The 72,089-nt window shown below is 42.3% G+C and overlaps 3 protein-coding genes and 2 non-coding genes across 12 annotated transcripts in view; 2 read left to right on the forward strand and 3 right to left on the reverse strand.

Annotated features, from left to right (window-relative positions):
* Positions 1–23,598: 23,598 nt before the first annotated feature.
* LOC131219822 (small nucleolar RNA Z105) lies at positions 23,599–23,667 on the reverse strand. Its single transcript, XR_009158465.1, has one exon. It is a non-coding gene; the product is annotated as a small nucleolar RNA Z105 (small nucleolar RNA).
* Positions 23,668–23,900: 233 nt separating this feature from the next.
* LOC131219834 (small nucleolar RNA SNOR75) lies at positions 23,901–23,999 on the reverse strand. The gene has a single exon (XR_009158476.1). It is a non-coding gene; the product is annotated as a small nucleolar RNA SNOR75 (small nucleolar RNA).
* A 3,835-nt stretch (positions 24,000–27,834) lies between these two features.
* Positions 27,835–38,403, reverse strand: LOC131218578 (cold-regulated 413 plasma membrane protein 2-like). Its single transcript, XM_058213189.1, has 5 exons — positions 38,150–38,403; positions 35,399–35,506; positions 35,243–35,313; positions 28,012–28,311; positions 27,835–27,948 (listed from the first exon to the last, which is right to left on the reverse strand). Exons 1-4 carry the CDS (start codon positions 38,317–38,319, stop codon positions 28,058–28,060), a joined length of 603 nt encoding a protein of 200 aa, XP_058069172.1. The 5' UTR covers positions 38,320–38,403; the 3' UTR covers positions 27,835–27,948; positions 28,012–28,057.
* Positions 38,404–61,573: 23,170 nt separating this feature from the next.
* On the forward strand, positions 61,574–70,412 carry LOC131218580 (octanoyltransferase LIP2p, chloroplastic-like). 8 transcript variants are annotated; one of them, XR_009157778.1, is made up of 5 exons: positions 61,574–61,772; positions 64,201–64,377; positions 65,796–66,060; positions 68,274–68,619; positions 68,711–68,844. XR_009157778.1 is itself a non-coding variant. In XM_058213191.1 (5 exons), exons 2-5 carry the CDS (start codon positions 64,220–64,222, stop codon positions 70,075–70,077), a joined length of 888 nt encoding a protein of 295 aa, XP_058069174.1. In that variant the 5' UTR covers positions 61,576–61,772; positions 64,201–64,219; the 3' UTR covers positions 70,078–70,412. The 8 variants fall into 8 exon arrangements, 7 of the variants coding, with proteins under 7 accessions (XP_058069174.1, XP_058069177.1, XP_058069181.1 ...); XM_058213191.1 differs by lacking the exon at positions 68,274–68,619 and adding an exon at positions 69,764–70,412 and having other exon boundaries at positions 61,576–61,772; positions 68,711–68,861; XM_058213194.1 differs by lacking the exons at positions 61,574–61,772; positions 68,274–68,619 and adding exons at positions 61,844–62,069; positions 69,764–70,412 and having other exon boundaries at positions 68,711–68,861.
* A 1,148-nt stretch (positions 70,413–71,560) lies between these two features.
* LOC131218579 (pentatricopeptide repeat-containing protein At2g15690, mitochondrial-like) overlaps positions 71,561–72,089 on the forward strand; it is a 1,957-nt gene continuing 1,428 nt past the window's right edge. The window contains exon 1 of the mRNA XM_058213190.1: positions 71,561–72,089. This exon is cut by the window's right edge and continues 1,428 nt beyond it. Within this exon, the coding sequence (XP_058069173.1) occupies positions 71,848–72,089 (242 nt within the window). The 5' untranslated portion in view covers positions 71,561–71,847.

Consider the following 72,089-nt stretch of genomic DNA (forward strand, 5'->3'; position numbering starts at 1 on the left):
AAGAGCCATTCATCTTCGAGGCGAACTAGGAGGGAAGACTCTTTACATTAATGGTTTGATCACATGGCTAAAGGTTAGTGACCAATCCCTCTTCCAATTTATGGGTTTTGTATCTCATAAATGATATTGCATGTGTACACTTTCTATTCATCGAATTTAATGAAATTTAACAATATGAACCATTGGTGTATTTTCTTAGTTTCCTATTTCTCCATCACCTATTGAAGTTAGGGGTGTACACGAACCAAGTTAGCTCGCTCGACTCGACTCGAAAAAGCTCAATTCGACTCAATTCGAAGCTGAGTTCAAGCCGAGTCGTGCTGATTTTTGGAGCTCGAAAAATTTTCAAACCAACTTCGAGCTTGCCCGAGCTCGACTCGACTCGGATCAAACCCCAACTCAAATTGAACTCGGATCGAACTAGTTCGGTAACTCGGTTACTTTGATATTAATGTTGCTTACCAAGTGCTTGATGAAATGACTCAACGAAGTGTCAGCTAGTGGCAAGGAAGGTATGTATATGAAACAAATACCATTTTTCCTTGACTTTGATGTTGCCTATAAGGTGTTTGATGAAATACTTGTAAATATCTACTGTTGTTTAACATATAGTGAGAAATTGAAAGTGTCACTGCATGTGTTTGTGAAAATGCCGCAAAGGCTCGATTTTGGCTCGAACTGGCCTAAGCTGCTTACCGAATTGAGCCGAGCCGAATTCGAGCTGGGGTCAGCTAGTGGCCGAGCCGAGTCTGAGCTGAGGCTAGCTCGGCTCAGTGTGCACCCCTAATTGAAGTAGGGTTTTTTTTTTTCATATGAAAATTTTGGGGTGCATGCACTCTATAGTATAGTAACAGTACCCACATGTGTATAAACTTGTCTGTAAATGAAGGCTATTTTTGTATGATTAAATGTTTTATTCTAGTCGAGACAAGGTTGTTTGCTATTAATCCCTTAGCAACAAATAAACTTTATATGACCATTCCAAGAGAAACCAGGGCTGTGTTTGATTCTTCAAGAGGGCATTAAACTCCTAAAGTATTGCCTAGGCCATATTGCGAAGCCAAAGGTAGAGGATGATGAGTTGAAAATTAGACTTTTTTATTTCATAGTACTGTAAGGAAAGCTGAGTGGCCATCAGATAACGTGACATGGTACGTTGAGTAGTAGAGAACAACCACCAAGAGGATAGTGGGACTATAAAGAAGCACCATCCATGTTAGAGATACATAGCAAAAAAGGAGATTGAAGATAAACTAATATAGAATTATCGGAAGTGGTAGAATCATCAAAACCAATGGGTGGTGTTGTGGTGTTGTAGTACGGTCCATGAAAGCAAACTAGGTGCAGCCTGGACGTGGATTTCCTGGGAAAGGCTTGGGAAGGAAGTTCCTGCACTGGGAACCTACGTGGGGCCCACCATGATGTTTGTGAGAAATCCACCATGTCCATCAGTTTTGTGAGATCATTTTAGGACATGAGGCCAAAAATGAGCTGTATCCAATACAAGTGGGTCTAAAACGTGAGGATTGAAAGTCCACAGTTGAAATATTAGTGGGGCCATAGAAGTTTTGAATCAGGCTAATATTTGTGTTTTCAGTTCATCCCAGTGGGAACGATGTTATTAACGGTATGGATAGCGTGTAAACATCACAGAAAACGGATGGACTGGGTGGATTTCTCACAAACATCGCAATTAGGCCCCACCTAGGTTTCCAGCACAGTAACTTAATAGGGCCTGTTTGGGAGCGTGGATTTGGAACCCCATGGATTGGGAACCCCCAGGATTAGAAACCCCCTGGATTCGCAATCCTCCGGGTGTGTTTGGTGCCCTGGAGTGTGAATCAACTCTAATCCAAAAGTACCTATCCAAAGTATATTTACAGGAGTTTGAATTTAATTACTAAATCAACTTTAATATCTCTAATTAGTGAGATATGTAATTTTTCACACAATGGTTGTGATAAGCCTGTTGAAATATATGCTTTGCCGGAAAATGATGAAATTCCAAGTCTCGGACGGGCCACAAGCACAAGATCATGTCTGAGTGACTAACCAATGATTTTTAATCATTGATTTACATGGACAATGTTTGGACGGTGCTGGACAATGTTTGGACGGTTCTAATTTAGATGAACAATGTTTGGACGGTACTGATCATCATTAGTGGGTCATGTGCCCAATAGAATGATAGTGTATAGTGACACATATTACACCTGCAACTATTGAAATGATTTTAGGTGTAATCCAATCTCTCACCATGGATTACAGACCCCCTAAAAGAGGGGATTGGAGACTCCATGGATTTGAAACCCTCACTTACTTTATGCTGCCAAACAACCAGGGGATTCGAAACCCTCTTCAATCCCCTCCAATCCACCTTGATGTATGTATTATGTATCCGTGGAAATCCGTGTCCGTTCAGCCCCAGCCTCACCCAAGGCAGTGCGGCCCTTTTACCATGGGCCCACCTTGATGTATGTATTATGTATCCGCACTGCAATCCATTTTTCCATATCATTTTAGGGCATGAGCACAAAAATGTAGCAAATTCAAATCATACGTGGACCATAATATAGGAAACAGTGAGCCACAAAAGTTTTGAATGAAGTTTATTATTTTTATTTTTTTTCCTTCAAACAAGGTTGCGTGACCTTATCAACAAATTGGATACCAAATAAACATTAGGAAAACATTAAAGTGTGCCCTAGGAAGTTTTTAATAGTGGCTCATTCAACCACCAATATTTCTTCTCATATGGGAGATTTGGATTTGCTTTAATTTTAGGCTCATGCCTTAAAATGATAGTGTAACGTCCTGTCCAACCAGAACAGTGTCCTGAGGTGTCCATATAGGATTTGTCACAGGACCGTTCGCTTAAACCGCTTATGTTTGGGATATCACCAATTAACTAACCTATGATTAGCCCATTTGAGTAGACCAGTCTGGTCATGATCGGACCAAGTGCAGGCCGTCAAGCCAGATGGCCCGTTTACGCTTAGCAACAACCTGTGCGGGTCATACGACGACCAAAGAAGGTCAGAAAAATCTAAAAATTTAGGGAACCGAAGATCTCACTGGGCTGTGGTCCATCGCGGATCACAGACTCAATGGACACCCAGAAATTAATTATCCACGCCGTCTCCGCGGCACTTGCCAAACGCAACTCACCCCAGTCCAAAATTGAATCTGGCACTTGTAAATAAAACTAAAATATCAGGTTTTCCAGCCATCGGATCTCTTCTATATTTACGATGGAGGTCTAATATATTTTTCTACCCCCGTTTACAGAATCTGGGACCCGATCGTGGAACAGTGACCGTTGATCGTAAATTGGACCCGTACGATCAAACCCCACATCCAATCATCTCCAAATTTTGTATGGCCCTTCATCGGGCCATGGACCACCTATCCTATAAGTTTCATGGTCATAGGGCAATCAGAACCGCCCCAACAACTAGAATGGGTATCATAGTGTCATTTAAAGATCGGAGCCATATGACAAAATCCCGTATCCGTTTGTCCCCAAATTTTACGTGGCCCCTCATCGGGCCATGAGACACCTACACACCAAATTTTGTGCCAAAGGGAGTGTTAGGACCACCCCAAAACCAATAAGGAGTCCTACAGAGCTATTGTGGGCATTTGAGGAAACTTAAGGCCAAAGGGCCCAAGTCTGGGGAATAAAGCCCTAGCTCCTTATCTCATAACTCTCACCATTACTACCACCACCAAGGGAGTAAAGAGAGAGCAAGGAGAGAAGAAGAGAGTGAAGAAGAGTGTGGGTGAACCTTAGATCGAGGTGGGGCCCAAGAAACCCAATCTTGCAACTCCCTACCTCTTCTCCAAGAAAACCTTACACCTCAACCGCAAGAATCGCTTCCGTTGACCGTCTAGGTAAATCCCTCATCCCTTTTTCTTGAAACCTTATGTTAAGAAGGGATTGGCTTGGAGTTCTAACATACAAGTGCTTATTTTAGGGATTCCAACCGATCGACCCCAAAATTCATGCTCCTAAGTCGTTTTCCAAGTCTTCAACAATTCATAGGTGCAGACTATTATCCTTAAGTAGCCTAGCACCAATTTTAGTATGAGTTTAATGATTTTAATTACTTGGATGATTTATTTGGAGGATCTAGAGAGAACCTAGGAAAGACCTAACCTTGATTCTTTCAATCGACATAGAATAGTTATGGAATGTTGTTGTCTCTCACATGAATGGTATAAATTTGATGTTGCATGTGCATGTCTTGTTGATTTGTGTATGATGTTACCTTATAGCATGTATGATTTATTAACCCATGTGCATTTGTTTCCTATGATACACACACACACACACACACACACACACACATATATATATATGTGAAATGCTTAGCTTCCTCACTAATCCACACAACACACATGCACTCGATGTCACAATAATGTTAGCTTTGCTTGGTAGAAAATTTGAGTTCTATGTTGAGAAATATGAATGTGTGATATTGCATATGCTAGATGATAACCCTGAACATTGGCATGTTATGGATTACCATCAGGACCCTTGGGTTGGTCAGGAATATGAGGCAAGTGAAAGTGGTCCCATTGGTAGGACTATCCTGAGGCTAAACCCATGGATTTGGGCAGATGCGTGTAGGCGACAGTAGTTAGACTACATGGGACGCTCTTGCTCGATGTCGTCTACCATGTGCTTGCTTGAACTCGTGCGGTCTGGTCTACTTACTGACTAACCTTGTCTGTTAACCCTGTTTGCTCACATATGTATGGAACCTGAAACACCCTTTAACCATTGTAGCCCATTGCTAACCATTTGAAGCCGATCCACCGACTCGTAAGCCGAGCATGGTGGAATGGGACAGTGTCCGAATTGTCGACCTACGCTGGGGTGACAAGCCTCCCCGGAGTGATCGCGAGAGATTCCTTTCCTTAGCACTCCCCATGTTTGAAGTCGGGGATGGGGAACCCGACGGAATTAAGGATCGCAGTACCCTGACCTCGCACGTTGAGGGGTCTGGGCATCGCAACTAGTTGAGGGCATTGTCACGTGGGGTGTATTAGTTTTCCCAACCTACTCGATGAATGGAATTAATTAAGAACCTGGCTAACACTATCATATCGCATCGCACTAGTTAGGTTGGCGACTCGGCAGTCGAGGTCGCATTGAGGGAGTGTTGGTCATGCGCGATCGTTAGACGGAGTCGCTTGAGGGAGTGTCGTGACAAGGGCATACATCATATCATTTTTCATGCACCTGCATTAACAAGATTAGTTAGGTGTTTATGAATGCTTGCATTTCATTAAATTCATAATATAATGGATGTCTGTTATAACTTAAGACTAATAGCACCCACTGAGTTGATCACTCACTCCCACTCTGGGATGGTATTTTAAAACACCAACCAGACTCTCTCGTAGACGCAAGTGATGCAAAGTATGAGAGCCTAGCGGCGCGAGCCTTGAGGAGGAGGACGAGCTGTCCTATTTTCAGCTGATGGACGGTTCCCTGTCGACCTAGTAGACAGGATCTGGATCGCTGAGTAGTGGACTCAGCTCTATTCTTTTGGACATGACATTCTTTTTGGGATTTTGTTGGGCAACGCCTTACGCGACCCATCTATATTCTTTTGGACCTGTATATATTGATCTCTTTCATTTCAGTAGATTAGTTGTAATCGTGCTTCATGTTTCAAGTAATTCCATATTACACATTTCCCTGATTAAACATAAATTAGTAAAAAAATCAGATAAAGGTGATACCCGGGAACCTGGGAGTCGAGCGTGTGCACGACCCCCAATTTTCAGGGTATTACAAGTTGGTATCAGAGCAATAGTTTGGAATCCATTGGGTCATGAGTCATGAACTCACTAACGCGTCCACTGACTTAAGAGGATATGTAATAGAAAATGCAATAGGGACTTAGAACGCTAGGAACCATCCCAAACCCTAAACCAACAATTGTAGACAGAGGGTAGGACTTCCAAGGAGTTAAGAATGGGTAGCGAGAGAGGGAATAGTAACGCTAGAGAAGGGGATCCAAGAGTCTTACAGTGCCACAGCCCATTCCCGGGCAAGAAATTGGAAACTTGACGGCAATATTCAATTTGATTAACTAAGAAATTTAGCTAGTTTAGTCCATCAAATTTCTAGGGTCCATTGGGCCAACTGAAATAGGTGGGATTAGGGTGAAATGAATTTTAGAATAACGATAAATGCAAGTGTAAGGTATTGTCCCTGGGATGAGTGCATCCCATGTTCTATAATGCCCTGTTGGAATGTATTCAATTAAGGATAAATCACGGGTCTTCCTTCCCAATTATACTTAGAAATTCATCATCCTGAGATTTGGAAATCCTACATTACACCTTCCAACACAAGGCTCATTTAGCAGAGCCTGTGAAATAAATTGTGAGTCCCAGCCTACATTCGTTCCAGACATGTCATTCCCAATCTTGAGCTAGGATTGGCATTGTAATCCCATCTAGTACAGCTTAATATCACTGGCCAAACAGGCCTAAGTACAAATTCCTCTCCCCAACCTATCCCCTTAAAGTCTTCACATACCTTCACTCTGTCCTTTAATTTTCCCGAGACATTGATAGAAACGAGCTAAAGACTAAATGATTGGACGGTCGAAACCATCGTCCAAGTCCAAATGAGCTAATACCGGGCCGAACATGATAGATCCGAACCATTTGGGGATAATTAGTTAGGGGTGAATGAAAATTTATTGAAAATAGTGAAACTAAAGAAAAATGGGATTGTGACCCCTAACCGGGAAGAATCTCATGAAACGAATAAGCCTACCGTGTAGATCGGCTTCTCCTACCTCAAAATCATATATGGCACCTTCCGGGGGGGCGTACCAGCGCCCCAGAAGCGGCGTTCGAAGTGGACCCTGCCTGAGAACACACTGACCACCGAGACCCCGCCCGTCCGCGCGCACATCGCCCGAGAGCCCCCAACCCCGCCCACTCGTCCAGAGCCCGCACGGGACCCAGCCCACCAGGCGTAGCCCCCGCCCTACCATCTAATAGCCCGGCGGGACCCCGCTCACCAGGCGTGGCCCCCTCCCGATCATCCAACAGCTCAGCGGGACAGGCGTGAGCCCTGCCTAGACCCCAAGTGCATGGTCCTCCCCTTTGTGCCAAGAAATTTCGAGTGGGGCTCATTTTTAATGCAATTTAAAAGCACAAAATCCCTCATTCCTCCCATCTCACTCCCCTTCATTGCTTCTAAGCCCTAGAGAGAGAGAGCTCTCCCTCTCACATCCTCAAAACCAACTTCCAAAACCCATCTCCTCTTCCCCATCTCCAAACTTCATTTCCAAAACCCATCAAACCCATTCCATTCTCATTTCCAAAACCCATCCCATTCTCAAGTCCACCCACAAAACCCCTTCAACAAACCCATTTCAAACCCATTCCCCAAATCTCACTTCGTACATTTATTCACTTTCAAAAAAAAAAAAACCATACACTCATTCACTCCCAAAACCCATTTTTCCCCAAAACCCATTCCTCAACTCATCTCCATTTCTCAACTCCCATTCCCCAACTCCATTTCTCATAAACTCATCTCAATCCCTTCTCAAATCCCATATCTTCAACTCATCTTCAAGTTCATCTCCCTCAACATTACCTCAAACTCATTCCCAATTTTCATTTTCCAACCCACATTCCCTAAACCAGTTCTAAACACATTCTCAAGTCCCTCCCAAAACCATCCTTAGAAACTCCCCTCCAACAATCACCTATATTTCTCACACCCAGTCCGCCTTAGCCGAGGGAAATGGCCTTCTTGGCAAACGTCACCTCTTTCTTTACCATTCTGGTGATTCTTTCCCTCATGGGGAAGAAGAGAACGAACCCCGCTGAGCCCGGACCGAGCCGAGAAAGGCGAAGCAAGCAAAAGGTCAATCCAAAGGAGAAAGCAGTCTCGAAAGTCCGATCCAAGCACAAAAACGATTCTCAAAAGGCTCTCGCGATTCAAGCGTCCCAACCACCCGTTGAAGATGTAGAAAATTTTCACGTGCGCAACGTCGCCTTCAAAGCCTCCGTGGAGGAGCATCTATTCGATAATATCGCCCTACTCGGTCGGCTTATGGAAAGGGAATGGGGTCCAATATTCTATGGAGGTTTCCAAGCAAATGAAGGACAAGCTAAGGCTTTCTTTGTACAGATCAGAAACCCTCAATTCAAGTCCCTGGGCTTTGATGTTGTAGCGGGTAACAAGAGGTTCCAATTCGAGGTGAAGGATATCGCCAACGTGCTTGGGGTGCCAGTAGGTGAAGTACAGATCGAGGAGGGAAACTTGGATACGAGTCGAGCCCATAACGAGCAGACTTGCTTTTTGTGTGGGCAGGTTGCCCAGTGGAGCGAGAGGTCGGCCTGAACTCGTCCAACTTGACCCCAGAGTACCATGCGCTTCACCACATTTGCACCCATAACGTGTGCCCGAGGTTGAAGAACCGCACCGAGTGCTCCCGCTATATGGTGGAGTTTTTATATCAAGTAGGACAGAGAGAAGATGTGTGTCTCCCCAGCGTAGTACTCCACCAGATTGTGAGGGCCGCAAGGGCAACATGGAAGAATGTATGCCCCCATTTGGTCGCTTGGTCTGTCGGTTGGCCCAGCAATACGGTGTGGGTGGATCGGATGGAAATTTTATACCGACACAGATATTGGGCGATGATATGTTGAACAATATGGGAATAGGTCCCAATCAGTAATAGGCCCACATCGACTAGTACGGGGATGCCAACGAAGAGGAAGAGGAAGACAATGGAAGTGACGAGGACAAGGATGAGAATGAGGATGAAGCTGAAGGGGCGGAAGCAGCTGAGGAAATCGAAGAAGTTAGCAGGGAGCCCCTTACCATCCCAGATATACGCGAGCGCTTGGATGCGGTTAAGGCTGAGGTAGCAGAGATCAAGAAGAACCAAGCCAGGCACTAAGCGAAGCAGGAAAAATGGAATAAGAAGATGTATCAGGCCATAAAGACCCTGATCTGCTACATTAAGGGGGAAGAAGCACCCCTGTTCTCGTCTGACTTAGAAGAATAGTAGATTGACTATACGAATAGCTAGTAGTTTGCTTTAAGTCGGTTAGGTCTAATTGCATGTACTGAAGGATAGTTATGACCTTTGCTTAACTAGATTGTATTTCCTTTAGTCTAGTATGTCTAGTAATGCTTGTAATCCATGCTGAAACATGTAATTGGCCATACCTATGGCATTTTGAAATCAATGTGAATGTATGGATTGCCTTGAAAATTTCTTGTCGCCATGAGAATGCTTATATGTATAGTTGCCTATGTTCACGAATAGAATATATATGGATCCTGTATATTTATGCATGACCTTGGTGTGGGCAATGTTCTAGTACCTAACCTATCAAATGACATTCTTTCAGGAAATGTCTCTGCGTGAAGAGGGTCGATATGTCCGCCTACCTCACGGCGGCCTAATCGAGAGGGACCAAATCTCCGACGACCAACAAGGCCCCCAAGGGGCGACTAGTTCCCAAAATACCGGTAGTACTACCCAGGAGGCGGTCCCGAACGTGCCGTCACCGCAAGCCACGGCACCCGCACCTCCCACCGCACCATCTATGGACCAGATGGGCCAGATGTTACTTCTCATGCAACAACAGTAACAAATGATGGCCACTGTGATGGGGGTTATGGCCCACAACATGGGGGTGCAACAACCGGAACCACCCGCCATGGTCGCGCCCACAACCAACATGAGTCACTTATTCGAGTGGTTCCAAAGGTTTAGGCCGCCCACTTTTGCTGGCACCCACCGCCCAGAGGAAGCGGAATATTGGCTCAATCGAGTCATCAAGCTGCTTCGGCCTCTCCACGGTTCAGAAATGGAAAATGTCGAGCTCCTCTCTTACCTATTTGAGAAGGAGGCAGACTTGTGGTGGGAAAGTATTTTTCGGACCCTCCCGGAGAATCATGTGTGGACATGGGAAGCATTTGAAGCCCGCTTCAATCAGAAATATCTCCCACAGACGTACCGTCATGAGAGGGAAAATGAATTCCTCCACCTCCAATAAGGAGGGATGACCGTAGCACAATACGAGAACCGCTTCACTGAATTATCACGCTATGCTTCCCAGATAGTCGCCGACGAGGCGATTAAAATGAGGCGATTCACGAAGGGGTTGAGGAGCGACATCCGCTCGAAGATGTGTTGTGCAAGCATCAAGACCTATGCCGAGCTCGTTGAGATATCAATACGGGCGAAACAGGATGAGGAACGAGTCTCACGGACCCGTTCACAGCTGGGGCCACGAAATAGGATGGAGGGACCGTCCTCTTCTTTTGCTGGGAAAAGGTCGCGCCTAAATTCTCCGCCTAGGTTGGCTGCCACACCGAACCCTTCTGCACGACCCACTCAGATATGCAACTACTGTAGGAGGACCGGTCACTCTGAGTCGTACTGCTTTACGAGGATGAGGGACCTCAGTTTCACATCCCCTCAACGCAACAATAGACCCCCACAGCAAGCATTACAGATTCCTCCCCTACGGATGATGGGGCCTAGCCAGCAGTTCTGTCGTCCTCCTGCACCTCAAGCTAGGCCGCCACAACGGCCCATGCAGCGACCGAACTTTCCACAACAGGCATGGGTACATGCATTAACGGCCGAGGGCCAGGATGCAGTCATCCTCACTCCTACGGCCTTCGAGGTGATGGCCCACGTATAAGGTGCTCTCATATTTCTATTGGTGAACACTGGATCCACTGCTTCTCTCATATCGTATGTAACCGTCAAGCGCTTAGGGCTACGCCTCACTCTTATCATAGGAGTGAAAATCATTGCCGCCGCCGGAACTTTTTCTAAAGTGACGAGGATGTGTTATGACTGCCCCATAGACTTGGGGGGCAAGGTGGTACTCGTCGATCTGATCGCAACTAAGATTTTTCATTACGAAGTCATCCTAGGCATGGACTGATTGATCCCAATGAAAGCATAAATCGACTATGACACTATCAGTGAAGATATACGAGGACGACGTCGCTCCCTTCACATTTCCAGTCCAGGTCAGCCACGATCGTAGAATTTTGTGTTATGCGTCATTGGAGGAGGGTTATGATGGACCATCGATAACATGCACCCCCATGGTTCAGGATTTTTGGGACGTGTTTAAAGTCATACTTGGACTCCCTCCTCGACGTGAGATAGATTTCACGATCGATCTAACGCTGGGTGCCACACCAATTTCCTTGCCGACCTATCGCATGCCCCCATGTGAGATGGAGGAGCTTAGGACTCAGATTGATGATGTATTAAAGTCAGGCTTCATCCGACCCGACGTCTCACCTTGGGGAGCCTCAGTCCTATTTGTGAAGAAGAATGACGGCTCTTTGCGACTGTGCGTAGATTACAGAAGATTGAACCAAGTAATGGTTTGGAACAAATATCTGTTGCCCAAAATCGACGTTATTCGACCAACTGAGGGGTGCTCAACTCCAGCAGTATTCATGAATCTCATGAACAGAGTCTTCAGGCCGTTCTTATACAGATTTGTCATCATATTCATTGACGACATATTGATTTATTCAAAGAGCCGCGAAGAACACGAAAGTCATTTGCAAGTCGTCCTCGAAACCCTCAAGAAGAACCAATTGTATGCAAAGTATAGAAAATGTAACTTCTGGAAGGAAAAAGTCAAGTTCTTGGGTTATGTGGTATCCAAAGAAGATATTTCCGTGGACCTCGCCAAGGTGGCGGCCGTGCAAGATTGGAAGCAACCAAAGTCGATTACGGAAGTGAGAAGTTTCCTCGATCTCACCGGCTATTATCGAAGATTCATTAAGGATTTTTCTAAAATAGTCCGGCCGCTATCCCAGCTTACACGGAAAGACCTTAAATTCGCCTGGAATGAGAAGGCGGAGGTGGCATTCCAAGAGTTGAAAGATAAACTAATGTCGGCACCAGTACTCATCTTACCTAAGCAAGAGGTCAAGTACACCGTCTATACTGACGCATCTTGTGTGAGCTTGGGTTGCGTACTCATGCAAAAGGACAGGACAATTGCTTACACGTCTCGACAGTTAAGGAAACATGAGGAGAACTACCTTACCTATGACCTCGAACTTGCAGCGGTAGTATTTACTTTGAAGATATGGAGACATTATCTTTATGGCGAGGAATTTGAGCTCTTCTGTGACCATAAGAGCCTCAAATACATCTTCACTCAAAAAGACCTGAACATGAGAGAGCGTCGCTGAATGGAGACGTTGAAAGACTTTAAGTTTGATGTCTCATATCACCCTGGCAAGCCCAATTTGGTGGCAGACGCCCTGAGTCGTAAGAGAAAGCTTAAATTTGTGGCCCCATTGATGGTGAGAGAATGGGACATGGTGAAATTTGTACGGGACCTTTACATGAAGCTAACCATGGAGGAACCGTACGAGGTCATAGCCCACATTCAGGCCCAGCTAATGATTAACAGTAAAATCATTAAAGCCCAGGAGGGCGATGAGCTGTTGAAAAATATGAGAGGAAGAGCAAAGAATGATGTGAAGTCCGAGTGGAGAGTCAGCACTGATGGGGGATTACGGTACCGAGGCCGCCTTTGTGTCCCAAATCTTCAGGGGCTACGAGAAGAAGTCATAAATGCCACTCACAACTCTAAGTTGGCGATGCATCCCGATAGTACTAAGATGTACCGGGATCTGAGGTGGAGCTATTGGTGGGACAACATGAAGAAGAAAATAGCGGAGTGCGTGTCCCGATGCCTCACGTGTCAACAGGTCAAGGCCGTGCACCGCTGACCGCTGGGCCTTTTGCAACCCATGCCCATAGCAGAATGAAAATGGGACTTCATATCAATGAATTTTATTTTCAGTTTACCTAAGACTAGGAAAGGGCATGACTCAATATGGGTGATTGTGGACCAATTAACCAAATCAGCCCATTTCCCGCCGATAAAGACTTCTAGCTCCGCTGATGATCTAGCCAAGCTATATATCAAGGAGATTGTACGGCTTCATGGCGTCCCGTTAGAAATTATGTCAGACTAGGACACTCAATTCACATCGATCTTCTGGACCCGCACCCAAGAAGCTATGGGAGTGAAGCTGAAGTTTAGCACCGCCTTCCACCCACAGACAGATGGGCAAACCAAGCGGGTAAATCAGATATTGGAAGACATGTTGCGAGCTTGTGTATTGGATTTTCAGGAGAGTTGGGACGACTGCCTCCCATACGCCAAGTTCGCCTATAACAATAGCTTCCAGGCTAGCATCGGTATGACGTCTTATGAGGCTTTGTATGGGCGTCCATGCTGAGCCCCACATTATTGGGAGGAAATTGGCAAGAAGAGTTTGCTAAGGCAGGACTTGGTGCAAATTACGACCGAGAAAATTGGGATTATCCGGCACCACCTCTTGACAGCCCAAAACAGACAGAAGAGTTATGCCAACACTAGATGGAGGGACTTAAAATTTGAAGTTGAGGACCACATATTTCTCAAAATCTCCCCAATGAAGGGTGTTGTACATTTCGGCAAGAAGGGAAAGCTCACGCCACGATTCATTGGGCCCTTCCAGATTTTGGATCGTGTAGGTATAGTTGCCTATCGCTTGGCCCTACCTACACCACTCGCCGGAGTACACATCGTTTTTCATGTATCAATGTTGAAGAAGTACGTCCCTGACCCTTCGCATATCATCAAGTGGGAACACGTGGAGGTCAAGGAGAATGCCACATATATTCTCCAACCCACTCGAATATTGGATAAGAAGGAGTAAGTCCTACGCAACAAGGTCATCCCATTGGTCAAGGTACTATGGACTCACCACGATGAAGAAAAGGCCACTTGGGAGATGGAAGCAGAAGTCCGCAAGCATTACCCAAGTCTACTCCAGCAGTACGAACAGGTACAAATTTTGAAGATGAAATTTATTTATAATGGGGGTAGATTGTAACGTCCTATCCAACCAGAACAATGTCCTGAGGCGTCCATATAGAATTTGCAGCAAGACCGTTCGCTTAAACCGTTTGTGTGTGGGGTATCACCAATTAATTAACATAAGATTAGCCCATTAGAGTAGACCAGTCTGGTCATGATCAGACCAAGTGCAGGCCGTCAAGCCAGATGGCCCGTTTATGCTTAACAACAGCCCGTGCGGGCCATACGACAACCAAGGAAGGTCAGAAAAATCTAAAAATTTAGGGAACCGAAGATCTCACTGGGCTTGTGGTCCATCGCGGACCACGGACTCAGTGAACACCCAGAAATTAATTATCTACGACGTCCCCGTGGCACTTGCCAAACGCAACTCACCCCAGGCCAGAATTGAATCTGGCACTTGTAAATAAAACTAAAATATCAGGCTTTCCAGCCGTCGGATCTCTTCTACGTTTACGGTGGAAGTCTAATGTATTTTTCTAGGCTCGTCCACAGAATCTGGAACCCGATTGTGGAACGGTGACCGTTGATCACAAATCGGACCCGTAAGGGAATAAAGCCCTAGCTACTTATCTCATAACTCCCATCATTACTACCACCACTAAGGGAGTAAAGAGAAAGCAAGGAGAGAAGGAGGGAGTGAAGAAGAGTGTGAGTGGACCTTAGATCGAGGTAGGGCCCAAGAAACCCAATCTTGCAACTCCCTACCACTTCTCCAAGAAAACCCTACACTTCAACAGCAAGAATCGCTTCCGTTAACCATCTAGGTAAATCCCTCATCCTTTTTTCTTGAAACCTTGTGTTGAGAAGAGATTGGCTTGGAGTTCTAACATACAAGTGCTTGCTTTAGGGATTCCGGCCGATCGACCCTAAAATCCACACTCCTAGATCGTTTTCCAAGTCTTCAACGATCCATATGTGCGGACTATTATCCTTAGGTGGCCTAGCACCAATTTAGTTATGAGTTTAATGATTTTGATTGCTTGGATGATTTATTTGGAGGATCTAGAGAGAACTTAGGAAAGACCTTACCTTGATTCTTTCAATCGACATAGAATAGTTATGGAATGTTGTTGTCTCTCACATGAATGGTATAAATTTCATGTTGCATGTGCATGTCTTGTTGATTTATATATGATGTTACCTTATAGCATGTATGATTTATTAACCTATGTGTATTTGTTTCTTATGATATATATATATATGTGTGTGTGTGTGTGTGTGTGTGTGTGTGTGTGTGTGAAATGCTTAGCTTCCTCACTAATCCACACAACACGCATGCACTCGATGTCACAACAATGTTAGCTTTGCTTGGTAGAAAATTTGAGTTCTATGTTGAGAAATATGAATGCATGATATTGCTTATGCTAGATGATAACCCTGAACATTGGCATGTTATGGATTACCATCAGGACCCTTGGGTTGGTCAGGAATATGAGGCGAGTGAAGGTGGTCTCGTTGGTAGGACTATCCTAAGGCTAAACCCATGGATTTGGGCGGGTGCGTGCGGGCAACAGTAGTTAGACTACATGGGACGCTCGTGCCCGATGTCGTCTGCCATGTGCTTGCGTGAACTCGTGCGGTCTGGTCTACTTACTGACCAACCTTGTCTGTTAACCCTATTTGCTCACATATGTATGGAACCTGAAACACCTTTCAACCATTGTAGCCCATTGCTAACCATTTGAAGCCGATCCACCAACTCGTGAGCCAGACATGGTGGAATGGGACACTATGTCCGAGCTGTCAGCTTACGCTGGGGTGACGAGCCTCCCCGTAGTGACCGCGAGTGATTCCTTTCCTTAGCACTCCCCATGTGCTTGAAGTCGGGGATGGGGGACCCGACGGAATCAAGGATCGCGGTGCCCTGGCCTCGCACGTTGAGGGGTCTTGGCATCGCAACTAGTTGAGGGCATTGTCACGTGGGGTGTATCAGTTTTCCCAACCTACTGGATGAATGGGATTAACTAAGAACCCAGTTAACACTATCATATCGCATCGCACTAGTTAGGTTGACGACTCGGCACTCGTGGTCGCATTGAGGAAGTGTTGGTCATGCGCGATCGTTAGACGAAATCGCTTGAGGGAGTGTTGTGGCGAGGGCATATATCATATCATTTTTCATGCACCTGCATTAACAAGATTAGTTAGGTGTTTATGAATGCTTGCATTTCATTAAATTCATAATATAATTGATGCCTGTTATAACTTAAGACTAATAGCACCCACTGAGTTGATCACTCATTCCCACTCTGGGACAGTGTTTTAAAACACCAACCAGACTCTCTCATAGACGTAGGTGATGTAGAGAATGAGGAGCCTGGCGGCGCGAGCTTTGAGGAGGAGGACGAGCTGTCCTATTTTCAGCTAATGGACGGTTCCCCGTCGGCCCAGTAGACAGAATCTGGATCGCTGAGTAGTGGACTCAGCTCTATTCTTTTGGACATGACATTCTTTTTGGGATTTTGTTGGGCAATGCCTTGCGCGACCCATCTATATTCTTTTGGACATGTATATATTAATCTGTTTCATTTCAGCAGACTAGTTGTGATCGTGTTTCATGTTTCAAATAATTCCATATTACGCATTTCCCTGATTAAACATAAATTAGTAAAAAAATCGGATAAAGGTGATAGCCGGGAACTTGGGAGTCGATTTTGTGCACGACCTCCAATTTTTAGAGTGTTACAGATAGAGAAAGACAAATGGACAACATATATGTAACACCCCGAGTTTTCAAGGGCCGTGTAAGAACTTGGCCTCCAAATTCCCAGGTGTCACTTATATCCTAATTATGGTGATTTGTACATAAATCAGTTTAAATGAACAATAAATAAATCGGCTGGAACATAAACCACAACCACAACTAATTTACTGAATTAAATACGACTAAGAAATACAAGTCTATAGGAATATCAAACGGGTCGACAAGGCCTCGCTCAAAAAAATTTATAAAATTAATGTCCAAAAGGAAAGGTGCACTAGATCCACAGCTCAACAACCCATAATCAACCAGTCTACGGTGATCCACTCATAAGCTGGAAATAGGAAAGCTCATCTTCCCTATCCATGCTCACATCGCTCGGCTCGTCGAGCTCCACTTCACCTGCATCTAGTAAAGGGTCTGGTTGGTGTTTTAAAACACCGTCCCAGAGTGGGAGTAAGTAGCTAACTCAGTGGTTACTATTAGCCTTAAGTTACAACAGGCATCAATTATATGATGAATTTAATAAAAGGCATACATTCACAGATCCCTAACTAGTTTTGTTAATGTATATGCATATATTATGATATAATGCATGACCTCGCAAAAGTACTCCCTCGAGCGACTTCGTCTAACGATCGCGCATGACCAACACTCCCTCATTGCGACCCCAACTGCCGAGTCGCTAACCTAACTAGTATGATACGATCGTAATCGTGTTAACCGAGTTCTTAATTAATTCTGTTCATCCAGCAGATTGGAAAAACTGGTACACCCCACATATCATTGTCATCAACTGGTTGCGAAGCCAAAGCCCCTCAACGTGCGAGGCTAAGACCCCGCGATCTTTAATCCCATCGGGTTCCCCATCCCCAATTTCAAGCACATGGGGAGTGCTGAGAAGAGGGATCACTCGCGGTCACTACAGGGAGGCTCGTCACCCCAACGTAGGCCGACAGCTCAGATACAGTGTGTTACTCCACCATGCTCGGCTCTCGAGTCAGTAGATTTGTTTCAAATGGTTATCAATCAGCTTCGATGGTTGAAGGGTGTTCCAGGTTCCATATAGGCGTGAGCAGACATGATTAACAAACGTGGTTGGTCAGTAAGTGAACTAAACTGTGTGAGTTCAGGCGAGTACGTGATGGACGACATCGAGTACAAGTGACCCATGTAGTTCAACTACCGTTGCCCATTCGCATCCGCCCAAATCCGCTGGTTTAGGCGCAGGATGGTTCTATCAACGGGACCACCTTCTCCCACCTTAATTCCCTGACCAACCTAGGGGTTTAATGACATTCAATAATATTCCAATATTTCTGAATTCGTCTTCTACCACAAGTAAAGTCATGCCATCCAACATAAAAATTTAGATTTTTCTACAATGCAACCACTAACAAAATATAACATTAATGTGTGTGTGTGTTGAGTGGGGTTACCGAAGAGACCAAGAACTATACATCATTCATAGGACAAACATACAACAAAGATTAACGTAATCGTGCGTGCCACAATGAAGGTTATACTAAAATAATATATGGGATGAACATGCCACACCAAAATCAAACCCAATTATGTTGAAGAACAAATAAACAATACTTAATCATTTCATGGAATTTGCTAAAATCTTATATGGGATAAACATGCCACACTAAAATCAAACCCAATCATATTAAAGAACAAAGAAGCAACACTTAACAATTTCATGAAATTTAGGGGGGCCTATCATGTAGGGTCTTGACTAGGTTCTCTCTAGATTACTCAAGCACATCATCCTAACATTCATAATCATTAAACTCATAGTAAAATTGGTGTTAGGCTACCTAAGGATAATAGTCTGTACCTTGTGACGAACCGCTCGATTCACGACGCCCGTATGGTTATGGTGTTAGGAAATCATCGTTGAAATGCCTAAAGAAGCATACAAGCTTGTAAGAATTGGAAGAAATTAAACACAAGACCTAACCCTACAAACATAACTCAATACTTACCTTCAATCATCGCCGAATCGACACCAATGAAGGACAATGTTGCTATAGAAAAGATGAGAGGGTGAAAATGCACAAACCATCATGCTTCCAAGCTCTACCTCTCTCTTTCTCCTCTTTTCTCCTCTTTCTCTTCTCCCCTTTCTCTCTTTCTTTCTTATAGGGTAAATTCGTATGGGGAGAGGGGTGCCCAAATGAAACCCTTATATAGTACCAAATTTGGTGTAAATGGCCCCAAGGGCTAGGTTTTTACTATACTAGCCCTATGAGAGGGTTTTTCTAACCTCTAGGGCCCACTATGGGGCGTACATATTGATATACACCATAGGATAGTTAGCCCTAACAATAATCTACGTATGGATATGATCGGCCTGCCATTTGGATGCGTCAATTGATAGATATGATTAGAAGTCTGTTCAACGGTCACCGATGGTCGATCGGGGCCGTGGCTATACGGATATGAGCAGAGAAATATACTTACTTCACGTGTGAAGTTTGGTCATAAACCGACGGTCCGAAATCCTCAACTTTGCAAAAGAGTGGACGACCCAATTCACTTAAGTTTCAGTTTCTTCCTTTAGAGTATTTGCACTTCTCATGCACTCGTCCTTTGGCTCAAGTTCAGTGGTTCTGAACAGTACCCAGGTACGACTCCCACGATGGACGTCAAGATCAATAAGACCGACATTATTCTATAGTTTTGGAACTAGTGGCCTACCAACGAGCGGTCTAGAGCTTGTTCGGAAAATTAGGGCATTTCTGGAATGAATTAGGTATTGAGATTTCTCATGGGCAATAATTAGGGTTTGGATTAACTATATTCATAGTGTGGCCTATTTATAACGAGTGAAAGTGGAGATTTGGTCATGATTACTCTAAACCGTCGGTTTTAAGCTAAAAGAGTAACAGGGTTGATTTGGTCTATTAACCAAGATCCGGCCCTTATCTGACTCGGCTTCGGTTATATCTTTAATTTAGTTATGATTGTCTTGATTAGTTAGCGATGGGTTGGTTAGATTTGGGCCCTATGTGAGTTAATCATGGGGTTAAACTTGATGTTCAAGTGATCGGGCGGATTCATTGGCTTCCTACGGTTGATTAATCGGACTTGTGTGGTTCTTTACTGGTACCACCCGTGTATAAACTAACATTGAGTGCTAATGGTCAGTAAGTGATAATATAAGTTAATTACATTTTTTAAAAAAAATTAAGAATTTTTAGAAATCCAAAACAGTGAAAATCCAGGACGTTACAATATATAGACAATACATACATCAAGGTAAGCCTTGCAGCAAGGGCTACACCTATTTTTCTCCCACACATTGATACACTAAAGGCATGTGTTCGTCTATCCAAATCATTCAAATCATAGACACCAACATTAGAAAGTGCACGCCGGATGTACAGGAACAAGAATGTAGATTGCTTGTGAACCCCCAAAGCTAGTTGGGGCATACCATGATGTTTGTAAGAAATCTACCATGTTTATCGATTTTGCCTGCTTATGTTAGGACATTAATCTAAAAATGAGGCAAATCTAAAGAAGTGAACCTGGTAACCTCACTCCACATAAATAAGAACTAAAAATAAATATACGCGGTCCACCCAGCTAATAACTTCCCACGTATTAAGTGCATGCGATATCCAATAGCTTGCCAAAATTACAAAGAACACCTACTGTAAAAATCATTCACATACACTTATGGGGTAGGCCACACTTGTAATATTCTGTTTATCAATGGTTAGACATTGTTTTATAAGGTGTGGCCCCCTTGATGATGACTGGATAGGGCTAATTTTTTTCATAATGTGATTTTAATGGTGTGGCTAAGCTATTGGATGGGTTGGATACTACATGCACTTAATAGGTGAAAAGAATCTGGTTGTCCCAATATGAAGGGAAAAAAAAATTTTGTTGATTAGTGTCATCTAATCAGTGGGCCATGTTCCATGGACGATGTGGACACCATTTGATTGGTACAGCCAATCATTGGGCTCGTTTTAGTGGAATGTGGACCGCTGATATATTTCTCTTCCACCTATTTGTAAGCCACAAACACCTTAGATCCATAGTTCAAGTGGTAGACTGAGTGAAAGATACCTTGTTCCAACACTGAGGTATTGGTATCGATTCCCTAGTAGGGGGTGGCTAACGGTGAAAGTGTGAACTGACAGTGAGTGTACTTAGGGTTGTACACGAACCGGGCTAGCTTAGTTAACTCACTTGACTCAGCCCGAAAAAGCTCGACTTGGCCTGACTTTGAATTGAGTTCGGTTCGGGACGGGCCAATTTCTTCAACTTGAAACTGAGTTCAGGCCAAGTTCGGACAGGTCCCAGTTCGGCCCGACTCGGTTCGAAACCCGACTCGACTCGGCCCGACCCAGCCCGACTCGGCCTTTATGGTGTGTGTGTGTGTATGTGTGTGTGTGTGTAATGTTTTTAAAAAATCTTACAGTGGCCCGAAACTGGGACGCGGATTACATGCCAAAGCCCTTCCCATGAACTTGCTGTAAGGCCCGAACTTGACTCGAATTCACCCGATTGCTAACCGGGCCGAATTCGGGCTGGACATGTTGGCCCCGTGACCAAGCCAGGCCTAGTTCGAGCTGAGTTTGGCCGGTGACTGGGCCAGGCCGGGTTGAGCCTAGTTCGACTCGGATCGACTGTGTACAACCCCAGCCGTACTAACAAAAAGTATGAATATCCTAGTAATATCCCCTCCAGTCGTGGGGTCTACCCCCAAATGCGGCCCATTGCCACTCCTAATCATCGCCCATGATAATGACACCCTGATGTGCAACTTTTTCCAATTTAAAATTTACATCAAAGACAAATTTCTCTGGAATGACATCCCAACCCATGCTTTCAACGATAGGGCCCCACATAGATGATTAACTCTAATGAGCTAATAAAATAAAGGGTTCTCTGGATTCTTACATTTGTGATGCACTCGTATAACATCAGACCGTTCATCTGCTAGTCCGTACTGTGGATGGTCAGTGAGCAATATTTATTCATTGAATGTCAACCATTAATTGGAAGTTTTCAGACTGCCAGCCTATTAAGTTCAGACAGTAGCTAGGACCACGAACCGTCTGCGGCTAGATTTTCTGGCGTTGATTTTTTAAAGCCTAACCCATCTCCTTTTTGTCTTTTTTAAAGCTGGCACAACATGTGGACGGACAGGACTGGATATAACACAGGCACCACGGTGGGCCCCACAGGTTAGAAAGACAGGACGCGGTTTGACTAATGACCCCAACACCAGCCATAGTGGGCCCCACCATGATGTATGTGTTTTATCCAGGCTGTCCATCCATTTTTGCCAGCCCATTTGGAATATGAACCCAAAAACGAGGCAGATGTAAAGTTCAAGTGGGCCACACCAGAGGAAACAGTGGGGTTTGAACTGTTACCGTTAAAAACTTCTTGAGGGCCGGAAGTTTTGGATCAAACTGATATTTGTGGTTTTTCCTTCATCCAAGGTTACGTGACCTAATCAACATGTTGGAATGTTGGATGACAAATAAACATTAGGACCCTGAGAAGTTTTTAACCGTGGGAGTTCACTCAACGCCTGTTTCTGTGGTGTGGTCCACCTGTGGTTTAGATCTACCTAATTTTTTGGGCCCATGCCCTAAAATGAGCTGGAAAATGGATGGACGGCGTGGATAAAACACATACATCATGGTGAGGCCCACAGAGCTTTGACAGCAGCTGGCCGGCTGGTGTTCGAGGAGAAAGGAAGGGCGAGGTTTCCAAGCGAAAATGGTCCATCGGATGCAGTACAAAGCTTTGTACGTTCGGTTTAACATTCAAAGCATTGTGCGGGACCAACTGTGATGTGGGCGTGGAATCCAATCCGTCCATCATCTGTGCGTCATCATATTCTCATGGAGAACAAAAAACCTAAGGTAAGCCGTAACACAGCTAACAGTTGGAATGTTGAAGCCCACCGTTACGAGACCTTCTAGATCTTGTATGGGCTATAGATTTTACACCGTGAGGCCCACCTGAGTTTTTGATCTGCCGAAAAGAACACAAGTCCAACGCATTGCATTGTAGGCTAAGCTTATCATACAACCCAAGTGGGCCACGACATACCAATGGTCCAGATTCAGCCCATTTCTATAGAAAAGATAGTTCACAACCGTTTTGTAAGAATGAATGGTAGCATCACATCCACTAGTGTACAAGGCCAATGGCTAGATGAAACAACCCAGTTGAATAACACTAATCAAGCAATCCTCACCATCCAATTCACGCCTACCAAATGAATGGCCAAAATTATAAGATCCCCGAAAAAAAAAAAAAGAGAGTGGGAGAGAGATGCAGCTCAAAAGTGCTTGAACGCATAATCACAGGATTTTCCTCAACACATGTAATTAATGCAGATCTTTATCATCATCGCCACATTTCCTTCGCCGATCCATTCACCCCCTTTTTTTATAATTTAAAAATAAAATTAAAAAATAAAAAATGCGTTTCCTTAGCGCACACGCAATATCACCGAAAATATAATCATAATATCAAATCAGGTGGGCCACCCCATCTGAAGAGAATGGACGGTTTTAAAACCATTAAAGAAAAAATGAAAATAAAAATAAAAAGCCTCCAATGTGAAAGCGGCTTGATTCTTGCGTAAGAGAATGCGTTTCACATACAAACAAAAAACCTAGTTTGTTAACTTCGAGATAGAATGCTTTCTTCACCATCCACTCATCAGCGAAATCAATGGACAGCCAATAGTCTAACTAAATGTATGAGTGGGGCCCACATAATGACTGGACTGGCCCAGTTTTTGACGCTTGCGACTTTTTCTTTGCGGCCAACCCTTTGGACGGCTCAGATTTTCTTCACGAGTGATGCGTGGACGGGAAACAAGTCTTGTAGTTGTATAAGAACATCTCTCAAATAAAATAAAATAACAAAATGAGGGTGATGAAATTCATCAAAATCAAGAGAGAGATCTGAGGCACTCAGAATGAGTAGGAGGATTTATTTCAATCAAGAAATATCAGAATAATCTTTATTCATCATCATGCCCCAGAATTAGAAAGTGTGTGTGTGTGTGTGTGTGTGTGTGTGTAATATCGAAGTATGCGTTTGGCTGCACAAAATATCAAATTTCATGATATTTCAGTTTAATTTGGAGTAAAATATCATGAAATTTTAAGATATTGGGTGCAAACAAACAGACCCAACAAAAGAAATTAAAAAAAAAAAAAAAAAAGATGAAGAAAAAACCTCTTTAGTAAATTTGAGGAAATCTGAAGAGGGTTTCTCTCAGACAAATGCCTCGATTTGTCCTCACGAGCTTTGGAAAAAAAATGAGATTTTTATTTCCATCGGACTCGTCATCATTTCTTCATCACTGAAAAACCCAAAACTAGATTTCAGAAGCCAACGAAAATTCAAGAAGATTTCAATGACAAGAGAGAAGAGAAATGATTGCCCAGAAAATCTATTCCCAGCGAGAGACAGAGAAAGCGAAATGATTGCCATGAAAATCCATTTGAAGAGAGAGAGAGAGAGAGAGAGAGAGAGAGAGGGAGAGAGGCTACGGATGAGTGCGGAACAGCTATTGCCTATTGCAACGTCATTATAAAGGAGATGTTGATTTAGGGTTCAGTAAAACTTTGTTACTCTGGAGTAGTATATTTCATCATACGTAGCCACTCAAAAATAGCATACGTGTCATATTTTTAAGTCTAATCAACTGTCCATATAATGGGATATGCTTTAGATGGTTTATATTGAAATAAATATACAAATTTATATATATTATATATTTGATTAGTTGATATCTGATTGGACGATTAGATGAAAATATTCTACGGTTCCAATTTAATTAAAAAAATTTAAAAATCAGAAGTTAAATCATTAGGATTATACTATTTTTAGGCTTGTTTTCTATCTGTATAGGTTTATGTTATTTGGACGGTTTATTTTTATTTAAATAGATTACATTTAATGCTTGAGTACCATCTACCATAGTCTAGAGGAGTATCAAAAATAACTCCGTTAGGGTTTAGGATTTCTCTTTTTTTCATCGTTGAAAATAACGAAAATGCCCTTGAATGGGCGTAAGCACCTCTAACGGCACTGATGCTGACGACATTTGTAAAGTAGCTCGCCATAGTCTTGCTAGAAGCTTACACGTGTGACAGATTCGGACCGTCTATCTAATGGGTAGGGAACGCCGTGGAAGTGGCCTGTTTCAGATCTCAGGTCAGTGTTGTGACTGAATGGCCAAATTTTTTGAAGAGAAATGGACGGATAATATAAGTACCAAACGATCTACGTTTAATTACACTAGTCATTCCTCTGATGGTGGTCCATTTGTGTCATAGTACTTTTCGTAAGTGGTACCACAGGATAAATGGTGTAGATATATCATACGTGGCCAAGTTGGAATCCGTTCCGCGAGGTTTCTTCTTTATCTCATTCGCGCGATCCGCGTTAGAAATCCCTAGGTGTGCATCAGTGCGGCTCCGTATCAGGGTTTGGGTGAGTCAACGGTACGATAGCTAATGTGGAAATTTTACTGTGCATGTTTGCCACATTTTAATGCTCCCCCTTTGGAAGCGTAGAAATATACGGGCCCTACTGTGGATGTAACATAATAGAATATCTCAACCATCGATGATGATCTTAAGCCATCTCATTTCTCTTGGTGAGGTTGGACCTCTGACTTTTCCCTTCTCACCGTTCATGCAGTTGCAACTCAAGTAGACCATCCGTACCAACGGTTGGTATCACCCTTGGTAGAGCTAGGCATGAGTCCAGTGGAAACGGATTGGCTACTCCCCCTGCCACCAGCCGATGGCTGGTGGTCGGTGCTCTGTGGGCCTCACCATGATGTATTTGTTTCATCCATTCCGTCCATCTAGTTTTATAGATCATTTTATAGTATGAGAAAAAAAACTGAGATATATTCCAATTTCAAGTGGACCACATTATAGAAAACAGTGTTGAATGAACTTCGACCATTAAAAACTTTTTGGGAGACATAAAAGTTTTGGATCAAGCTGATCTTTGTTTTTTCCCTTCATCTGGGTCTGTATGACCTAATCAACAGATTGGATGTCAAATAAATAGTACAGTGGGCCTTAGGAGGATTTTAATAATGGATATCCAATCACTATTGTTTTCCTGTGGTGTGGTCCACCTGATATTTATATTCCTATAATTTTTGGTATCAAGCCCTAAACTGATCTTTAAAAATGGATGAACGAAATGTCTGAAGCACATACATCATGGTGGGGCCCACAGAGCACCGACCACCAGCCACGGGGCTGGTGGCAGGAGTAGCCAATCCGTTCCCGAGTCCAGCAGAACAGAGTTACGGTTTGACTCGACTCGACTCAGTACCAAATCAAACATAGGTGAACCGATGTGAATTCAGGTCTGTCTTGGACTAATCTGGACCAAGTCCAATCCAATAAAAAGTACCATTTCAGTTCAAGTTGGTACCGATTCGGAGAGACGGAGGGAGGGGGGAGAGAGAGAGAGAGAGGGTGGTGGGTCCTGCTAGGCTTGGAAGAAAAGAGTAAGAGGGAAAAAGAGGAGTGTGGTGATAGTGTTGGATGGTTGTTGGGTTTGGATGAGGACGAGGAAGAGAGAGCTTGAGATCAGGTTGGGGTGTGGTCGGGTGCAACATATAGGCTCAAAGATACTTAAAATTTATGATATATATATATATATATATATATATACCCACACACATCTGAGAGTCGGTTTCAGACCGAGTCGGGTCGAGTTACTGGGTAACTTAAACTCCACTCAGTTTGAGTTCAAATTGGGTGAAGCCTACTCGGTTCGGACCAACTCACCCGTTCAGTTTGGATCGAGTCGGATGAGTCGAGTCCTCCCGTGCCATCCATCGTAGGAGGCCATCCCTTGCACTTTGGATCGATATGCATACATGCGACGTACAGTGGATGGGTTGCCACCTTTTAGCGAACGAGGCAGACGCATACTACAAAATAGTGAATCATTGCTATGCACAATGATCGATTTCCGCCGCAAGCAAGGCAATCAGCACGACTGAACCGAAGGACCACTATGTGGACCCATGTTGATTGGATAACTGACAGCCATCGATTGTAGGCAGTTTTTCTTCTTTCTTTCTTGCTAGACTGCTACGTTAGTTCAACACCATTTTAAAATGGTGGTGACTCTTGTACTGCACACATGGCATACTTGCAACGCAATCCAGAACGTCCAAACCGCCAACCAAGTGGAAAGATAATATCAACCATCAGATATTCCCTCGGAATTTGGACCGCACACCATTGCACTTTTGACCGTCCACTTGATGGCCATTAATTCGATGATTGAGATCGCTTGATCCGTGTGATTGTGGAGAGTACAAACCCACGACGGATCTGCACCGTACAAAACCTTTATTAGGGTGTCAACGTTGTGTGGGCTCTACCGTGATGTACGTATGAGATCCATAAAAGCTGATGCGATGACCAAAGACCAGTCAATAGAACATGATTCTCACTGTCTATCATACCTCAGGGCCCACCTGATCAATGCTTCTGATCATCCTTAATGGACCGTCTGCACAACCGAACTATTGTCTCCAGAACGGTATGGATTGCCCCATCGGATCTATAATAGACGTATTCCAAGCGTACAAGATTGACTAATATGGATTCCTAAAGGAAGCAAAACATATGGAATACACCACAAACAGCTGTATAATTGTTGACACCCATTCCACAGAGGGTGGGCCACGTGGTTGGTAATCCAGACCATCCATCTACTTAGTCCCTCATGTGGTTGGTTATCTAACCATTCACCTACATGGCTTCCAAGTCAAATTTTGGATGATGGCCAAGCAAAAGTGGACCGTGCTGGAGACAAATGCACATGTCACATTTCAATTGTAGAGATTAAAGAGTGCTTCACCCCTCCCAACTTCAAGTGCTTCTAAAGAAAATCTAATGATCCGTTGGGCTGCACATTTCAGCTCACACAACCGCTGACACGACATCAAAATATTATGATGGCACTTCGCGCACTGATACCAACCGTCCGTTTGGAGTCGGCCAGGCAATGGGTCAGGCCGTAACTGAATTTTTTAACTGATCAAGCCGGCCATCGGGCAGCTCCGTACAAAATTTTGATTTTACTTGGACCAGGCCCAGCACATTGCCAACCTTATTCTGCAGCACAAATCAAATGACCCACCAAAACCAAAGTGGCCCACCAAATAATACCATACTTTTAGCATCATGGTTTGCATACAATGTTAAACTGCATCTAGTGCTGGGCTAAAAGTACTACAACAACAACAACAACAAAAACACGCAGGTCTTATCAAACAAATGGCACAAATGAAGCAAAAGCATTTCTAGCTGCGGCAGAAACATTCAAACTGCAAACCAGAAAATAAGAAGGCATAGGTTCGGCTGCAGAAGACACTCAGAGGAAATGAAGTACCAGGGCCCAGACAGGGTAGACAAACAAGAGGACGATGCCGATGGTGTTAGAGATGCCATGGCTCTTAGTGAAGGCGTTCCGGAACCCGCCAGATGCTCGGATGTGCTCTTGCAGCAGGTAACAGCCGATGAACAGGCATATAATGATACCCACCAGGCCATCCCTGAATGTGTGGGCAAAAAGGCTCGGTGCAACCACCAGAAGAAGAATCAACGATCCAGGCATCTCTAACCAGTCTGCACCCATTGCCATTTTTATGATCACAGTCAGCAGCAGTTAATGCAAGTGTACGAATACATTAGGAATGGATGTATTTCTATTATGCCAAGCGGCATGCTGGCATATATAGTGTGTGCATACACATTTTTATAGACAAGGTAAATGATCCTAACCCCAATGGTATGCACAGCATCCTTCCAACCTCAGTTTTTTACAAGAGGGCCTCATGTTTTATTGATAGGGACTGTCAATGCAATGGACCACACTCTATGGAGGACCATGACCCAACATCCTCCCAGGTTCAAGTTTTAAACTATCGTCTGAAACCAGTACATATTGCTTGATATTAACCAATTTTGACTGATATGGTACACTGAAACCCATGCATCAGCTGATACGAATTGGTTCTGTCTATAAACGATACAGCTAAATCGGCCGTATCAGCCCACAACAGGGCGATACTACCTGGCTTCAGTAGTGACCAATACAGTACACTGAAACCAAGTTTCAATCCTTGCTCATGCTGGAATAGTATTAACTGTCCACTTCTCCCTTTCTAGGTACAAGGTGGACAGTTACTACTGTTCCCTTTCTTAGCCATTTAGTTGCAGGCAGCCAATAGATTGGGATTGTCACATCTGGGATATTTCGCACATTGACAATCATCTGATGGGCCCATCGTATCAGCAGTCTAGATCAAATGGACATGGACTCCACTTGTACAAACTGAAAAGTTGTGAACACTACGCATCATATAATTCCTCTTAAGTCATATGTATTTCCATGCATGGGTCTGTTTGCACCTTGAGTTACTATAATAAGCATAGGGAGGCCAGAGTGGGAGCAGCAACGGAAAATAGGAAGTAAGCTATTTCATTGCATTTAGTGTCCAAGTATGGAGATATATTTGTGAAAGTAGGAGCCAGAGAACCTAAGTAGTCTTCTGTGCAAGTATGGCTTGCACACCTAAATTCCATGTCAGCATATGGACGTTCCACTGTAACTGGCTAAGATTTTGAAAATATCATGATATTTTCAAAATATTTGAGGTTTTCAATTTTATTGCAAATTATCCTGATATTAACATGAAAATTACTAAAAAAAAATAATTAATTCAGAATATGAAGAATGCAATTTTAGTAACAATAGAAGTAGAAACAAGAAATTAGTTAAAGGCCTGTTTGGATAGCAGGCAAAGAAAAGAAAAGAAAACGGATGACTTTTTCCATGATGGGATGTTTCACAATGTTTGGTTAGTAAAAAAAATATATTACATTGCAAAAAGCGATCATCGCCCAAACGCCATAGTCAAATTCTCATGCACAAGATTCAAGGTAAAAATGGTGAGAGTTTTATGAGATTTTCCCCTGAAATCCAGATTCCAAACAAGGCCCCTAAAATGCAATCCATGGGAAACTGTATTTCAATAGTGCTAATAGAAATCTTGTGAAATCACCATCTGACAATCATTACAATTTCCTTTTCTTTTCCGACTATCCAAACGGGCCCTAAGATTGCTGAACAAGTACCCCAAAATGATCATTTTCAATATCTTGGGTTGATAACTCAAAAGAGCGAAGAGATTGAGGAGGATGTCACTCATAGAATTAGTTGGGTAGATGAAGTGGAGATGTGCCTCACCATTTTACATGATCACTGTATACCAATAAAACTAAAGTGGAAATTTTATAGCATATGGGAGAAAATGTTGAACAATCGAGGAACATGTTCATAGGACAAGTGTAGCTGAAATGGAGATGTTGAGATTGATAAGTAGAAAAAATTAGAAGCTAATGAAGTCAAAGGGAACTAGGGAGAAGCACCAGTAGGAAATAAGATGATGGAAAGTAGAATAAGATGGTTTAGCCATCTGCAATGGAGACCAAGACATGTACTGGTTAGCCATCTGCAATGGAGACCAAGTATGTAAAGTCTATCCTTGATCCATTTGGCCCACTTTTAATTTCACAAACCTCAGTATGGGGATTTAAATGCCTATCCTTGAAGCATTTTCCCACTTTGCAAGTTAATATTCTCGATGAAGACACCTAAATGCCTTTCTTGCCATTCTGTCCACTTTTCAATTCAAATCTTGATGATTGCACCTAAATGCATCACCTTAAGGGATTTTGCCCATTTTTCAAGATAAAATTCTAGATAAAGGCACCTAAATGCCCATCCTTGAGGCATTTTGCCCACCTTTTGGGTTTTAAAAAATCAGTGAAGACATCTAGATGCCTATCCTAACGGCATTTCGCCTACTTACCGTTGAGGGGTTTAACTGACTTTTCAACTTAAAAATCTCAAGAAGGGAATCTAAATGCCTAACCTTAAGACATTTTGCCCACTTTTCAAGCTACGGGCACCATGACACCTCCCCTATAAGCATTTTGCCCATATTTTAAGCTAAAAATTCAGGTAAGGGCAAATAAATGTGTCTTCTTTAGGCATTTTGACCACAATTAAATATAAATATTCAAATAAGGGCACCTAATGCCCATCCTTAGGCCATTTTGCCAACTTTGTAAGTTAAAAATCAAAATTTTGGCACCTACATGCCTTTACTTAAGGCATTTGGTCCACTTTTCAAGTTAAAAATCTTGATAAGGGCATCTAAATGTGTATCCTTGAGGCATATTGCACACCTTTCAAGCTATTAATCAGGGTAGGAGCACCTAAATGCCCTTCAAGGCATTTTGCCCACCTTTGAAGCTAAAATCCAGGTAAGGGCACCTAAATGCCCATTCTTGAGTCATTTTGCCACTTTTCAAGTTAAAAATACATGTTTGGGCAGCTAAATGCCTATCCTTGAGGCATTTGGCTCACTATTCATGTTAAAAATCTCAGTAACGGCATCTAAACGCCTATCCTTAAAGCATTTTGTAAATGTTTTAAGTTAATAATCTCAGTGATTGTGCAACTAAATGCATTAAGAGGCATTTTTTCTCACTTTTTCAAGTTAAAATCCTAGAAAGGGCACCTAATGCATATCCTTTAGGCATTTTGCCCATTTTTCAAGTTAAAAATATACGTGAGGCACCTAAATGCCCATACTTGAGAAATTTTGCCCACTTTCAGAGTAAAAAATCAAGTGATGGCAACAAATGCCTATACTCAAGGCAATTTTCCCACTTTTAGAGTTAAAAGTAAAAGTACATGCACCTACATGCCCAAGGTATTCCATAACGGTAACGATGGCCGTAATGGCCACCACCGTTGCCTTTATGATACAAGTTGTAACAGCAATTATGGTTTCTACCATTATGGTCTCTCTTTTTTTATTGAAAAAATCCGAAAAACATTATCATCCCCGTAATGCACCATTACAGAGTTGTTACAGCCTTTACATGGGGCATAACGGGCCATTACGGTTGTAACGGCCGTTACAAGTCATTTTTTTCCATAACAACCACTACGGTCCTTACAACCACATACGTGTAATAGTTGCCACCATTACCTTTACATAATGGTCTTTACAACCTCGTAATGGTTGTTACGGCACACCATGTACATGCCTATTCTCGATGAATTTTGCCCACTTTTTTAGAGTAAAAAATCAAATGATGGCACCAAATTCCTATCCTTGAGGCATTTTTCCCACTTTTAGAGTTGAAGGTACAAGCACTTGTATGCCTATCCCCGAGGAATTTGTCCTTTTTAGAGTCAGAAATCCAGGAAATGGCTCCCAAATACCTATCCTTTAGGCATTTTGCTCACCTTTCAAGTTCAAAGTTCATGTAAGGGAACATAAATGCCTATCCTTGAGGCATTTTACCCACACATAAAGTTATGAAAAATCTTAGTAAGGCCAACTAAATGCCAATCCTTGTGGCATTCCACCCATTTTCTAGTAAAATCTCGATAATGACACCTAAATTCATGCTTGAGGCATTCTGCCCACTTTTCAAGTCAGAAATCTTAATAAGCACACTTACAAGACTATCCTTGAAGCATTTGCCTAGTTTTATAGCTAAAAATTCAGGCATGGGCAACTAAATTCCTATGCTTAAGGCATGTTACACACTTTCCAAGCTAAAAATCAAGGTAAGAGCACCTAAATTCCTACTATTAAGACATCAAGGTAAAGGCACCTTGAGGTATTTTGCCCATTTTTCAAGCTAAAATCAAAAGCACTACCTAAATGCCTATCCTTAAAGGAGTTTCCCACTTTCAAGCTAAAAATCAAGATAAAGGCACCTAAACCCCTATGCATTAAATCCTTATACCTAACCAAGGTGTTCTGTAATGGTAACGGTGGTCATAACGGCCACCACCGTTACCTTTACGATACGGGTCATAACGGCTGTTACGCCCCCCGGAACGACCGTTACGGTCTCTTTTTTTATTGAAAAAAAAAAATCCTGAAAAACCTGTATTTGCCTCGCAATATTGATTAAAAAGTATGGAAAACCTGTATCTGCCCCATAACAGACAATTACAGGACTGTGGCCTTTATAGGGAACATAATGTGCCGTTAACGGCAATTACGGGTCATTTTTTTCCATAACGGCTGTTACGGCCGTCACGACCCCGTAACATGTAACGGTTGCCACCGTTACCTTTATGTAACAGCCTTTATGGCCCCTTAACGGCCTTTACAGCACACCATGCACCTGACGCAGTTTGCACACCATCCAAGGCATAAATCCAAGTAAGGACACCTAATGCCTATCGATAAGACATTTTTCCGACTTTCGAGCTAAAAATTAAGGTAAGGCCACCTACATGCCTATCCTTGAGGCATTTTGCCACTTTTAAAGTTAAAAATGCATGTAAGGGCACCTTAGTACCTGTTCTTATGGCAATGGGCACACTTTCCAAGTTAAAAATCCTTACCCGAAATCCCTACTAATGACGAATGAGGCATTTTGTCGACATTTAAAGTTAAAAGTCCAAGCATGATGTGCCATAAGGGCCATTACGGGGCCGTAAAGGCCATTACATAAAGGTAACGGTGACAACCGTTACACGTTATGGAGTCCTAACAGCAATAACAGTCATTATGGAAAAAATGATATGTAACCACCGTTAACAGCCCGTTACGCCCCTTGTAAAGGTTGTAACAGCCCCATATTGGTATGTTATGGGGCAAATACAGGTTTTTCAGATTATTTTTTTTCAATGTTACAGAGCAGATATAGGTTTTTCGGCTTCTTTTTCAACGTCATGAAGCAAATACAGGTTTTTCATATTTTTTCCTTCAATTAAAAAAGGGACCATAACGGCCATTACAACCTGTATCAAAAAGGTAACAGTGGTGGCGTTATCGCCAAGAATACCTTGAGTCCAAGTAAAGCCACCTAAATGCCCATGCTTTAAGCATTTTACCCACCTTTCAAAGTAAACTATCTAGGAACAGGCACCTAAGCGCGCCTATCTTGAGCCATTTTGTTTTCTTTCACTTTTTAAGCTAATAATCAGGGTAAGGGCTTATAAATGCCCATTTAAATATCATTTAGTTGGTCTAAATAAATATCATTAAGGGTAAGGGCACCTAATCATGACAATGGCATCTAAATAAATATCTTTGAGGCATTTTACCCACTTTTAAAGTTAAAATTAGGGTAAAGGCACCAAAATGCTAATCCTTTAGCCATTTTTCCCACTTTTCAAGTTAAAAATCTAGGTAGGGGCATCTAAATTCCTATACTTGAGGCATATTGTCCATTTTCAAGTTAAAAATCTAGTAAATGCACCAAAATGCCTATCCTCGAGGTATTTTGGCAACTTTTTCAAGTTAAAAATCTTGGCAAGGGTACCAAAATGACAATCCTTGAGGCATTTTATGAACTTTTCAATTTAAAAATCTAGGCGAGGAGATCAAAATGCCTATCCTTGAGATAGGATAGGCATTTTTGCCCACCTTTCAACTTTAAAATATGTATAAGGGCTCCTACATGCCTATTATTGAGATATTTTGCCCAATTTCAAGTTAAAAATCTAGGTAAAGGCACCAAAATGCTTTCATTGGGGCATTTTGCCCGGGCTAATATAAAAATGAAGGCAAGGGCTCCTAAATACCTATCCTTCCAAGTATTTTGCCCACTTTCCAAGTTAAAAGTCTAGGTAAATGCACCAAAATGCTTTCATTGAGGCATTTTGCCCAGTCTAATATAAAAATCAAGGTAAGGGCTCCTAAATACCTATCCTTCCTAGTATTTTGCCCACTTTCCAAGTTAAAAATCTAGGTAAGTTCACGAAAATGCCTACCTTTGAGGCAATTCATCATCTTTGAGTTAAAAATCTTATTAAGGGCACCAAAATGCCCATCCTTAATGCAAAATTTTGGGTAAGTGCACCTAAATTTCTATCTTGAAGCATTTCAGCCACTTATTGAGTTAAAAACCTAGGACACCTCAATTCTAATTATTGAGGCATTTTGCCACTTTTTCAAGTTAAAAGTCTAGTTAGGGGCACCTAAATGTTGAGGCATTTTCCCTCTTTCAAAGTCAAAAATCTTGGTAAAGGCCCAAAATGCCAATCCTTGGGGCATTCAACCCACTTTTCAAGTTATATCTCTGGATAAGGACTCCAAATGACAATCCTTGAGGCATTTTGCCCACTTTTCAAAATCAAAATATATAGGCACCTAAATGCTTATTCCTAAGGAATTTTTCCCACTTTTCAAGTTAAAAATCTGGGTAAATGCACCAAAATATCAATCCTTACGGTATGAATGTGCCCTCAGGCCAGGATATCTAGAATCTCTATGCCCTAAGGCATTATGCCAACGATGAGCTCTAATGGCTATGTCTGTGTTCAAGTTACATGGCACAAAGGTGCATCCTATCAACCGAAAATATATATAGAAAGAGGAATATCCCTCGGTTTAAGATTATATTAGGTGCCAACTATGAACTACTTAAGTTAGAAAAAAAAAAAAAAACCATTCGACTTATACAATCGTAAACATGCTGATTGAGCGCATGGCAAAGATAATGACCATACCTGGGAAGTGTCGAGGAAAGAAGAGCCGCAATACAACGGCAATGAAGGCAATCCATTTTCCAACCTCTCCCCTGCACATATCATATATATCTTAGCAGATGGAATAAACAAGTTGGACAGAAAGAAGGATATCAAACTAATGGTATGGATAATCACCTTAGCACGTTGAACAAGATTGAAGGCAGAGTAAAGAAAATGTAAGGGACTAAAAGGGAAGTCAACATGTTTGTCTTCCAGTTTGTTCGATCCAAGATCAACAAATATCTGCAGTATAGGCATATAAGACAGGGATTAGAGCGGAAAAGTAAGCATAATGTAAAATTCTCAGAGAATTCTTGACTAATTTTTAGTTGAAAGAAATAAAAGGGAGAGAGAGAGAGAGAGAGAGAGAGAGAGAGAGAGAGAGAGAGAGAGCTTTTTTTTATCAACAACTCGTTTTACTCATCATCATTATAGCCTTGCCTGCGTATTTTTCTATTAACTCATTTTATTAATTACTTTTTTTTGTAAGTAACAAAAAGAATTTAGTTAAGAATGAACAAAGGAATAAATTAAAAATCCATTGAAGGAAATGGATAGTCTCTTACACAAGGAAAAGATTTATTTACCCTTTCCTTGCAAGAGAATCAGCCAGAAAATTAGCCTCGCTAGGGATTTGACTAGAACTGATTTCCATGGACCGAGACCTTAAGGTCATTTAAAATAAAGGCTAAATTCCAAGGGGGGCACACCTCCCTAATACCCAAGCTATTGCAAATAATGAGTCTCCCTCTACTATTAGTGGCGCACTGACCCAACTCAAGCTTTTTCAAACTTGAACACCGCCAAACCCTTTAGAAACCAATTCATTCCATAACCAACAACGATCTTCAAAAAATCGGCACCATCAAGCAAAATATTTTTTTTCTTTTTTTAATGAAAGAAGAGCCCTGTCAAAATGCCCCCCAAGTCCAGCAAAACTGGTTGGTGATCCAAGGTGAGAATTCGGGAGCCAAGTACCTACTCGGCCCCCGAAATTCGAGGCGTTACACTATGTCTGTAGAGAGAGACACCATGGTGAAAGCCATTAAGACACGTAAGTGACTAAGGTCTTCAACACTAGAAGAGTCTCCTGAATTGAATTGGGACTCCTCATTATCATCTTATGTTGATGTTATACCCTTTGCCTTTGGATCTTACTTTGCTAGGGCAATCAGTGGCAATACATTTATAACCCTCACAATGGAAACATTATACTGGCTTAGGTTGTTTAACAGATTTACCTTTACGATTCTCAACCGTCTTGTCCCTCTTATCACAATTGTTTCCTCTATTGAATTTGAGGAATTTCTTAATTTTTCTTTCGAATTTCTCATCCTTATCATCACTATCATTATCACTTTTGGATTTAACCTTAAGCTTATGTGAATACCTATTAGATGATTTAAGGACGACTAGTTTCTTCGCTCTAGAGGGATCTTTAAGTGTATTTATATGTTTATAGGGAACTTAAGAGTTCTTCCACTTTCATATCATTTATGTTTCTACACTCTACTATCAAGGTTATCTTAAGAGTAAACATATATGGTAGGGATCTAAGTATTGTCGGCGGTGTATGACCACGTGGTCATCTGAAGGGAAAAGGTATAGGATGTGGAATAGCTTGATTTTAGAAGATTCATGATTATTTCTTTAGAATTTTTTTGCAAGTTTTTTGGGATATTTCATGCAAAGAGAGGGAGTCATGAAAGGGTCCAAATTTCTTCTTTTTTCTGTTGTACAGTATTTTCTGAGGATAGTACATTTTCCAAGCCATGGATCGGATAGTTACAATTGCCTGACAAAATAGATTCTTTCAAATTAGAAGCAGTCCATAGGAAGCGGCTGCGGTGGATCTGAGGCGGGTGGGATCCCTGACTGTGGGGCCCACTGTGATGTATGTCTTATATCCACACCATCCATCTGTTTTGAAAACTCATTTTAGGGCATGATCCCAAACATGAAGTCAGATCAAAATCTCAGGTGGACCATAATACAGGAAACAGTGGTACTCGACCATTAAAAACTTGTCGTGGGCCACAAAAATGATGGATCAGGCTGATGTTTGTGTGGTCTCTTCACCCGATCTTTCTGACCTTATCAACGGGTTGGATGGCAACTAAACATTCCAGTGGCCCCCATGAAGCTTTTAATGGTGGGGATTCAATCACTACTGTTTCTTGTGGTATGGTCCATCTGAGATTTGGATCTGCTTCATTTTTTGGATCATGCCCTAAAATGAGCTTTCAAAATGGATGGACGGTGTAGATGTAAGGCACATACACGCATCACAGTGGGCCCCAAGTTAGGGATCCACCGACCTCAGTGGATCCGGGGATCCACCCAAACCGCACCCCAGTCCATATGGATTATTAACATATAAACGGATCAAATTGTTGATTGGACCTATTTTTGTAAACAATCTTCACCGTCCATAAAGTCCATCAATCACATGGTTAATATTTGTCAGAATGGTGTGATGTTTGCATAATAGCCCATGAAATGTGTGTTGGATATAATCAACGGTCTGGATCAATGTATTGGACTGTCTAAGTGTCCCAACTACGAGCACTATAACTTAAAGACTGCTCGGAGAGTTATGGAGCATTTCTCAAAGCGATGAAACTAGGAGCACTATAACTTATAGTCGTACTAAAGCATTTCTCTTTTTAATTTTTTTTATTACTAGCAATATTTTCCGGATAATATTCGGAGAAAAACCTCAAGATTCCCGAGAACGAGATTTGTCGATATGGAGAGACAGAGAAGCTGTTTGTAGAAATGACTGAGTGAAAAGGAGAAAATACGAAGTTTTTGTAGAAACGAGAGGAGAAAAGCATTTATAAATTATTTAAAAAAAAAAATTTTGAGAGAAGGAGAGAAGCTGACATGGCGGCAAAGGCAGCAACCCATTTGAGGAAGGTGGTACCGAAGCCGAGGCCGCCGAGCTTGATAGCGTCATTGGCGAGCTTCTTCGCAGCGATTCCAATCTCCTTGAAATCGGATGCGATCAGATTTTCGCTGTCAGTCTTCATTGCTAGATACGCCATCTTCCCCATTCCCGATCTGAAGATATTCACACCCAACCAGAAGATATCCGAAATGAGAACAAAGCAATCCTGCGATCTGTATTTCTTCTTCCCTCGGTTGAAATGACGCGGTGGAATCAAATAAGGGTAAATGACTTTTGTACCCTTGATGCTCGACCGAGCGCCACGTGGAGGGACTATTTCGGGCGCGGATTGGATACTGACAAGTTCAGTAGCCAAATCGCTACTGAAGTGACGTCACCAAGCTCTGTGGACCCCACCATGATGCGTGTGTTGTATCCATACCGTCCAACCATTTCTAGAGATCGTTTTATGGCATTACAAAGAGAACGAAATAGATCTAAGTTTCAAGTGGACCCACTACAGAAAACCGTGGGAGCAGTCACACCCACCTTTGAAACATTTATAGGGCCCACCGTAATGTATTTTTGAGATCTGACCAATTCATAAGTTAACACAGAGATAGACAAAGTGAAAACAAAAATATCAGCTTGATCGGAAACTAGTGTGGCCCCTAAGACGTTTTGAACGGTGGATGTCACTGTCCCCACTATTTTCTACGGTGGGATCCACTTGAATTTTAGATCTATCTCATTCTCCTTGTAATGTCATAAAAAGATCTCTAAAAATGTTTGGACGATATGGATACAACACATGCATCATGGTGGGGTCCACAGAGTTTGGTGACGTCACTTCAGCAGGGATTTGGCTACTGACCTTGTCAGTATCCAATCCGCGCCCGACCATGGCGGTTCCCGTCAGGCAGGCGGCTTCGGTGGATCCCCGGATCTACCGAGGTGGGTGAAGCCCTCAATGTGGGGATGTTTGTACCATACATCCACGCCGTCCACCAATTTTTATAATTCATTTTAGTACATTACCCAAAAAATGAGCCAAATCCAAAATTTTCAAGAGTAGTAGTGATTGAATACCTTACTAAAAATTCTCTGTCCCGCTTTATTTTCCATCCAACCTATTGATTAGATAAAAATACCTAATCGAAGGGACCACACAAATATCAACTTGGTTTAGAATTTTTGTGGCCCATGAAAAGTTTTTAACGGTCAATTACCACTGATTTCTATGGTATGGGTCATCTTAGATTTGAATCTCCTTCATTTTTTTTTTTCATTATCCCTTCAAATAAATTATATGGACGGCATGGATGTGAGGAACGTAGATAACGGTGACCAGTATCCACCAAAGTCACGCCCTCGATTTCAGTTACCGCGCTATATATGTGGAAAAAGGATCTATGCGGTCGAGCTCAAGGGAACTTCCCATGAAGTCAAGTTGTGTGGACCCCACCATAATATGTGTTGAACATCTACCCCATCAGTCAGATGCACCATTCAAAGTTGGCTTGGGGCTTAAAATTAAAGCCAATCCGTGACTTTAATGAGCCACACCACATACAAAAGTTGAGAAGGGTTACCCTCCATTAAAATATTCATAATCATTTTTTGGGCCCACCAAGATGTTCTTCAGAAATCCAGCCCATCCATTATGTGTGTCCCACTTGTCTGAGGGGTCATACCAAGTTTCCTATGCATCCAAATTTCAAGTGAGCCCCACCAAATGCTTTTATATATTTTAAGCATGTCTTCACATGATTTTCGATGGTATGGCTGACCTGAGTTCCGTATACCGCTGATTTTTCAGATATCCCATAGTTTAAAGAGGACCCATCAAATGCATGGTGTTGATGATCAAAACACATCACGATGGGGCCCACACAACTTGACCTCATGGGAAGCTCCCACGAGCTCGACCGCATAGAACATGAGTTGAATATATATATATATATATATCTCATATGCGGTTCATCTGTTTTCAAATTTCATTTTAAAACATAAGTTAAAAATAAAAGCATATCCAAAATTTAAGTTGACCGGACTGCAACAAAATACTAAAATACTAGAGATAGCGGCATCCACGGCTAAAATCTTTATCAATGATATTTATTTTCCATCCAATCTCATAGTTTTCAACGATGAGCATTCAATCCCAGGTTTCCTCCCATGTGGTCCACCTGAGTCGTCGATATCATATGTTTCAATTTTGATCACCTGAGTCGTCGATATCATATGTTTCAATTTTGATTTTATTATTAAAATGAGCTTTCACATGGGAAGAATTTTCTTGGGACGGAGAAACTTACCACCGTGAACGCTACCTTTTATCCAGCGTCTTTTATCAGACCTCCCAACTTACACCTTGCACGTACGGACGGAGCATTTCAGGAAGAAAATATCCCCGCTTTTCAGTAACATTGCACGTACGGACAAGGATATTTTCGTCCTCAAATGCTCTGTCCGTACATATAAGGCTTATGTTGAGAAAGTAAGCTTTGCACTGTTCGTAAAATGTGGCGTTTACAGTGACAATTTTCTCGGGATGACTGGTATATATAAAACACATACATTAATGCATATTGATGGCCAAAGAGTCTTTACAACATGTGGCTAGTCGGTGTTGGTTTCTACACGCAATCCAGTGTCTGCCCTTGCACCACGTATACACGCAGTCCACGTCCGGCATCCGCTGGCCTTTCGGATAGGCACGAGCGGGAGAAGTTTCCTACGGTACATTTCGACGTACTATATCAGAATACATAGCGACAGGAACCGTTCGATCAGGTCATTTTCAATGGCGACAACGGTTTATGCTGGAATTTATACTATTGGTCTGCAAGTGCATGGCAGATACCCAAAAGGCTAACAGATATAAATTTCTCAACGTTTTGATATCTCAAAAGTTAAGAAGACGGTCCATCTTATGAAGAGAATAGAAATTTCATCAAAGAGCTGTGATATTACCATTACTTCCTATTTATCCTCAAAAAGAAAGATTCCAATCGTTTAAACGGTTTGGATCATTGAAATATGGCCAGACACGAAGCTAATGTCAGGATGTATCATCATGTATAATACGCGAGGATGCATGGTTGCCAACCTATGAGCTGTATGGATATCGCTGATATTATCCATGCGCTTTGTCTAGACGGTCAATGCCTCGGGCGTAGACGAGCGGACACCGGAGCAGCAGCTTAGTCGGTGAGTCCCTGGCCACATGTTGAGTAACGGGCTTACTGTTGGAGAAAAACACAACAAGTTTAAGTCCGAAAATGGAATGAACCAACTCTATTAACACTATTTGGGATTCCAAGACAATAAGCCCTTCCAAGGCAAAATAATCAAAGAGAGGCTTAGCTTAGATGATAAGAAATGTACATTGTTCAAGACTTACAAAGTCACAAGTCATAGGCAAAATATATAAGACGTATAAAGTTGACTCGGATAACGAGATAGCAACGTCTAAAGGGACCGATTAAGGCCCGAACACTAGAAGTCTCCTGACCTACTATAAAACCGCCCCATATTAGATCAGTTACAGTGTCTGTTATCGGACTAAGAAAGGATATCGGTTATAGACCAACTCTATTTCATCCGACAGAAGGCAAAAGTCTCATCCTTACAGTCAGCTGAGACTCATTTATTACCAAAGTCGGTTAAGGCCGAGCTCAAAAAGGAAGAGACGGTGTAAACATAAATATCGTCCCAAAAATCTTGTGAAAAGGATTCCCGACCCCGAAGATTTCGGGATCGAGCAGAATCCATAAACAGACTACAACTAAATCAAATCTCCGAGATACTCGGAAGAGAATCTCTGAAAGACGGGACCCTCCCATTCCTATAAAAACAGGAAATCTCTACGATGAAAGATACGCAGAAAACTCTTTTAAAAACCCTTCCTAAGTATTCCTATCACTGACTTAAGCATCGGAGGGTCCCCGGCCTTAGCCAGGGTCTCCTTTGTTTTCATCCTTGTGCAGGTGGTACGTCGAGGGAGGGTCACCAATTTTTTTGCATTAACAGTTTGGCGTCGTCTATGGAAAACGATACGAAAAGTCATTTTCTTATCTCTATCCAGAAGCTTCAAACGAGTTTTAATGGCAAGAATCAGAAAGACTGTTCAAGATGAACCGAATGAGGTCGTTGTCACTGGACCGCCTGTAACCGAAGGACCACTAGGTACAAACGGAGCCCAAGGTGCTCAGAATCGACCCGACCACCGACAGAGTTCCGTCGCTCGTCCGACAACCTCTGTTGCGACTAGGAATACCCAGCGGAACCGTATCAATGGACGGTTGGACAAGGAGGTTCAGGAACTCAGATCTAATATAAACGTCATGAAGAAAATGTTGGAACAAATTCATCGTCAACATGTCCCGTTACCTCAGCGCGCAGAAGGTCAGGCGACGAACGCTCCACAGCAATTCGCCGACCCTCAGCCTGTTACTCCGCAATCTGTTCCTCAACAGAGTCAGCACCATGGTCCGTCCGAGCTGGCACCCACTCAATCCGTGACTGCCCCGCTGCCCGACACCGACCTTCGACACAAAATAGATCGAAGAAGGTGCAGTAGGCCTTCGGTTGAGGGAACGGCTAAAAGTAATGTACCCTGGAAAGCCAACCTCCAGGATTTCAGGAAGGAAGTGCGGAAAGAGATTGCGGATATGAAACAAGGTGGAGATACACATCAGGCAAGGTCCGAAGCAAGAACATTCCCATTCGTAAAGGAGGTAATGCAAGCTCAGTTACCAGAACGGTTTCGTCTTCCGCAGATTACACCCTTCACCGATAAAACCGACCCAACAGAGCATAGTGAATCTTTTCAGACGTATATGGAACTACACGATGCCTTGGATGCTATGATGTGTCGAGCCTTCTCTCTCACTTTAGCCGATGTAGCCCAACTTTAGTTCAAACAGTTGAAACCGAAGTCCATTAGTTCGTTCGTAGACCTCAGCGACGCTTTTCTCACCAACTTCATCGGAGGGAAGAAAAAGTTTAAGCCACTTGCATACCTGAACAACATTGTGCAAAAGGAGGGAGAGTTGCTGAAAGATTATATCAAGCGTTTCAAATTTCAGTTGCTCCAAGTCCGGAAGCATTCAGACGAAACAGCCCTTAACTCGATCATGCAAGGCGTTAGGGACAAGCCGTTCCTAGCGTCCCTGGACAAAAATCCGCCTCTGACTCTGGCTGAATTCATGGCCCGGTCAGATAAGTATGCGAATGCCAAAGAAACCCAGATCATGCGCGAAGCTGCCCAGAACGCAAAATCCCAGCTAAAGAGTCAACAAAAAAAGAAGTTGACTCGACCGGTGAAAAGAAGCGTAAGGAAGATCGGGCACGTGATGACCGTAGGTCGGATAAGTGACCCGATCACAAATTTTCGACATACACTCCACTCAATAAACCACAAGAGCAGGTGTTGATAGAAATTAAGGGAGAAGGATTCGTCAATTGGTCGAATAAACTCTGAGGCAATCTGAACCGACAGACTAAGGACAAATATTGCCATTACCATTGCGATCATGGCCGCAATACAAGTGATTGTTATCACTTAAAAGAAGAAATCGAGAGACTCATCCGAGAAGGCCTATTCAAAGAGCATGTCGAAAGAACTGGGACTACGGACGAACGACAGAGTGATACCGACCCACCAAGAAAATTCAAACAATTGTAGGTGGCCCCCGAGGCGGGGGCGACTCAAACAATGCTCGAAAAAATCATGCCAGGAGTATCACTCGCGCTGAATCTGAGATCTTGATCTTGGCTCGGCCTCCAAAGGAAAAGAAAAGAGAGAGGTATTGCATATTCTTCACCGACGAAGACGCCCGAGGCATCTATCATCCGCACGATGATGCATTGGTCGTCACGTTGACTATAGCAAACCGCAAGGTATTCCGCATTCTCGTCGATATAAGGTCATCTGCAGATGTACTGTTCACTCAAGCATTCGACAAAATGGAAATCGAATGATCAGCTTTACGGCTGGTTCACACCCCATTGATTGGATTCTCGGGAGGACGAACACTCCCCAAAGGAGTCATTTCATTGCCTTTCACTACGGGGAACCCTCCCCATCAAGCAACAGTAATGATCGACTTTCTGATAGTCGATCAACATCAGTTTATAATGCGATACTCGACCGACCTTCTTTGTTTCTCCTCCAAGCCGTGGTATCTACATATTATCTCTCCATGAAATTTCCAACCGAGTCGGGAGTAGGAGTGGTCGAAGGTGATCAACAAGATGCAAGGCATTGCTATGCAACGGCCGTAAAAGCACCAGTCGAGGTATCCACTATCGAATCATTGAATCCTCGTACCGAAACTCACGAGCGAGGATAACCTGTAAAGGACCTTATCTCGGTACCTTTGGTCAAGACAGACGAGTCCAAAACAGTACGGATTGGCTCGTCTCTGCAGTCTTCCATGAAAGACAAGTTGATAGCTCTACTCCGACGATATGCTGATGTGTTCGCATAGATTCACGAAGACATGCCAGGAATTAATCCTTCGGTGATGACCCACCGACTCAACATCGATCTGACCTACCATCCGATCCGACAGAAGCGACGTCCCCTCGGCCCTGAAAGGTACGCTATTATTGAAGAAGAGGTCAGCAAGCTCCTCAAGGCCAAATTCATAGAGGAGATATACTATTCGGAATGTGTAGCTAATATAGTTGTAACGTCTCAAAAAAATCCGTACTAAGACCCGAGTACCACCTCAAGTAGAAATCACACAGGACCAAAACCTTTAGAAATTAGGCGGGAAATAACTAGTGTTAAACTAGATTATCTGTGAAATCAGCACTAATCGCTTTTAATACGATCTGCAAGACCTAAAACTCGTAGAATCATTGACGCTACCTTACCCTGAAATCTAGAATCAATCTCTAAACCCGAGTGCTTTCGGGAGCACATCGAAACTCCGTATCGGACCTGGACCGCACATCAAAAGTTTGATAACTACAAAACTATACGAATATGATCGCCTTGTTGGACTTGACAACTATACCGAAAATCAAGTCCTAATAGTATCCAGAAACGCACAACTTGAGCCCGGAGCAAAGTGTGTGAGAAACGCGAATGCCTTTAAGAAATAAATTCAAACTTAAGTAAACTGAGTTGTTCACTTACAGGTCCAAATATAAGGATTCAGACCGTCAGAATCTGACCCAATTACACCCTTGGATCAGGAAAATGTCCAACACATGTCAGTGCACTGGTGACTCTGATCGAGTACCGGTGACCGTCGAACTGAAACTGGTCCGCCACGATCGATCTATAAATCCGATCGGACCGAAAACTCAGCTTGACCTAGATCTAATGTCAGGGAGCTTAAGTCCGATCGCACGTAGAAAATGGGTCTCTAGAAGTGCTCCGTTGGACTGAAACAGACGTCCTTTGGATATAACCTAAGTATACCTTGGCCCTGGGCCCATTTCCATCAGACCTGGGCCTATATAAAGGCCTAAACCCTCTTCTCTCTCACCACATACGAATTTTCAAACCCTAGAAAGAAAAGAGAGAGAAAAGAGAAGGAGAAAGTGAGGAGAAATGAGTGAGAATGGGAGTTAGTTGTCGGGATCTTTCCCTGACGCTCCACGTGCTTAACCACGATTTCTGTATCGCTATTCCAGCGATTCCGACGCCGTTCTTAGGTAAGAAAAACCTAACCCTAACCTGTTTTAGGGTTTCAAATCATGTAAGTGATAAAATAACTAACATATTTCGTACTGTAGGTTGTCGTTGTGCCGTAGACAAAGACTCGGTATACAAACTGAGTTCAATACTTGTTTATTGCGTAAGGTGCGGACTATAAATGTTTAGGTTACAGTTTTCAAGGCTTTCAATGTCAGTAATGATTTATAACTGGATTGATTGCTATCACATGTGCTTAGATACGAGGGTTTCCGTATAATACACATATATGTGAACTATGTTGCTTTTAAATGCATTCCATGTGTTTGTTGAAATGTTTGAACGGATGCGGAATTATAAATGGTGCTTGCCATGATTATTGCATACAAATACATAATCGTTGTGTACTTGACAGTTCCTTGGTGAAAGAATTTGTCTTAATATATGTTATAACCGACATACATCATGTATGTTGAAAGGTGTAGTCTAAGTGTTCAATAAAATGTCTGAAAGAGTAAGTGTTTGTTGAATTGTATTTTCTAAGGGTGTTGAGATGAGATTCTCAACTACCTTGGCTGTATGTATAAATTCCTTCATGTGACTAAAATCTAACTGCGTGATTTATGTATGAAATACATGCCTAGGATAACATGTTCAATATGTGTCCTTATAAAATGCTCAATGATTATAATACTTGAACTATTTATTCATTACTGTTTTGACTATCTCATGTGATTACTTGTTGGAATTGATGCGATTGGGACTATTATATAGTCCAGGCAATCGGTAACAGATCATGGGTTGGTGGCTGAGGTTGTTTCGCCACGCCAGACGTGTTCAATGAATCCGAGTCGTACTTGGGTTGTCGACAGTGGTTAGGCCACGCGGAATGCTTATGCACTCCATGTCGATCAAGTCAATATGCGCCGTACTAGTCGAGCTTGTCAAGTAACCCGATTGACCCGATGTGTGTTCACCATGTATGGACGCTACTGCTTAAATCTAAGGTATCAAACTCACCAGTGGAAACCCCTTTAACCTTGGTACCTCGATCCGCTAAGACTCATGAGCTGGGCATGGTGGTATGGGATACCGTGGTCGAGCTGTCGACCTACGCTGGGGTGATGAGCCTCACCGTAGTGTCCAGTGAGCAACCCAGACTTGTAAGCTGAATACGGTGGTATGAGACACTGTATTCAAGCTGTCGGCCTATGTCTAAGTGACGAGCCATTCGTAGTGACCTCGAGCATACTCTAAGACTGCGTAAAGGTGACGAGTCTTTCCGTAGCAACTAGAGTATAAACTAAGCCTACACTGATCAGGTGACGAGCCCTTTGTAGTGACCTAGAACCGCAACATCGTATGAGAATTGCTAGGACTGACGACCCTAGAATGGATCATTGTTTAGGAATTGATATAAGGGAGGTACCTTAGCTTCCTAATACTACTGTATGAAAAGAACTAATAAGAACTCGGTAATTATGTTCATGCACTGCATTACGTGTGCGTTTGGCGTAGCAGGTCAAGCACTGAGGAAGGGTTGCATGCCGCGATCGTGAGATGAAGTCGCTGAGGGAGAGTAGGCGAGGGCATACATCATTATTTCATATCATTCTTGCATTAATCAGAGTATTTAGGAATGTTTAATTGTGCTGCTTTATCATTACTGCTTGACTGAATTGATAACATGTTGACCTTTGCTTTATTGTTTCCCTGAGTTGATCACTCACTCCCACGTTACGGGGTAATGTTTTAAACACCAACTAGACCCTGTTGTAGTTTCAGATGATGGCGCAGCCTGTGAGGTGGAGCCGGACTTTGAGGATGATGAGGAGGCATTCCCATATATGCAGTATTCTGGCGGGTTTCTATAGACCGTTCTGATCGGCAGGGCTTCAGGGCTTATGCTTGTAGTGGACCATCACTTTTGATATTTTGTGTTTTGAAACAATACTTATAACTAATTGACCTAGTAATGCGCTCATACTTTGGAGACCTACAATGATTTATATATTTTATACACTGATCACAATCTTCCGCTTGCGTAAATTTAACTATCCCTAGAGTATGATTTGCTGATTTATCTTAATCTCATTCATGTTTTATGCACTAACATGGACAACATCAAATTATTATTATCTATGTTGCATAAGTGATGCGTTAGAACTCGGGAGTTGGGTACCTGCTCGACCCTCAATTTTCAAGGTGTTACAATAGTACTTGTGAAAAAGGCCAATGGGAAGTGGTGAGTCTGTATTTACTATACCGACTTAAACAAAGCTTGCCCAAAGGATAGTTTCCCTCTTTCAGGAATCGATCAGCTGGTAGATAGCACGGAAGGGCATGAATTACTTAGCTTTATGGATGCTTATTCTGGATACAATCAAATTGTAATGTATCAATCTGATAAATCTAAGAATACCTTTATCACTGACAAGGGACTTTATTGTTACTGTGTGATGCCATTTGGTTTAAAGAACGCTGGAATGACCTATCAACAAGTGGTGAACAAAATATTTACTCCGCAGATCGGCCGAACCATGGAAGTTTACATTGATAACATGCTTGTCAAAAGTATACATGCGGCCGATCATGTAGCCAACCTAGAAGAGATGTTCTTAATCCTTCGCAAGTTCCAAATGAAGTTAAATCCGAGCAAGGGTGCCTTTGGCGTAAGCTCAGAAAAGCTCCTCGGATTCTTGTTAATTAACGAGGGATCGAGACGAACCCAGAGAAAATCAAAGCACTGCTCGATATGGAGTCCCCGAGAACAATCAAATATGTAAGAAGGTTGACCGGACGGGTAGCCGCACTCAACCATTTCCTCTCTCGAGTCACTGACAAATGCGTCCCATTCTTCAAACAATTGAAGGGACGACAAACGTTAGATTGGACAGAAGAGTGCAAAGTAGCGTTCCATCAATTGAAGTCTTATCTCGGATCCCTGCCTCTCTTGTCAAAACCTGAGCCAGGGGAAACTCTGCTACTATACCTAGCCGTGTCCAACGCAGTTGTTAGCTCGGCGCTGATACCCGAATACGAAGGAAAGTAACTGCTGGTCTATTACGTCAGCAAAGCACTGTTACCGACAGAGACAAGATACCCGCCTTTGGAGAAGGTGGCCTTGGTCTTAGTCATCTCTTCGTGACGAATTCGGTCATACTTTCAATCTCACACGATCATCGTTATGAACGACATCCCACTATGTCAGATCCTTCATAAACCAAAAGCGTCCGGCCAACTAACAAAGTGGGCAATCGAGCTCAGCGAGTTCGACATTCAATACAAGCTGAGAGCAGTTATTAAGGGACAGGTTGTAGCCAACTTCATAGCCTAAATAACACCACCGGTCGATCTACCTACCGAGCTTGCAGATGAATTAATTAATTAACCAACAGTAGCTTCTCCTGAGTTCTTGCCTGACCCAATACCCTGGAAGTTGTATGTCGATGGCTCTTCCAACTATGAGGCAAGCGGGGCAGGAGTCGTCTTAGAAACTCCCGATCAGACCTATATGCAGTATGCCTTAAGACTTGGATTTCAAGCCTCGAACAATACAGCAAAATACGAAGCCTTGTTGCTTGGCCTCCGATTAGCAGCCAGTCTGGGCGTAACTCATCTCAACATCTTCAACGATTCGCAATCGGTCGTCAATCAGGTCACTAGTGTGTATCAAACAAGAAAAGAGTAGCTGAAAGCATACATGAAGAAAGTCAAAGAATTGATCGAAGGTTTTTGGCTATGTATTGTCACTCGGATTCCTCGAACAGAAAATGTTAAGGCCGACCTTTTGGCAAAACTTGCCTTCGCCGACGAGGACGTCATACTCAGGTTCGTCCCGATCGAGTACGTTGCAAAATTGAGTATCGATGATCCGGTCAACTCGACCATACATGCATTCGATTCAGAACCTACTTGGCTCGACCCGATCGTTCGATATCTCGACAGTGGAGAGTTGCCCGAGGATCGTGCCGAGGCTCGACGATTGAAGATCCGAGCCTCTCATTATACCATACTCAATGGAGTATTGTATAATAAAGAATTTTTCACTCCCTTGCTATGATGTCTGAATCCCAACGAAGCTAATTATGTATTATGGGAGATTCACGAAGGCATTTGCAGAAATCACTCAGGAGGACGATCAATCGCGCACAAGGTCCTACGTCAAGGATACTATTAGCCGACCATTCAACATGACACGCGCAAACTCGTCCAGAGCTGCGATAAATGCCAACGATTCGCGGCCATTCTGAGACAACCTCTCGAAGAACTAACTCCCATGGCTGGCCCTTGGCCATTTGAGCAGTAGGGAATTGACATCATCGGACCACTCCCTTTGGAAAAAGGCTAGACTAAGTTTGTCGTTGTAGCTGTGAACTACTTCATAAAGTGGGCTGAGGCCGAGCCATTGGCAAAGATAACTGAAAAGAAGATCACGAACTTTGTATGGAAAAACATCGTCTGTTGGTTCGGGATACCTCGGACTATCGTTATTGACAATGGAAAGCAATTCGACAACAGGCGCTACCGAGAGATGTGCGATAATCTCGGGGTCAGAAATGTTTACTCATCACCCCATCACCCTCAGATGAACGGACAGTTTGAGGCAGTCAAAAAAATCATTAAATAGAATCTCCAAGCCAAAGGGACATGGGCTGAAGAACTCCCGAAGATACTATGGGCATACCGAACCACTGTTCAAACCGTCACGAGAGAAACTCCTTTTTTCCTTGCATATGGATTGGAAGCTGTCACCCCGGTCGAGATAGGATTGCCTTCAGCTTGAGTCAGCTCGTTTAATGAGGAAGATAATGAAGAACTCCTAGCTCTTAGACTCGACCTCGTAGAAGAACAGAGGGAAAGAGCTCGAATGCGAATGATGGCTCGACAGCGGCAAGTGGCTCGGTTCTACAATACCCGAGTCAAGATCAGACATTTTCGAGTTGGGGACATGGTCCTCCGAAAAACGTTCCTAAACACCAAGGAACTCGGCGTGGGCACACCGGGACCCAATTGGGAAGGGCCCTATATCGTCTCAAGCACCGACCGACCTGGGACATATCGATTAGAAGACCTAACTGGACAATTACTACCTCATCCTTGGAATGTCGAGCATTTGAAGATCTACTACCCTTAGGTCAGCCGATTGAAGCGTTTGGGAAGACAAAAAAAAAAGAGCGAAGAATGAAAAACATATAAACTGAATCGAGTGAATAAGAAAAAACCAAATATATTCATTCATCATTGTAAGTGTTGCATCGGATTACATTTGACTATACTTCAGCATTACATTGAAGGAGTAACAGAAATAAAGGCAAAAACAGTTGGCCACGACACGTGAAATCCTCTCTCAGTTGCAGATGCTCTCGAGCTCGCCTTGAAGCTTGGTGTGCTTAAAGTGTTTAACACCCAGAATGAAGCTCTAAAGTTCATTACTAACTCAGGAGGCAACCCAGATTCAGCTGCTGCCGCCGCTTGGAGTGACCCCTATAGCTGCCTCAGACTTGACCGTGATACCAGCCGTAGCGTCAGTAGACTCAGCAGCCTCAGCCTCGGACCCTCAGATCCAGAGGCATCTTCATCGAATCTCGAGAGATCGAGGTCAGAAAAAATTGCTTCATCTGTTGGATACATTTAGCGTTACCCTTCTTAATATAAGCGATCCCTCTCTTCCGAGAACTCTCGAGAGTCAAGAAAAGCCTTTATGGCTTGGTCCTTGGCCTGATCTTTGGCCTACTCAATGGCTGCCCCGGCCTTGGCCTTGACCCGAGTCAGCCTATCCTCGCAAGAGTCATGAGCCTGACGGAGTCGCCGACTCCCCTCCTAAGCCTCTTTCAATAACGAGACTACATGGGCACAGTCGGTCTTGGCATCGTCGGTGGCCTTTCTGGCAAGCCCTAACTCACCCGATAGTAAGCCAACCCGAGCCATGGCAGCTTCAAGCTGTGCCTCCACTTCAGCAACTCCCTTCTCAACATCAGCAAGATCTGAGCTACCCCTAAGCACACAAGGGGCAAAGTGCAAAAGAAAAACTTGAAGTCAAAATTAGGTTGCCGAGACAAGCGCGAGACTCAAGACAAAGCATAGGATCAAAGACATTACCTCGAGCAGCACCTTCGCCGCATGAGCGAGAGTCCGCCTCGAGAGGGAAGTGAAGAGGCCAGCAAAGTCTCTCTCACCCCCATGAGAGATGGCCCAAGGGACCATATCTGACACAACCCGCTAAAAGAGTGAAGGCTCCTGTTGAGTCATCTCCCCTCTAGAGGTCTCCCCTCTCTACTCCTCCCTCTGCTCCGAGACCTCCTCGGTAATAGGTCCTGGCTCAGGAGCCATCTGGGCCTCGCCAGCCACCGCGTCCGCCACTTCCGCCCTTTCTTCAAGGTTGGAGAGTACGACCACGGTCGGGATGACCAGGGTGGCTAACCCCTTGGCCATTGGAGCCGTCTTCAGCTTCTTAGAAGGTCGAGTCTCCGATAGAATCACCGACCTCGGAGGGGCCTTCATTTTGGAAGTAAGTTTTAAAAGGGACCGAGCCTCAGCCATCTTTGCATCAGTAAAAGCACGGAATTAGACAAAATTCAAGAAAATGCATTAAGACTACAGAAAGTACCTGTCACGGCTGAGTCCAAACCCGAGAAAAGAAGGCACTCCGGCTGAAGAAGAACCTTTTAAGACCAATCCCCCGGACTTAACGCTTTCAAATCCTTGATCCGAGCTAGAGCGCTGACTTCTAGCTTCGGCCTTTTCTTGGGGATATCTACAAGACACATTCAGTCAGACTCGAAAGTATCATAACAAAGAAAGACAGAGAAATGACATGACGAGTCACCTGCTTCAGAAAACGCCTGAGAAATGCGAGGCTCAAAGAGCCCTAGCTCGATAGTCTCCCAGCGACCACATGCCCAGAACCATCTCTTTCCAGTGCTTATTAGAGGTAGGAGGGTCGGTTATCAAAGGACCGCCCTTGTTCCGCCAAGCGCATAAAAAGTACCAGTTGGGCTGTTGTGGGTTTGGCCGTACTTGGAACAGATAGAGGAACTCGTCGATAGTCAATGGGGGGTTGCTCTATCTCATCCCATAACATCGAGCACTCGAACCAGTTCCTCCACCCGTTCGGGACTATTTGCCTAGGAGCAATTTGGAATCGGGAAAGAAAATCCCGAGCAACGGGTTGGAGGGGCAGACGCAAGTTGTATTGTAAAGCGACTTAAAAAATTGTGACCATCCCAACAGGAGGATGGTCGGGCAATTCACTCAGCAGAGGAAGACGAAGGATGACCGAGTCCGGGACATGATACCCGACTCTAATCCTGTCCAGATCCACCTCAGTTAAAACTGAGGGGACCAAACCCTTCTGTTCATCCTCGGCCTCCCCTTCCTCGGTCACCAATTCGACAGCCTTTACCGATCTCTGAGTGGAGACCGACTCAATGGTCCACGCCAACCTCCTCATGAAGACCGACTCACTGACCCCTTCTGCCTCCTCGGCCTCCTCATCCTCCTCCTCCACTTCCTCCCCAGGAGGATTAGGTCTGCCACGGGCAGTCGTCAGCGATGCCTCTCCACGAGAAGGACTTGCAAAAGAAGGGTGCTCCACTGAGGATCCCGTCATTCTTTCCGAATACCAGAAAGCCGCATCAACACTGATAGCCATCTCCGCTAGCAGCGAGGGCGATTCCAAAACATCTCAGAGGCGTCTCGTTTAGCCCTCGTCACCGAAAGCTCCCTCCTAAGGGCTCTGAGAACCTCACATTGCTGTGAAAAATAAAAATGAGAGGGAGGGAGAGAGCTAAAACTCACCGGAGAGGTGAAAGGCACGCGGACGTGGGCGCAAAACTAAAAACTGAAGTGGAAATGGCGGAAGAAACGGGAGCAGTGAAAACCGGACGAGAAAGAGGAAAACAGGCACGCAAGCGAAAATGAGGAAAGGGCATCTCGCTCCTCCTTTTATAGCCCGGCCACATGGCAAGGGCATTTAAGGAGTCGAATCGATGGTCGTTTCGACTCCCCCGCCCGACACGTGGTGCACGCCGATTGACAGAGACGCTGCCTTCGCCACGCGTCCAATTCTGGTAAGCCGAAGGAACACTCTGAGAGCTCTCCTCATGTGTGGCCTCAGGTAACGAATCAACGCATATTATGGATGATGTAAGGAGCATTAAATGCTCCATCATAACTTCGGTCTCCAGTTCAAGCCGGCTCAAAAACTCTTTACTCCTTAGCATCAACACGGTTGACATAAGGAGTAAGGGGGCTTACTGTTGAGGAAAAATATGATAAGTTTGGAAGCCTGGATATGGAATGGACCAACTCTATTGACACTGCCCGGGATTCCGAGGCAATAAGCCCGACCGAGGCAAAAGAATCAAATGCCTCAAGGAGAGACTTAGCTTGGACGATGAGGAATGAACCTCGACTGAGACTTATAAAGTCATGAGCCATAGGCAAAATATATAAGACGTATAAAGTTGACTCGGATAACGAGGCAGTAACGTCTAAAGGGACCGATTAAGGCCCGACCACTAGCAGTCTCTTGACCTACCATAAAACCACCCCATATTAGGTCGGTTACAGTGTCGGTTATCGGATTAAGAAAGGATATCGGTTATAGACCGACTCTATTTCATCCAACAGAAGGCAAAAGGCCCATCCTTGCAGCCAGTCGAGACTCATTTATTACCAAAGTCGATTAAGGCTGAGCTGAGCAAGGAAGAGATGGTGTAAACATAAATATCGTCCTGAAAATCTTATGAAAAGGATTCCCGACCCCGAAGATCTCGGGATCAGGTAGAATCCATAAAAAGACTATAACTAAATCAAATCTCCAAGATACTCGGATGAGAACCCCTGCACGACAGGACCCTCTCATTCCTATAAAAACAGGAAATCTCTACAATGAAAGGTACGCAGAAAACTCTTCTCAAAACCTTTCCTAAGTATTCCTATCACTGACTTAAGCATCGGAGGGTGCCCGGCCTTAGCCAGGGTCTCTTTTGTTTTCATCCTTGTGCAGGTGGTACGTCGAGGGAGGGTCACCAGTTTTTTCGCATCAACAAATGGTTAAAAAAATAGTTAGTGGCTCAGTTGTGATCTTATGCTCGTGGCCCGTTTAAGGCTTGGAATTTCATAATTTTTTATTAAAGTATATATTTCAGTGGACTCTACTACGATCATTGTGTCAAATATCACAAAGGTACATGTGAATGATGCCTAGAGCTGGGTAGAATCCGACCTAATTCAAACCAAACCAAAAGCCTGGATTGGTGCGGATCAAGTAGGACCAGTCAGATTCGATTGTACATTGGATCAAGTTCAAATCATAGTCAATCCGGACCGATCCGATCTGAAATCCGAACGAACCCTAACCCCTCTTTCACTACTTGAAGGAGGCGCTGCATCCACCCATCTCTCCTCCTTTCTCTCCCTCTTTCTCTTCGAATTTCCCTCCTCTCCTTCCTTCTTTCCTCCTTTCTCTCCGTCTTTCTCTCTTCCTTTTCCTCCCTCTCTCTCCCTAGACTCAACTCGATCCGACTCGATTCGGTTTCCCAGACCGAGTCAGACTTGGTTCGGGTCTGGCCAGCAAGGATTCAGATCGAATCGAGTCAGCCCTGTTAAACTCGGTCCCGGATCGGATCGAATTCGGGTTAGGTTCTTAAAAAATTGGATCGAGTCTAATTGGACCCAATCCGGTCCAACTTGACTCAATGCCCACCTCTAATGATGCCTACATATATACATCACTTTTCACCCTCACAATGTAGAGCGGTGTGGAGAGAAGGAACGGATGTTCACACACCCCAGAAACTTTTTAAGAGATGTGTGCCCTTTTAAGTGATTAGATTGATTTGGTTCGGATTCATTGGTTGTGCATTATCTTTCCAAGGGAGGCAGAGTGGCACATTTGGAATGCTTATAATGTTTTGAAGTCACCATTAGTCAAATCACGGTTTTAGAATATGCAGGTGGTTAGGATCCGTGAAATCACCTAAAAAGGCCGAAAATCCAAGAATTTATTGGCTCAAGAGGCTCCTACACCAAGATATGTTGTATAATTTGGGTAAGGTCATCAGTTACGAAAAATAAATGCGTTACACACCATTTTCTGCCCGTACACTCATGTCGTCTTTACTTGACAGGTTTTTATTAATTTCTATGAGGATTTAGTTGAACGTTATCATGTGTGGCTTAATCGCATAGGGATTAAATTGTTTAATCATAAAAAAATGAATATGAATGAAGTAAGAAAAATTTTCAATCTTGCAATTTGTGGAGTTGGTATTGATTTGTTTAGAAGAGGTGAGAAGAAAGGAAAATTGGACACTCTTATTTAAAAAGAGATGATCAGATGTCCCCGATCATACCCCTACTCTTCACTTGAGTTGCTTCGATGATTGGCCATGGAGGAGATCGTTAGCAAAATCACATTGATGGGTGAAGAGAAACCTCTGGCTCACACTCCCTACTCAGCTCTCGACACTTGCCTCCTCCATCAGTCTGCAAATGTGGTGAATTTTATGAAAAATTGATCTTACTTGGGCTGTTGGCCTCTTATAGCCTATAGGTTATAGGTGGGAGGGGTATAGGTCATTGGTGAGGGGTGTCTGACTCTCATAGCCCATTAGGCTGTCGGTGAGAAGGTGTCTACTATTTGCCCTCATATGTCATATATTAATGGTTTTCTTTCTAACTTTTGCCATCTAGTGATTAATGTGTTCCCCTAGTGGCTAAATCCTACTAAAGTAGTTATAGGTAAGTGCCTCATGATATAAGGTAAGGTGTCTAAAGTACACTAATAACATACATACATACATACACACATACATACATATATATATATATATATATAATGATTTAGTAATCAAATTCAAACTCTTATAAATACACAACATAATTTCACTGCATTGCTATTTTTGGATTTCATTGCATTCAAAAATTTAACTATTAAACACAATTAAAGGATTCAAAATCACCTTGATTCGAAATTCAAGATCTTAAACGGTCCTTACGAGATTCAGCCATAGTATCTCAAAGGTTTAATTAAACATTTTACTTGGTCCAATCTTCTGGTAAGCTTGCATTTCCCACTAAAAACATAATACTTTAGCCTTGGATACCCAAAACGAGTATAAAATAAGGAAATGAAAGTGGTTCAAGCATCTATTTATTAGTTCAAGCTAAAACAATAGGCTTTGGCGCATGTCTCATCATTTATTTTAATATACTAAATCTTAATTTTTTTTAAATAGTTTCTGTTGATGTTGAGATATGGTCATCCCTGTTAGATCATCATGTACCTGCAAAACCAAATAACAATGAGGACCTTGGCTGTAGCAGGGGACCTCCCAATGTTAAAGTTAGAACAGGCACTCTGAGTCTAGTAGAGCTAGGGTTTTTTAATGCATCCCTCTTTTTGTGGGTTCGGTTCCTATTTATAACCCTTCAATAGTCCTTACGTATATGGCTATGCCTCTACTTAGTAGGTGCGTATCATAGAGTGGATCCTCCTCAGGATGTGTTGCGCTTATCTCCATGAGAATCTCGTGGAGATACCTCCTTCCCTAAAAGATCACTAAAAGAAGATCTCCTAGTTGTCGGTATCCTAGGAGGTTGGGGTTGAGGGCCGAGGCCGACCTCTAAATTGTTGGTCGAGGACTTTTTATCTGTGGCTAATACTTGAAGTCGATAACCCTAGGTCAGAGCCGAGTCTTAAGGTATGGGTCATCGGTGGTCGTTCCCGAAGTCGACTTCCATAGTCGTTCTTTAATTATGACAATGAGATGTTAGATAAGTGGCTAAGGCCATCGCTGATGGTTGGTACTTGAGCTAGTCATGGAGATCATGCTCGATAGTCGAGACCGAGCTCTCATTCGATCTCTTCTCTTGAGCTACTTGCCTTCTGTTTTTTATCTCCATTTAGTTGTTTGGTTAGTCCAATTTTACCCATAAGAGTTACCATAAAGATGCCACAACTATTTTTTTGTGGGGTCTACCGTGATGTGTATTTGAAATCTACTTCGACCATTAGATGTGTAACCCAACGTTAGGCCCATGACCAAAATTTTAGGTTGACACGTGATTTAGATGGGCCACACCAAAGTAAACAGGTGGGGGAGAGAGAGAGACTTCCACAATTGATTTTTTACAAAGCCCATCATGATGATTATGTGATCCAATCAAACCATTAAATGCCACAAAAACGTTTAAACCTATGATGCAAAAGTTAGGATATTTCATGATTCAAGTGGATCATACTAAGGGAACACACTTTGGAGGGTGGGCATCACCTGTACAGTATTTCCAATCATGTGGTTTACTTAAATCATGAATGGATCAGATGCTTTTTATACCAATGCATAAAATTAGATCACACAATCGGTGATTACATTGGATTTCAGAAACACGATAGGGTGGTTCTCATCTAGTTAAGGGAGACTGAATTTGTGATTATGTCAAGGATAAAATAGACTTCTCATCTTTTGTTCATATAGTGAGAGGAACGCTTTACTAAATATAAAGAGTCAAATGATGTTTTTGAAATATATACTCTCATGAATTTTCAAGTATAATATATATTAGAGATTATATAAATTTGGACCGAATCAAGCAAATACTTGCCTAAAATTATTGAGGGCTTTATATCAAAGCTTAAGCCCAATCTATAGACCTAAAATGCCTCCCCAAACTTGGCCTGAATACTTGAATAGCCTATGTAATTTACAAATCATTCACTATAAGAAATTATTAATTACGACCCTCAAGGGTTGATAAATGGAAACCTAAGTATAATGGTCCGCATCTCTAAGAAGAAATCTCCGATTTTGAGCTCTTAGGTTTAGGGATTTGGGAAAAATTATCAATTCCTAAATCAAAATCAAGAAAAACATTATTAATGAGTAGGAATCTACACTAGGTTGCTTAATCGAAGGATAATATATAATTCTTACAGTGAAAATTCGGGACGTTACGGCCTAAAAAGTCTACTAAGTGGTGCCATTAATAACCTAAATAATAGGCCACTAATGATCATATTTATAAGGGTAGGTTTGGTCCATGTGATTTTTTTGGCAAGTAGTCCACATGATAAATATCCTCACATATTATAATAGGATCTTTTCATATGATGGGGCTCATCATAAATAGGAGATACCATGAAAAATCTTATTAAAGTATTTATAAGCTGTGGAAATTACTTATATGCAAATGAAATGAGTCAAGTGACAAAAGGGTTCATAATATTGTCGTGACCTATTTTTTTACCGTTCTTGAAGTAGTCAATCAAGGATGGACATGTGTTATAGCAATAGAAATATATATCATCTTAAAGATATTCAATGATACTTGGAGTGTTCTTTTTACGTAATCATAACTAGTATGATGATAAGATAGAGAGCAACCGAGAGATATTTAAAAACAAACCAAATAGTCGAGAGGCATACAGGAGGCGCATTCGAGAGGTATTTAAAAAGCAAACTAAGTGACTGAGATATTGTTTTTTTACAAAAAAACATTAAATTAAATTTCAAAAATAAAAGATTATTTTAATAAGTAAATAAATATATTAATAATTAAAACTTTCCATAAATAGAGTTCGTACCATCCGCACTCGCCGTGGGCTATAGGGCTGCTTAGGCGCTTTTTGGCTCTTTATTAGGCGCACTTAGCACTTCGCACGTGCGCATCATCACATGAAGCCAAAATACTTGAATTGGACTAGGGTCTACCATAAAGTATTTTAACCTTAGTGTTGATTGAGAGTGACTATGACATGGTTGTACATGTGGCATGCACCTATGCTACGTGTCGCTTATTTAGCAACAGTTAAGATGATTAGAACATATGGCTATAGTTTTTACTGTTAGATAATTATTTTTGTCTGAATGGATACAGAAATAACCATCATGTCCTTTTATAAAAGAAAATTATTTGTTGTGAATGAGTATGGGTTTCTTGAAAAGGTACATTAGCATCTTTTAAGGAAGAAATTGATGACCTTTCAATTGTTATAAATCCTGGATACTATAATTCAGAAGTAAATACTTTTAATTCTTAAAGTTATATCATCTTCTGTGCAAGTTCTCTCGATCTGACCTCTTGCTGAGTTTTTTCTAAACGTCTTAAAGGCATATCGGTGTCAAATCTAAATATCTGTGTAACACTTAAATGTGTAAATTTTCTTGTTAAAATTTGGATTGAGAGTTCATTGTATTCTGAAGATAATTTGCAGATTTTTTATGTTTGCACTTGCCAGAACCACCAGAAAAAGGGCAGTAAATCTATCTTCAGCTATTGACTATTCAAGTCAAGCCTTGATCTCAATAGATTTGATCGTTTCATTATATTTTTATTCTATCCTCCATTTTGTATAAGATTCACTCATTTCTAACAGAGAGGCATCTAAGAAAATGTGACCCACAGGAAAGATGCAGCCGAGAGGCATTTAGAAGTGGATCGAGCAGTTAAGAGGCATCAAGAAGTGAAATAAGCGGCTGAGAGATGCTCGAAAGCAACAGAGGGACAATAAGGACACGTATCAAGAAAGAAATGAAGTAAAAGGCTGACACAGTGACTCTTCATCTGCTATAAAACTAACTAATTAAATAACATAAAGGGATAACTCTAGGAGATATCTATAAATATCCGAAGAAGTAAGAAATAACTATAAGAGACATCTATAAATAACTCTTCAACTACTATAACTCTTCAGATGCTCCTACTTTTATCTTTACGTAATATCTCTTATTTTTTTAAGAGACGCATTCGTACATCGTTCTTAACAGTCGATTTTGACGTTTTCCTTTTTCTAATTGCACTTGTATTTTAAGAAATTCCTTTTTAAAAAGTTAAGCTAATTTTTAGAGGAATAAGCCAGCTCTTGGACAATTTGATCATTATAGATTTTCTCTATGCTAAGTAGGTGACCGATATCTTCAAAGTCTGGTCTATATGATACTGGCACGCTTGCATGCACACACGTGACATAAAATAAACCAAGTACCAACAAATATTCCAATATATTTTTATGGTAGCACACCGTCCAAGGTGAGGCCCATTATATAAACGGTTTGGATCTTTTAAATATTACATAAGATTTAAAGGCTGAAGCGCAGCAGCATGCCATATTGGTACGTCGGAAAGCATCTAGCAAACCTCTCGGAAATGCCGTGCTGGGATGGAAGCGGATTGGCTGGTGTACCACACACCAGCTATATAGCTGCTGTAGGTACGTGTCGTGCGAAGACGACCACTGACGCTCCTCGAGCTCCCAGTTCTACGAACGGTTCAAAGGAGATCAAAATTACATGGCCCCATAGTGATGTATTTATTATATCTACACCGTTCATCTATTTTCAGAGATCATTTTAGAGCATTATCTAAAAAACGAATCATATCCAAACATCTCTGGACCACACTACAAATATCAGCAGAGATAATGATTTTCACCGTTAAACGATTCTTAGGGCTCATCATAACGTTTATTTTCCATCCAATCTGTTAATAAGGTCACAAAGACATGGATGAAGAGGAAAAACAAATTTGATGTTGATCCAAAACTTCCGTGACCCTAAAAAGGGTTTCAATGGTAAACGTTCAATCCCCACTGCTTTTTGCAGTGTGGTCCCCTTGATAGTTAGATCCGTCTTATTTTTTTGCCTAAAGCCTTAGGACGAGCTCTCCAAATGGATTGACGGTTTGGATATAATGATCAGACCCACAGAAATTTCTTACGTCAATACATCAGCTATATATCTGGTGTGAGGTACACCAGCCAATCCCGCTTCTGCTCGGATGGGAACTCGAAAAGCTGGGTGTTTTTAGTCCGACAGATGTGATGTCGAAAATCTGGAGAGATGGCTGGTATGGACCCGAGAGGATGAACGGTCAGGATCACGCTGACGTGTCGTATGTGGGCCTAGCTTAGTTCGTTTCGGATTCGGCCGCCTCCCTTCTTACCTTCTCCAAAGGTGTCGTTTTACAGTCATTACGTTCTTTTCACAGCTATTTGATTCTAGAACAATCTTAAGTGGCGGTGACTCATCCACCGCACACATTTGCGCTAATCCAGACCGTCCAGATTATGAAATCTACCGTGAATGCGTCATTGCCCGAAGATCACAGCAACTGAACTATCCTAGCCATACAATTGGTGGTTCAAATTAATCGAGATTTTTTTGGTTAAGATCTTCCGATCAGTGGGGGTTCGTTAGAAATGTCCGGTAAAAAATGGGACCAATGATCTGGACGGTCTGGTTTTGATAAATGTATGCCATGTATACAGTGATGCAGACAGAATAGTCTTGGCTTGGATCGTTTGTTGGGAATGTTTAAGCTGTGCACAGCATGTGTTTGATGAAATGTTTCTGTTAACAGCCTTCAATTTACAATTCCCTGTGCCTGCGTTTCTTTTTCTTCTTCTTCTTCTTTTCCTGCGCCATTCGTCTTTGATGAGATTCGTGGCATCATTTCTCAGCCAAGGGCTAGTTTGGGCGTACCAAAAAATGTAGACGGTGGCATCCATCCAATGCCCAGAATGAGAGTTAGATGCCAAGATGTCCAATCCATTATCATTCCATTCTCATTTTGGTTGAAAATTTGCAGACGAGCATTTATCATGTTCCACTGTCCACATTTCATGGGTGCATCAAACGGCTTCATTTCACAAGATGTATGTAGGCCTATTTGTTGAACCTAGTGCTTATGTTCAAAATCATGGCTAGATTTGCGAGTAATGAGAAAAAATCTTTATGAAACTATTGTTGCATCATTGCTACATTGTTAACTGAGGAGTGATTAGTTTAGATCCAAGCGCTTGCACTTAGTACAACAATTGGTATAAGAGCTCCAATTTTTGCTTGATCGATTCAATTGTGCTGTGTCGATGTGAATCATGGCCATGAATGGGATGATTCTACCACAACTCTCGAGGTTTTGTGGGAACAACTATGACCACTAGAGCATCCAAACGAAGGTTCTCTTTAAATCCCTAGAGTTATGGGATCTTGTGGAGAATGGCTATACCAATGTAGCTGAGACACAGGCATTCGAAGCCCTTCCAAACACGGGAAGAGAAACTTGTTGTATTAGGTGCAACCGTGCAAGTGCTTGGATCTAAACTAATCACCATCCCAATCAACAAAGTAGCAATGATAAAAATAGAGACAATGGAGAAGAAAATAACAAATGTAACATCTCCTATTCACTTTCAAAACCAAGATGCATATATCACGTTTAACACCAACTAATGCTCATATTATTAACGTAATCATCAACAAAGACTCCTCACAATTGCATCCATACTAAAACCGGAAAATAGGAAGACTCCTGTCACTAGTCGATATGTGTGTCACTTATGGACTTTGGGAAGTCCTATTTACTTAGGGGTCATTTGGATGCATGTAAGTTTCTAAGTTGCAAGTGACTTTCAATTGTAAGTCACTTACAGGGAAGTTACTTCTCACCCCGCCCCCATGAAGTTTCATGGCAGTTTTGACTTACCTGTAAGTCACTTCCTTCTTACAGAACTTACAGGCATCCAAATTAACCTTGGGACCTCCACACTATGCATATTCATTTCCGCTCTCTCTTTGGATGCCCACACAGGGCCCGTGTATTTTTTTTTTTGGACATATGGGTACATGGACGAGGAATTATATGATACACTGCCCACATCTTTGCATAGTGCATGTGGCTTTTTTAATTTTTGCAAGTGGAGCCCATGCACTCAGACCATAGGCCTGTTGCATCCCACCATGGATGGAACACGCCCCAAACATCTCCCAGGTTGGAAGATTCTAGCCACCATTCTTGCAAAATTTGACAGTTAAGTGTAGACCATCGTCTATTTGCTGGCGCAAATCGCAAGATTACTATTCTTACAACTCTACTATTGTGTAGATTTCTAGGGTGTGGTCTATTGACATTGAATGCAACAGCAAAAGAAAAGGTGGGCACAATAAACCTGTGGTTTATATTATTAAACCATGAGTCCCACCTGTTAGAATTAACCTGCAGGTCACTTACCATGTTATTCCTCAATAGACAATTGCTTTATCTATCCACCTGCTTGGGAATTCATCTGTTTGATTTATGTGCATGCTTAAATCACTTATTGAGGCCTTCCAAAAAAAAAAAAAGTTACTCACCTATTGAGAATTTTTGTAAATTCTCTCAGTCATATCAAATAATCAGTGTAGATGCTATACACCGGATTCCTCTTTCCTCTTTAAAAGTGATGCAATTGCTACAACAGACACATTAGATTATGTCGCCTTCCAAAAGGGGAGAAAAAAAGCCAAAGAATTATGTCGATGATAAAATTGGAGAAACCAAATCTTATCCAGTCTGGAAATTGTTATGATAATTGATAGACATTTTTATTTTACTGATTCTCAGGCGTATGTCTTGATGAGATATGATGATTCTAGCTGCTCCTCCCCTTTCTGTATTGCCTCCAACACGTGGATTGAAAAGAGTGTATCAATCGAATTACCGTGGGGCCATATGCAAGATTGATCAAATTTCTGATTTTGATGCTCAAGAAGCTACCACGAAAAATCATCGTAGGAGGAGGTTAGACACTATTTACTTCCATTCTTTGTAACAAGGACACTCCTAAAAATTGCCTTATCAGACACAAACAAACACCTGCACAAGAAAATGTGAGAACAGATATGTGGACAACCTCAATCTGTCCATCTTTTTTTTTTCTTTCTTTCTTTCTGTATGTCCTAGTCTATATCTTTTTATCTTGATGGTGAGTTGTTTCTGCCAATTATGTATGAGGATAGGTAGGTGTAATTAGTATTACACAATGGAAAATACATTGAAGTGAGATATTGTTATGTCATCTCTCGATTGCATGTGGTTGTTGGAAGATGGAATTCAATTGTCAGCAGTTCTTCCTTTGCCCAATCCCATTTGGGGCAATCACAGTAATACATGTAATGTCATTGGGTTAGTGGTAGACTCACAAGAGTTTCAACACTAAGGTCATGGGTTCGAGTACCCATTGTGGTGTGTGGGTGTGAGGGTGCGTGCGTAAAAAAAGAAGTAATGTCATTGACTTATTGTTTGGTTGTTATTCCTGTTCACTTAATTCCTGTCTTGTGGCATATGTGAATGCTAACAGGAATTATGAATCAAAATCATGTGAGAAATTAATGTTTCCGTTGGTATTATGGATCTCCATTCTCATGTTCTATCTTGAGTATAATTGTTTCTATGTTATAATCTCATTGATCACTTTTAGCACTAGTCTACAGACTAGTACATGTTTAGGCTCCTGTTTAAGGGTCTGTTTGGGTGTGCTACCAAACTTGCGTTGGTAGGCTTTTAGGATGTCATGTCTGCATGGCGTTTGTAGTCCATGTGGAGGAAAGGAAACCGTATTACATGGGCTTTCTGTTTTCCCACTTTTCTGGTGCAAACCAATATTTACTTGATTTTGGGAGCCTCCCAAAATAAAACCAATATTGATTTGCAGGGCACGCATCTCGTCAGCACAGAAAGCAGAAATCACCGAACAGGCCCTCAAGTAGCTTTTCTGATGGATTGAGAAGAAAGCTTATTCTCTTTCAAACCCAAGGCCTCAATGTTGAAGAGGAGCTCCTTCCATTGAGCCATGGACTGAAATCCATTTCAAAAGAATATATTCTTCGGATGGTTTGTAGATATTGCTTTGTATTATTTACCTTTGGGAATATGGATCCTGAGTATCATGTCCTACTTTGTAGAAATTTATTATAGAACATAACGGAGAAGGAATGCAACTTGTCTGGTTCCTTTATCTGTTATGCATTTGTATTTTTTTTTTAAAATGCATCTGTCAATCATGTTGGGAATTGCTTTTGGCATATGCCGAAATAAGCCAAAAAGCCTACAACACGAGTTCTTTCCACTTCAACTCATCACTTTCATGCCCCCCTACTACTTCTGCACAGGTTTTCTTTCATATGAGAACATTAACCACCAGCTTTTTAAATGAATAGGTGTGAATGCTATGATCTCTGCAAAGAACTTGTTCCTTACAAGGATGCATGGTCATGGCAAAAATCTATAGTGAGGAGCAGGCATGCTTTAATGGAAAGAGATGAAGATCATTCGGACACATTAATTATTCTACAGCATCTGCCTGTCTATACATTGGGTACTGGCAGTTTGGAGGAATACTTGAATTTCGAGATAGAGAATGCTCCTTTTGATGTTTATCGAACTGAACGTGGCGGGGAAGTTACATATCATGGTCCCGGACAGGTATTTGATTTACATCAACATGCTTATATGTGATTTTTCATAGAGTTTGGCCTTTGGACATCTCATGTGTGCTGTAAGATCATTTGCTCTTCTTTATGTTGGCATACTCATTATGAGTTTTAGCCCTTCGTATGGCTTTGGAGTTCAAGCCTGCTTGGAGCATGTCAAGAGATCACGGGGTCCTGACAGGTTCAGGACATGGTCCCTCTTGCCTAGGGGTGGCAGCATGCTGAGTTTAAACCAGGTCTGACCAAGCCTGGACCCGCTCAACTTGGAAGGCACTAGCTGCAAGCCCGGCCTAGACCTACCCTGAGAACAGGCCCAAAACCGACCCTATTCCAGTTTGGAAAGCCCAATATTGGACTTGGTCAGCCCAAATAACTTGCACTAAAGTCCAAGAACTCAACAATGGCCCCACATAAGAAGTGGGAAAGCCTCCACCTAACCCACACCGCATACACACGCATGATGCTTGTCCTGTCCTCTTCATCTGCTTTTCCTACCCAACCCAATTAGCTCACACTAAACAATCAATGATCTACCCACATCAAAAGAGGGTCAAAGCATCCTTCATCTTGCCCACACACGCATGCACATGCACTGGGTGTGCATGGACGGGGTTCCAACTTAACAGAGTATTTATATAGGAAAAATGCCATAAACAGCCCTTAAAACCCTGGGCCTCTGTCTAGAGGTTGGGGGCTGTCTTTTCATGTTTTTCTTGGTTGTATATGAACCCAACAGGCTTAGGGAGCTGAACCCGAGCCTGTCCCAGTAGTTATTTGGGCCTAAGGAACTAGAGGCCCGAACCCAAAACCACTGGCCTTCAAACCTGGCAAAAGTTGGGTTGGGCCTGGTGGGCTACCTGCAATGTTGTCAAATCGTATATGCCATCATATGCGACTAACATATGCTGTTGGCATATGCAATCGCATATTACTGTCTTTTTTTTTTGAAAAAAATGGGAAATTTGGGAAAATTCAAAGAAAAAAAAAATCTAAAAAATTAGAAAAAACTACCTAACTACTACAAGTTATTGGAATGGGTTCTTTTACCTATTTCATTGTAGTTTGAGTGTTTGAGACTATTAGACCATCTATAAATTAACTTATATACTTAATTATTTATATTGTATGTACATAACACTTAAAAAAACAATATGTGATCCCATATGGAGTATGCCATCACATACTCACATGTGCGTCCACATACTTATTGCACAAAAAAGTATGCCATCGCATGCTATCCTGGATCGCATATGCCATGATGGCATATGCAATCCTTCTAAAGAAAAAAAAAAATGGCATATGCGATCACACATGACAACAATGGCTGCTTGGTACATTGGCACTTTCGCCTCTATCACACTAGCATCGTATTGTCGTCTTGCAAGAGAAATTCCTTAGAACTGTAAGGATAAAATGTCCCTCCCAGCCAAATATTTTATTTATTTATTGAATGGTAATGAAAATAAAGATTTGAATATTTTATCACCATGATATATTCTTCTGACAGTTTGCAAGCACCCCTCAACTTTTATAGTGAATGCATCTATACAGTTTTCAGATTAGCAAAATACCATCAGAGCTAACTCCTTGTCTCATTTTTCATGGCTATAGCTATTGAAGAAAACATTAAAAGGTTCTTTAGCCATGTCGATATCTAGATGTCGGCACATCTATGTCAAATGTCAATGCTTTCTCCGAAAATCCATCTCACAGAAAACTAGACCATGTCATACTACCAGTAGAAGGATTTTCCATATGATTGTAAGCGGTGCATTATCAAAGTAGGAATTCCTAGGCTGGTTGAAGACTGATCTTTTAGGGAGTTGGGATAACTAGTAGCCATTAGTGGCAAAATTATTATTATTATTTTGGGTTCTAACCTATGAACTCGTATATTTAGCAGGCCTTTTATGTGACAAGAAGGTCACATGCATCAGGCACTGGATTCTCGTGATGTTCTGGTTCTAGCCCGTGCATGTTTTCTTCTTCTTCTTCTTCTTCTTCTTTTCCTGAGAACTTGTCAATTCTTAGAAAACCAGAGAGAGAGAGAGGGAGTATTTTGTGCTTGTCTGGTCTCGTCAAAGCATCAGGCTCCTGTACTCTTATCTCTACAATGATTGGTGACCTTTCCGCTCATCATTTGCTATTTACATCTGATACATGCACGTTTGCATTCAAATAACTCTGGTGATTAAAATGCTGTAGGATAGCTTCAAGAGTAACTCTATTGCTAGTTTGCTGGTTTCAAATATGGGGGAACCCTTCAAAATTGAATCACCAACAATGAGATTGATGGCGAATCTCTACTTGAACTTTTTCCCCCCTAAGAAAGAAGCATTTTGAATCAACAACAAGCTGGATGAATTTGCAAAATGACAAGAAGAACCCTAGGATTTTCAAAGAGACAATCTATCTACCTTTTGGGCCCACACATCCAATTATGATATCATTCTTCCGCTAAGGTGACCACCTGGATGTGGAATCACTCTGGCTACTTTTTCCTGCATGTGGGTGTGAGATTAGCAGTCTGGAAATGATTATGTATAAGAAGGTTATATTTTCTCACAGTAATCTTGGGTACCGATTCTTTCATCTATTTGCTTATTGTTACTGACCATTCAACATCGCATATTGGTCTTTAGATTGTTGTATACCCCATTATCAATCTGCGGCACCACAAAATGGATCTCCATTGGTACCTTAGGTCACTTGAGGAGTTGGTCATCCGGGTACTCTCATCCACATTTTCAATCCAGGCATCACGGCTTGAGGGACTTACTGGAGTTTGGGTTGGTATGCCCCTTCTCCCTTGCATTGCATGCATACATGTTACTATGAATTCAAATACCAAACCAACCTTCCGCCATCACACGTCATGTTATTATTTGCGAAATGAATGAAGAACAATTGAGATCACCATTTATGCCACCTATCTCAATCTCTTACCTATCATCGTCAAAGGCTGTTTGGACCATAGCTCTAAAACTCACTGAATTAACTTGGAACTCATCTGAGTCAACTCAACTTGGCAAGATTTTGAGCTGAATCATTAGTAAACTCAGCTTGATGGTGACTCGACTTGGTAAGACTCATCGAGTCAACTCGCTGACTTGATTGACTCGACTTGCACTAAATTCAAGCCAAGTCACTCCCCTCGTCAAACCAGTTTTGTAATTAAATTAAAGTGGGCAAGGTAGGAATCAATCTCACAGCCTCTATTCTCAAACACCAAGGTATGTAGTAGTTCACTGTTTGTTTTCTTATTTTATAATTATAATAGTAGACCTAACTATTTTAAATATTCTCTACTATTTCTAATTTATAATTATTAAATATTGAGTAAGTCGGGTCGAGTCTTTGAGTCGACTTGATGCAGATGAATATCGAGTTGAGTTGAGTTGTCCGTTTCGTTTCAGCGGAAGACAAACAAATTGGAAGTCTCTAACCTTTTACCATTACCCTGCCGCACACCGATGACGTCCAACCTTTTAACATCGCCCGCAGCACAATATGATGGTTTCTATAACCCAAATGCCAAGTACTTTCGATGTCAAATCCTTTCGATGAAAAACCCAAATAAGTTAGGATTCTCTCTGTATCTAAACAGGCCTTTAGTGACCAAACATGCTGTAGGTTGATGCACTATCCTCATCTGTCTCTTTTCTTCTATTTCTAATTTGGGTCTCTATCTTCAGGCAATCAGAAGGTAGCGGCCATTGGAATTCGTGTTTCTCGGTGGATAACATATCACGGCCTAGCACTGAATGTCAACACTGATCTCTCTCCTTTCCAACACATTGTCCCCTGTGGCATTCGGGACCGTGGGGTTGGAAGCATTAGTGGAGTTTTGAGCAGTTCCTCTGGCGGGAAAATAACAAAAAACACCGTGCATAAAGATGCTTATCAGCTAATGGATATTACCCATAAATCATTGCTCCGAGAATTCTCTGAAATTTTCCAGCTCACTCTGCAACACAAGTCCATTTCTGACTTGGACTTGTACAATTAGTTTGGTGTATCAACCATGTTTCATTACCACAGATTTTGGAAACTCTGACAGGCATTTTGGAGATTTTAGAGTTCCGGCATTTCAGGATCTCTACCATGCAAGGGTGAGGCAAATTCAGCAAACAGATCGGCTGGCCATGGAATGGGGGTGCAGTTCGTCATTTGCAGGGCCTGCATTACGTCCACGTCGATCTTTCGGGTTTTCAGTAACTTTTTTTTTTTTTCCTTCCGTTAAACTTGATAAATCTTCAATTGTGAAGATAACAGAATCCAAACCTTCTTGTAGTTGTTGATTTGAAGTTTAAAAATGCATACATGCAGTATCTGTTTGTGGCATTCTTGCTATTACAAATATGGGGGAGCTGCATCATATGTTTATTGTTTGAAGAATGTATGCAGGCAACTGCTGGTGGGGCGGTGAACCCTGTCCGTCCATCTTGTCCCATCGAAGGTTTTACCCAGTTTTGGAGTATGTCTCAGTCCAGGTACCATACTGAATTGTATTCCCCACAAGTCACCTGGATGAAACCAAAAAATATTTAAAAACATGACTGTTTCAACACTCTCCATATCAGTCCTGACTAGGTCAGTATCGGTCTTTATCATTTCAGATCTGGTCCGACTTGTCCGAATTCAAGAGTCGGGACTGAGTCCCCTGATTTTAACATATAGGTGGTTGACTCGGACTGGTACCAAGTTGTATCGAACAGTATTTAAAACCATGTTATGTGGGGAAGCGGATTGTGGGGTGACTCCAACACCACCTATGACTGGACTTTGTGGGGCCCAACATGATGTATATGTTTTATCCATCTGTTTTGCCTGCTCATTTTAGGTCTTGAGCCCAAAATTGAAGCACATCTAAAGCTCAAGTGGACCACACCACAGAAACAGTGTGAATTGAATGCCTACTGTTGAAAACTTCCTAGGGGGCTCAAGCTGATATGTGTTTTCCCTTCATCCAGGTCTGTTGACCTTATTAACAGGTTGGATGGTAAATAAACATCATGATGGGCCCTAGGAAGGTGTCAACGGTGGATGTCATTGTCCCCTCTGTTTCCTGTTGTGTGGTTCACTTGAGCTTTGGACATGCTTCAATTTTTGACTCCTACCTAAAATGAGCTGAAAAAACAGATGGACAGCATGGATAAAACACATACATAACGATGGGCCCCACTAAGTCCGGTAACCAGGGATATCCGATGGTATTGTGTCACCACGCGATCCACTCCCATGGTGAAGGACCATTATCAAATTTTGTTTTTAGTATTTGTTTGAAGTGCCATATATCAATGGTTGTGGTTAACTGGTTATCCAATCAATGCATCTTCGAAGGTAGGACCAACTAGATTGAGAAGTGATGGCTACGATTGACTGATCAAGGAATCCTAACCATTCATTTGATGGCTAACAAATGGACAGTTAAAAAGAAAAATAATGAGATGTACAAATTCATAGGGAAGAATCAGATGGTTTCCATCATTCATCTTGGTGTAATTTTTGGGTTATGCCCCACCCACAATTGGATCAGCAATTTAGACGGTCTGGATTGTGGTACAGCACTGCCGTGTGTATGTTTGAAGAGTGACAACCTTTTTTTAAAATGGTTGTGAACTCTCATGGAAGTTTTTGCTTCAAATGGATAAGATATTTTCCTACTCAATGGAGCCAATCTGCTGATGTGAGGTGTATACGTTCAAAGCCTCTCTCTCTCTCTCTCTCTCTCTCTCTCTCTCCAGACAAGTAAGAGGAAAATCCAGTCTCAAATATAATGATTCAAGGGGCTCCAACGGCTAGTTTTTCAAATTTGAATTCACCCGCCAAACCCTTTCATCTCTCTTCCCTCCGGAAGAAAATGGAGTTGAGTCCTTCTCGTCCTTTCCCTCCCAAACTGGTATCAGTGGCTGGTGTTTTCAATGGTTCTGAGAAGGTTTTTGAATCCAACAAGAGAATTCCAATGACTGTTTGTAGAGTTGTGCAGCGGGATGTGGCTGCTACGCCCATCAGGAATCC

This window comes from Magnolia sinica, chromosome 11, assembly GCF_029962835.1.
Source record: "Magnolia sinica isolate HGM2019 chromosome 11, MsV1, whole genome shotgun sequence".
In the NCBI taxonomy this organism is placed as follows: domain Eukaryota; kingdom Viridiplantae; phylum Streptophyta; class Magnoliopsida; order Magnoliales; family Magnoliaceae; genus Magnolia; species Magnolia sinica.

Bases quoted from the DNA above. Each gene is read 5' to 3' on its own strand.
- LOC131218578 (XM_058213189.1), bottom strand. From the start codon at position 38,319: ATGGGGAAGATGGCGTATCTAGCAATGAAGACTGACAGCGAAAATCTG. The intron at 35,314-35,398 runs GTGATTATCCAT...TGATATGTGCAG, and splicing joins ATCTTGTTCAACGTGCTAAG to GGGAGAGGTTGGAAAATGGA. The intron at 28,312-35,242 runs GTATGGTCATTA...CAATGGGTGCAG, and splicing joins CTTTCCTCGACACTTCCCAG to ACTGGTTAGAGATGCCTGGA.
- LOC131218580 (XM_058213191.1), top strand. From the start codon at position 64,220: ATGATGATTCTAGCTGCTCCTCCCCTTTCTGTATTGCCTCCAACACGT. The intron at 66,061-68,710 runs GTATTTGATTTA...ATTGGTCTTTAG, and splicing joins CATATCATGGTCCCGGACAG to ATTGTTGTATACCCCATTAT. The intron at 68,862-69,763 runs GTATGCCCCTTC...CTCTATCTTCAG, and splicing joins ACTTACTGGAGTTTGGGTTG to GCAATCAGAAGGTAGCGGCC.